Source organism: Crinia signifera, chromosome 19 (assembly GCF_055691185.1).
Source record: "Crinia signifera chromosome 19, ASM5569118v1, whole genome shotgun sequence".
Classification (NCBI taxonomy): Eukaryota; Metazoa; Chordata; class Amphibia; order Anura; family Myobatrachidae; genus Crinia; species Crinia signifera.
Genome location: NC_139226.1, coordinates 109070941 through 109143029, shown reverse-complemented (window position 1 = coordinate 109143029; position 72089 = coordinate 109070941). Strand labels below are relative to the sequence as shown.

General features: G+C 45.7%; 2 protein-coding genes across 6 annotated transcripts; both read left to right on the top strand.

Moving 5' to 3' along the window:
• Positions 1-6312: 6312 nt before the first annotated feature.
• On the top strand, positions 6313-18954 carry PAFAH1B2 (platelet activating factor acetylhydrolase 1b catalytic subunit 2). 4 transcript variants are annotated; one of them, XM_083163160.1, is made up of 6 exons: positions 6313-6458; positions 10048-10144; positions 11652-11741; positions 14896-15012; positions 15107-15229; positions 17470-18954. In XM_083163160.1, exons 2-6 carry the CDS (start codon positions 10064-10066, stop codon positions 17746-17748), a joined length of 690 nt encoding a protein of 229 aa, XP_083019286.1. In that variant the 5' UTR covers positions 6313-6458; positions 10048-10063; the 3' UTR covers positions 17749-18954. The 4 variants fall into 4 exon arrangements, with proteins under 4 accessions (XP_083019286.1, XP_083019288.1, XP_083019287.1 ...); XM_083163162.1 differs by lacking the exon at positions 6313-6458 and adding an exon at positions 6496-6514; XM_083163161.1 differs by lacking the exon at positions 6313-6458 and adding an exon at positions 6578-6743.
• Positions 18955-26082: 7128 nt separating this feature from the next.
• Positions 26083-68512, top strand: SIDT2 (SID1 transmembrane family member 2). Of its 2 annotated transcripts, XM_083163158.1 has the most exons (28): positions 26083-26319; positions 28000-28303; positions 35547-35668; positions 36315-36473; positions 36570-36615; positions 39495-39596; positions 40493-40576; positions 41293-41392; positions 41480-41545; positions 41630-41723; positions 44974-45032; positions 46621-46632; positions 47933-47983; positions 48486-48566; positions 50002-50120; positions 51063-51136; positions 54104-54170; positions 54264-54337; positions 55798-55921; positions 56073-56190; positions 58831-58967; positions 60079-60187; positions 60280-60356; positions 61346-61392; positions 62460-62565; positions 62823-62933; positions 63775-63888; positions 66178-68512. In XM_083163158.1, the coding sequence occupies exons 2-28, from the start codon at positions 28130-28132 to the stop codon at positions 66238-66240; spliced, it is 2490 nt and encodes an 829-aa protein (XP_083019284.1). In that variant the 5' UTR covers positions 26083-26319; positions 28000-28129; the 3' UTR covers positions 66241-68512. The 2 variants fall into 2 exon arrangements, with proteins under 2 accessions (XP_083019284.1, XP_083019285.1); XM_083163159.1 differs by lacking the exon at positions 46621-46632.
• Positions 68513-72089: the final 3577 nt, after the last annotated feature.

The window sequence follows — 72089 nt, the reverse complement described above, 5'->3', positions numbered from 1 at the left end:
AATCTGCCAGTAACAAGGCCCAAAACTTAATGCAGGGGACCAGTGCAAATCCAGGTTGGTAAGGGATTCCACAAAATGAATTTGGATTTAGCCAATATGTAATGTATTAAGACCTCTACTTTAAGCTTAAAAGATAGTCAATGGTTTTGCCATAAATGTTGAAGATCTGACGGTTCCCCGCCATAGGTGGCAAAGATCCCAGTGATAATTAACTTTTCTTCTCTCTAAGTCCCAGAGATATGAAGCATAGCTTGACCCTGTTATGACCCACAAATCCTGGCCCACTCCTGATTTTTCTGCTGCAAACCACAAAATCCCACCTCTCCTGATTGGCCTGTTGCCTGGTGTGTCCCATATCCATTGATAGGTAAACTAAGAACCAATGACACCATCCATGGCTAAGGCTTCAATGACTATTATCTGATCATTTATTTCTTCGAAACGAATGGAACTCTTCAGTCACAATACTAAGTGCCCTGCTTGACAAACTCTACAAATAACGATGAGGACATCATCCCTACAAGATGGTGGCAGCATATTATAGGGATTATTCTCTGCAGCAGTGACTGTAAATTTCATAAAATAGAAGAAAAATGTATGGTACAAAGTACTGAGGAACTTTGATGAAAAGCCTGCTGCAGTCTACAAGACAGATTGGTCTCCAACATGGCACTGACCAATAGCATACAGGAAAATCTACACTGCAGGAGCTTGACACCACAAAGGTTACTGTCCTAAGGTGTCCAAATCAATGCCCAGATCTCAATCCAACTGAGCACCTGTGGCAATACACACACACGCACATAACATTTTCTCATAGGCAACAATATTCCCTAGTGTACCTTGTATCTGTACTAATAATAGAGGCTCCAGGGGTGTGTTACAAAAGGTTAAGTGCAATTCACCTTATAAACTAGATTATGAAATAGCCATTATCCACGGTTGCTCTGAACAGCAGATTAGAAATACAGCCTTTGGGAGTTGAATGCTCATTAATATGAAGTTATTTCAAGATTGCTCCTTTTGGGCCTTATAAGGAGCTGCAGGCAAAGTGGCATCACCTGTAGATGCTGTGCATTATTGGAAATAAATGCCGCTCTCTGCCTGTTTTCAAAGTAGGCCTCACCACATCTATACATCTGCTTGTATAAGTAGCCATAGCATTTGTGCCAAGCCTATCCTTAATGCAAAGGACCCATCTGAAATCATCTGGATCTCTGCCTATGTTCACATCAACATAGCCCCAAATTCCATCTACATGGCCATGGCACACTTACCCTATATATGGGTGTCCATAGATGCCCAGTTAGACTGCCCCAGTGGAGATGCCACACAATAGCATATGACTCTAAAGTTAAGAGCCCATGGATTACAAGAGATGTGTAGGTTCTCCTCTGGCACATGCACAGTGCAAAAAATCTCAGGTACTTATAGCCTCTGGGGTGTGGTAGTTTAACCCCTTCGCTGGTACTCCTGAGAATTTCCAGGGTTATGCTCCAGTGCGCAGACTGGAAAATTCTCAGCTTCAGCCTCTGCCCGGCTCCTGCTGCCTGACCCTGCCTCCTTCCCCCTGCTGTGTGTGGCATGACCTTGCTAACGCCATGCCACACACACCCGGGTTGCAGGGGGAGGGCCCCGGCAGTGGGTGATGGAGTGCTCAGTGGCGCTTCCCAGCCCTGAGAAACGCAGTGTGTTTTTTTTAGGGAGCTCTCCCCCCAAAAACCTTGCCCAGGAAAAAAAAAACGGCACCATCATGGCGCCGTGCGTCTGTGTCCAGCTGCGGGGCTGAAAACTCCATGCCAACGTGTATAGTTCGTACCCCAACTATCCACGTTGGCATGGAGTTGATGTTAGATAGCGTGGCGAGCGTAGCGAGCCACCGAGCCCGCAGCGTGGGCGATCGCAGCGAGCCCCGCAAGGGGACACAGACGCCTGGCGCCGTGAAAGTACACTAGTACCAAAAAAACACTACTAAAGGGGTTAAGAGTGTATTAGGTACAAAAAGGGACTGCAGATAAATGTTGCAAGTAGTTATCAAGGTGTACCCAAGTTTAGAGAATTCCACCAACCATTGGCTTGGCTACCCAGTTTTCATCTGGACCCTGAGGTCACTGCATGCCTAGTGTCTGCACACTACGGGGAGGGTACAGACAGAGCCATGTTGTATCCCCAAGACAGCAAGAAATATTTTGATGACACCATGAACGAGCTGTAATAATTATGATACAGAGAGAGCATAGACCCCTGCAAATGTGCCTTCAGCTCACTTGTGCCTTAACCCTTTATACTACCACCACCATTGCCCAGAGGTATTTCTGTCAGCTACCCTGTGCCTCATATCCGCATTCCTATCAGCTAACTAGCCTATGCTATGCCTTTTTTGCCATCATGAGCTCCGGTGGTCGGGGCTTCTCCCAGACACGCCCATGGTGTTTGTAGCCATGGGAACGCTGAATGAAAGCGGCTGTGAAACGATCGTCAACGCGGTGACGCAACGGTGGAAGATGGCGTGGGGACGGGGTGACGCACGGCTGCAGAGAAGAAGATGAGGTCTCCATGGCGACAGTGACGTCAGAGGCACTGCTGGGATTGTTGTATAGTGACACCATGCGGCGAACAATAGAAATGTCACTGCGTGACTGGTCCGCTATTACAAGTTCCTGACATTCCCTCTGATCCCGCTATGGCGCCACATGCAGCATCACTGATTACCATGTTACTGCATCTCTCTTTACATGCTAAAGACATTTTTTTTATTTTTCTGACATCAGCTCCCAATGTCAGCCAGGTTATTATAATCAGAAAATGACTATGAAAAAAGAAACCTCACTGTGATAAGGCACCATGACCACAGCAAAATGTACCTTGATGTGCCCTGAAAAGAAGGAATTGTGGTATTTGTGAAGGCTTGGCAGCTGCGGCTTACTACGTTCCAGCTAAGATAAACAGACGATGTATCAGCAGACAGCATTTATTATAACTATTGAATGGGTTGCAAAGATGGATTCCAAACATGTCAGCCCTTTTTCTTATTTTCTAACGTATTATGGATCTTTTTTTTTTTATCATGTTTAATGTTATTTCTGTAGTACAAATACAATCAGATGGCCAGCAGTTGGGACGCCGACAGTCAGAAGACAGACTGGTCAGAATCCCAACGGGGTTCAGTAAGTATATCTACAGTACCATAGGCGTGCGCACGGGGGGTGCCGGGGGTGCACAGGCACCTCCTAATGGCACCCCCCACGCGATTGCACGCAAAATGTAGCACAGTTAGCCGGCGGCGGTCAGGACAGTTACTTGCCTGCCGCTGCCGATCTCCAGCCTGGAAGCGCTGGCCAGGACGTGGGCTGAGCAGCTCAGTGAGCTCCGTTCACATTAGCCCCCGACCCCGCCTCTATAAACGTCACACACAGACGTGGTGACGTCGCACCGCACACCCGTCCTCCTGCCCGCGCTCCCGTCCTACTGCCCGTGCTCACGCCGTCCTCCTGCTGCCTGAGAGAGCAAGCCCAGCAGCAGCAGCACGTGCCCTGGGCTGGCAGCAGAGGCAGTGAATGATGATCCACCACCACCACGAATAGGAGCCAGCCAGCGTGAGTGACCTGGCTGCCTGCAGTGTTCCTCCTAGGAGGAAGCAAGCTAGGTTAGGTTTTTAGTCATACGTGAAAAATTAACAATTAACCCCCTGAGATGTTGGCTTTGCTGGGGCAGGACAAACCTACTAGGGCAGGTTTGTCCTGCCCCAGCAAAACACACCACAGATATTAGGAAGCTTCTGCTCACCAATCCCCTCCTCTCCCCCTCCTGTGCATAAACCAACCGCCCTCCCTTTCTTCTGCGGCCTAACGCTAACAGCCCTCGGACGCCAACTGGTCGCCTGGGCCACGGTAAAATGGAGGGGGTCTTGTCACAAGAAAGTGGCATGGACACGCCCCTCTGAATCAAAGCTATGTTCGGTTTTTTGGTACTGCTTTCCTAGCACGGCGCCCACGATCTAGATTGTATGTGTGGGGCTGATATCTCAAGCATCTCATGCATCTTATGTGTTTGTGCGGCATAAGATGCATGAGATGATATGCAATCGACGAGATTTTTACATTGGAATCAATGTAAAAAGGCCACAAAACCCCAATTTTAATTGCTAACCCCCCCTGATGGGTGAAATGCCCCCCCCCCCCCATTGTTAACGCCACCCCACTATTGATGCCAACCCGAAGCATGGCGAGCCCGCGAGGGGCGGCGGTACGCGTCCTCCGACCTTTTCATACCCCCACTATCCACGTCGGCGTGGAGTTGATTTTATATAGTGTGGCGAGTTGATTTTATATAGCGTGGTTTCCTATTGGCGTTCATATTATAGTTTTAGTAAACTATAATATGAACGCCAATAGGAAACCACGCATAGTGCATTTAAAGCGTAGAGAGATGATCTCTAAAGTGACACTGTCAAATAGAATAAAACTCTGCGCTCTTAACAAATTTACACTATACCTTGACACATGATTGTACAGGTGAATGCATACACACATGGCAATCTGACCACCAACTCAGACAACTAATAGCATGCTGATCGTATCAGACGATCTGCCAAAACTATAATATGAACGCCAATAGGAAACCACGCACAGTGCATTTAAAGCGTAGAGAGATGATCTCTAAAGTGAAACTGTCAAATAGAATAAAACTCTGCGCTCTTAACAAATTTGCACTATACCTTGACACAAGATTGTACAGGTGAATGCATACACACATGGCAATCTGACCACCAACTCAGACAACTAATAGCATGCTGATCGTATCAGACGATCTGCCAAAACTATAATATGAACGCCAATAGGAAACCACGCACAGTGCATTTAAAGCGTAGAGAGATGATCTCTAAAGTGACACTGTCAAATAGAATAAAAACTCTGCGCTCTTAACAAATTTGCACTATACCTTGACACAAGATTGTACAGGTGAATGCATACACACATGGCAATCTAACCACCAACTCAGACAACTAATAGCATGCTCACATATGGAAACCTGACCACCAACCCAGGCAATCGTTAACACTAATGAGTTGGTTAATCCACTCCCACCCTAATTTGCATATCATGAATATGCATGGAGGAACTGGTACTTAAGGAGCTTCCGGCTGCTTGCCCAGTGGTCCTGAGGAAGCTTTTTTGCGAAAGCGTACGCTCGACTAACTACACACCTAGTGTGTCTAATACCCCACTTTCCCCTCCCCACTTACAAACTGTATATATATTTGTTGTTGGCTACATTGGGGTTTCCGTTGGACACGGTCCCCAATCAGTACACTGACACGGTCTCTGGCGCCAGAGCCGTGTGTTTCCCTGCCTGTTCAAGATCCACATGAGCAAGGGAGTGCACACAGGCACACCTCAGACTCAGCTCTGCGGTTGGAACGCAGGTTGTGGAACTACTGGCTCCAGCAAGCCTAACAGCAGCGCTGAAACGGCATCACATCCGTGTTCAAGCGCGTGCTGGTGGCTGCACTAAGTGAGCCTCAGGACTATTGTGATACATTGTATATGATAAAGTTACAAACCTGACTTATCCACATTACATGACTTTGGTAATATAAACAAGTCTTCCGTGCCACACTATATCTATTATAAATAATAACGGTGATAATGGGTAGTGGTAGTGGGGTCCCGCTAGGTGAGGATTCTTATCCTTTTTAAAAATCACTATTTGTTGTCTTACGTGTTGTCCAGTCCTTTTTATATCTTCGCAACTATTTTAAATGAACTCAATAAAAGTGATGTTTTACTAAGTATTATTTCTCTAGGTGCACCAAGAAAAGGCACTCTTTTCTGTCCTCCTTAAAATATCCTGTCTGTGCCTCTGGTAGCACACCCTCGCATTTACATATATTCAATTAATCAATTATGCTATGAGGGTCCACCCGTTTGTAGTAAATCTACCTCTGTGCGACTGACAAACCTTTCTCTAACGTTCTACAAGTATGCCCCATACCCTACTGTACATGCCCACTGTGTAATAAAACACAGACATTGCTTCCTACCAACCCACTGCTAAGTTATCAGCTACTCTGTCGTCGAATAGCAAAAACCTAAATAAAAAAAAATCTTCACGCCCAGTACAGAATGTTAAACAGTCCCGATTATTATTATTAGTGGGGCCGGACTGGTAATGCAACTGACACACATATGAGGTGGATGGATTATTAGTGCACTGCACTGCACACAGCAGGCTCCAGGCTGATGGCCCCGCCCAGCGCCGCAGACTCTCTCTATCCCCGAGTTGTCCCTCTTGTGCTAGTAGAACGGAGTCGTCGTTTCGTCACTTCCGTAGCCAGTCATTGGTCCAGCGCTTGGTGAGAAGTGCAGACGGAAGTGACGTTGGAAGCGGTGGTCGCGCCAGCAGGAGCAGCACCGGGAGCCCTTACGCCGGAAGGGGTGGAGTTACCGGAGCACCGAGTGAGTGACGTCACATAAAAACGCGCCCTTTAGGCTTCAGCGGTTGAGGAGAATGAGTTGAGTTCTGTTTGGGTGGTGGCTGGAGCTTGTCTGCGGGCGTTACAGCCTCGGTCTCCCATTAGCCGTGCACCGGGGCATATGTGATGCTGGCAGGCCCGAACGGGTGGGGACAGGGGAGTGTGCGAGAACTAGGTCATCGCAGTGGGGTGCAGGGGAGAGAGTGAGGCCCAGTCATTGATGTAGCTCGCACTCACATTATCCTGGACCAAGGGTGGCTCATTAAAGGTATAGTGGTCTCAGTATGTGCATGGAGCTCTGTACTGCGAGCCTGGGTGTGTCACTGCAGTGCCAGGATGGTGTGTGTGCTGGTGCTGACCAGTGTATGGTTCCCAGTGTGTAGCAATGCTCCAGGTGTGTGACAGTGTTACTCAATGAATCCTGGTACAGGTGCACATTATCTTTGCAGTCTAGGCCCCCTATCCCACGGGCCCAGCATGCGCCATTCCCACCTCACTAGCATTGACTTATATTAGCTGAGTGATTTTTATTGGTATTTTAAAGAAGAGCTTAAGGACACACTAGCCAGATAGCTTTATCCATTTTGTAAAGATCAACATTGGCAGGGCTGCCAAGAACAGTGACTGGCCCAGGTACTAGGGGCATGAGTTGGGATCCCCGACAGTCATTTACCCGACGTCGGGATCCCGACAGTTAAAACACAGACAGACGGGTTCCCGACGGCCACTGGCTATTCTCCCTCGTGGGGGTCCACGACCCCCATAGAGGGAAAATAGAATAGGAAGCAAGTGTAGCGAGCCCGCAAGGGGCTTTGTTACGCTTGCCATGCTAACTGAGTCCGGCCAGTCGGACTAATGACTGACGGGATCCCTATACCACACCCGTTCCCCGCCGCTCTCAGCCTGTCAGCATGGTGGAGGGTGGCATAAGGCACATTAACAAGTGAAAAAAACAGGCAGGGCACCCTGCAAAAACACCTAGAGGGAACAATACATAGTGTTCATTCTAGAACACGCCATCTTTGAAAACCCATGCAGTTCCTGTTCCCTGCCTGGGGTGTCATTGTCTGCTGTGGTGTTTCTAGCACAGGTCTGGTTTGCATATCAGTGCTGATATACTGACCACACTGTGTATAAAGCACTACAGCAGACAGCGACACCCCAGGCAGGGAAGAGGAACTGCATGGGTTTTCAAAGATGGCGAGTGCTAGAATAAACACTAACTACATTACATATTATGCCACACACCATAATGGCCATTACACATTATGTCACACACCGTAATGCCCCTTACACACTATGCTGCAAACCGTACTGCCCATTACACAATATGCTGCACACTGTGAAGCCCAATACACATTAATGGGCCTTATTCTAGTTCACTCTTTCTGTCAAAATCCTTCTTAGATGGACAAAACCATGTGCACTACAGGGGAGCAGATGTAAAATGTGCAGAGAGAACTAGATTTGGGTGAGTTAGTTTCTGTGCATGGTAAATACTGGCTGCTTTATTTTTACACTGCAATATAGATCTCACTTTGAAGTAAAACCCCTCCAAATCTAATTCTCTCTTCTAGTATCACTTCACTCAATAGTGCTAGATGCCTGCTGCGGTAACAAGGCTAGGCAATTCCACACATAGGCCCTTATTGTAGTTCACTCTTTCTGACAAAATCCTTCTTAGATGGACAAAACCATGTGCACTGCAGGTGGGGCAGATTTAAAATGTGCAGAGAGAATTAGATTTGGGTGAGTCATTTTGTTTCTGTGCAGGGTAAATACTGGCTGCTTTATTTTTACACTGCAATATAGATCTCACTTTGAAGTAAAACCATACCCAAATCTAATTATCTCTGCACAAGTAACATCTGCCCCACCTGCAGTGCACATGGTTTTGTCCATCTAAGAAGAATTTTGTCAGAAAGAGTGAACTAGAAAAAGGCCCATTGTTGAATGTAATTCCCCCAGTACTCCTCACAAGGCCTCCCAAAAGTGCCACTTACATTTTGTTCCCAGTCCAGCCAGGCTGCCCAGCATCCAGTGCCTTCATTGCTGCTGTGGTGGCAGGAGGAGAGGAGAGCAGCAGCTACACAGAGGAGAGATGTGCTGCAGCTGTCTCCTTTTATTGGTGTGGAGGGGGAGTGGGGGAGAAAAGAGGCAGCCTTCCAGCTTCCTGGCTCCATGCTGCTGCCAGCAGTGGGGTAACCGCAGTTTATGAACATCGAATAATTTTTGCCCTGTATGCGCCTGTGTGAATCGATGTATTTGCTAAATATCTATTCGCATTGTGGAGGGGATGTTTATGCAGCGGCGAGGGCGGACATTCGCTCACCCGGTGGGCGACGTTAGAGGGCTCGCTAAGCAGCGAATTTACGCTGCTTAGCGAGTCAATTTAAATCAGGCCCTTTCTGCATTGTAGCAGGTTTTTAGGCAGCATTAGAGGTGTTTGCCAATTACTTTTAGTATAAAGTACAAACAATTATTTTTAATCCATAAGAATTATTTAACAGCAAAAACGTTGAAAAACTCATGTCGACTTTTCATGTGTCGACATTTTGACTGCCGACCAATAGTGGCTGACCCATACCCCCTAGGAGCAGGGTCATCTTTCCTCCTGTTCTCACAGCCCCGTTCTCTAACACTTCACCTACTTAGTGGCCCTTTAGCCCAGAATTCCTATTGCTCATGGCCATTCATCTCATCCTCCGCCTCTACTTCCACTATTAGGGGCATCACTGTTCCACCCTTTGATGGTTACTCTCTTGTTACTTCCCAGCTGTATTGTGTACCGGTCATTGTGGTGCTAATAGTTTACCTGTGCTCTGTTTATGCTTTGGTTACTGTGTAATGCAATGTTCTGTGTACCCTGTACTGTCCTACTGTTGTATGTACTGCTCTGCGAACCACTTGTTGGGGCCTTATATATAGAATTGGTACTTGTTTCCTAGCACGGCGCCCATCGCATATCATAAACCATACAATGGTATGCGATGCGACGCGATGGGCACCCGATGGTATACAATTTAAAATTGTATACCATTGTATATGGCATACAATGCAATGCGATTTTAAATTGTATAAGCACCCTAATGGGTGCTTACAATGTTAAATGCACCCCCACGCCACCCCCACTATGAACGTAAACCCGAAGCGTGGCGAGCGCAGCGGTACGCGTCCTCCGACCTTTTTATACCCCCACCACTCACATCGGTGTGGAGTTGATTTTAGATAGTGTGGCAAGTGCCGCGAGCCACCGAGCCCGAAGCGTGGCGAGCAGACGCGGAATACATGTAAAGTAATACGCGTCCCCTCGCTGCGCTCGCCACGCTTTGGGCTCGGTGGCTTGCTGCACTCGCCACCTTATATAAATTCAACTCCACACCGACGTGGATAGTGGGTGTATGGAAAGGTCGGAGGACACGTATGCCATGCGACTGAATATCATGTGCGCCGTGCTAGGAAACAAGTACCATAAAATGTAATATTAATCTGTAGTTAAGGAATAATAGATCCTTTTGCAATGGTTTACTTAAATTCCTGCATGTCTCTGATGAGCACCTTTCTCCTTGCAGGTAGATTTTCTGCATAATGAGTCAGGGGGACACAAACTCTGCTGCTGTCCCTCATGCTGTTGAGGATGTACAGGGCGATGACCGTTGGCTGTGTCAGGTAATGGATTTGCAAATGATCATGTTCCATCAGAGCATTGAACCTGACACCTGCATGACTGACTGTAAAGTGTTCTATGTCCACCATATGTGGCTGTCTAAACAATGATTGCTCATCACCTTTTCAAGTCAAGTAAGATGGGAATTGAGCTGACCAATGATTACTGTTGCAGTGTGTAGCAGCTTCATTCATTATTCAGTGTTCTTTAGGTACACATGCTTTCAGCATCGGGACAATAGAATTGATGTAATATGACCTTCCACATACGTGACCAAACTTCTCACTGATTGGGAATGGTAACATGCCTGTAGGTTGTGGAGCAGATAAATCATTGTGATTTAGAACCAGAGATATGGATTAATGTACCGCTTCATGTGAGACTACAGATGTGTTCAGAGGCGTGAGGTCTGTGTGCTGCGACTTTGTATATTGCAAATAGGACTGATAAACAGCTTCTGCTGCTGATTAAAATATGTCTCTATGCAGTGTTTGAATTCATCTTTATTTGCATATGAAATGCCACGTTTGCATACTGTAAACTTCATTTCTTACGCAGTTGGGATGCTGCAATGAGCAGCATGGTCTCCGTTCAATCCAGCAGATCGAAGCAGAAATAGACGGACATGCACAGTCCATTTCTGATTTCGCTGCCGCAGAGCCGAACATCGGGATCGAGTGCAGCTAACACTGCGATTCTGGATAACTTACTATTCAGTTTTGTCTGTATAACTTTCTATTTGATTTTGAGCATGTGTACACAGCATTACATATTGGTTGTGCAGATGCCAAGGGACCAGCAGTTTTTATAGCATTGGTCAACCTTTGGTTCTCCTGTCGTGTTCCTTCTAGGAACCAAACGGGGCAGGGCGCTGGAGGGGCGGACCGGGCACGCCGACGTCACTAAAGGGGGCGTGCCTGGGCTGCCACGTCACAAATGGGGGCGTGCCTGGGCCGGCGCGTCACAAATGGGGTTGTGTCCAGGCCTGCCGCGTCACTGAAGGGGGCGTGCCCGGGCCGCCGCGTCACTGAACGGGGCTTGCCCGGCCGTGACTACATCCCCGAGCTGCTGGGAAAACGCCATGCACCACAATCTACGGCGGTGCTGGGCTTCACCGGTGCACTCCAGCGGGAGAGGCAGCAGGCTGTTTTAGCGGGGCGCTGCTAGAGGGGCAGGGCGCATTCTGCCCTTTAAAAATCGGGCAGGGCGCAGCGCCCCGCTAATACAGCCTAGCGGGAACACTACTCCTGCTATTGTGAATCTACCAGGGCCAGCATGCTTTATCAGCTGATCAGTAATAGGCTGGCACAGGTTGGCCGGGAATACACTAGGATGGTAATGAACAATTAATGCTCAGTCCTTTTAAATATTTTCTTATAACCAACCTCTGTATAGATAACCTGCTGATGAATGTATTCTATAATGTTCTCACCATACATTTGCATGTTTAATGTATTTAGATGCCATAGGCTTTTTAACACTTGTACTGTCTCTCACTTACTCTTCCAGCACAACAGGTTTGTTATGGACTGCAAGGACAAGGAGCCAGATGTGTTGTTTGTAGGTGATTCCATGGTGCAGCTAATGCAGCAGTATGAGGTAAGAAGCCTCTTGTGTGTTCTTTTAAAAGGATGTATTCTTCCTCTGACCTCTGGTGCAGTTGTAGCCATAACTATCCTGAATTATTATAAGAGTGTGGATAACCAGGTATGTTTGATTTTGTTGTGTGTTTTTTAGCATATTGTAAAAGTGTCATACATTAGCTATTCTAATAGTGTTCATGCTAGGCGGTTTTAGCAGGGCTCCACACCTTTATAAAGGGCTAAATGCACCCTGCCCTTTTAGCAGCACCCTATTAAAACAGCTGGACTGCTACTGCTGCGTGAATAGATGCTGTGCGCGTGCTATCCATTCACCTTAAAGGGAGGGCTTGGAGTAAGCCCAGCACCTCCGATGGCCACACGTAGATGGACATTAGTACACCTACCTGTCTGAGGAGGGAGAGAGTGCATCATGGTAAAAGGGAATGAAAGAAAGAGGTGTGAGAGAGAGTCAGACAAAGGGTGGTAGAAGGAGTAAAGGTGCCCATACACTGCGATGCAATGCGCGCTCCCACGGGCATCGCACAGTACAAAATGTATATGATGCACATACTTGTTGTACTGCCTTCTGATCGCATCGCATGCAAATCGCATGCGATGCAATCCAGCCCATAACTGGTGCGATAATCGCACCATGTAAGGGCACCTTAAAGAGTGTCTGGGAGAGAAAGGAGGAGAGAGGGGTTTATCAGAGTGTGTGTGTCAGGGAGAGAAAGGGATTAAATACTGAGTGGGAGAGAGGGTGTCGGGGAAGACAGAGACACACAGCACCAGGCACAGAGAGACTGGGGGTGGAGAGGCTTTTGGGGAGTCGGAGGAAAGAGGAGAAGCGTGGGTAGGAGAGAGGAGAAAGACTAGGGGCCAAGAGAGAGAGAGTTAAAGAGACTTAAGATGGAGGGTGGTGGGGTGAGAGAGGGAGCAGGAGGAAGAGAGCAGGGGAGAGAGAAAGAGAGGACAGGTAGGGATGGCAAGGGGAGAGAGAGCAGGGAAGAGGGAGAAATAGTGGCGAGAGCAGTAGAAGAGAGGGAGACAGGGTGTGGAGAAGACGGGCATGGCGAGAGAGTGAAAAAAAGAGGAAAGAGGCAGGGGGAGTTAGGGGGCAAGACAATGGTGGGTGAGGGGGCATGGAGTGACAGGGGGTGAGGTAAGAGGAGGGAGTCCTTGTTCCAGCATGGGCTGACCTGCTTCCCAGCCCTGTTCGCCCATGCTCTCTGTAAGAGCACCAGCTGCACTTAGCCCATGTCCGGACCTTCAGCCAGTAATCATGATCCCCACCAGATCACAGGCGTCCAAGCAGCACAGAGCCCAGGCCTTCTCTCCAGTGTCTGTGGAAGCTCCATCTGATAGGGTGTCTGGCTCAGCCATGCTGCAGTTCACAGCACATGGTTCACAGACAGCAGCTGCTGCTGACGACCTCTGCTCGACCACCGGGGATTCTAGAGCAGGGCTGGGCAATAAGCGGCCCTACCGCTGTTGATGAACTACACATGATAATGTGTCTGGTTTTTATCACCGGCCAAACATCTCCTAACTGTGAAGTTACAGGCTTGGTTTGAAAAATGACAGTTAGTAGGTGATTGGCCGGTGATACAAAAAACAGACACTTTATCACGTCACCGAGCTTAATAAATATACCAATGTTTAGGGAAAAGAAGCAATGTAGTGTTCTGCTATATGGTGCAAGAATGTGCAAACCACCCAATGCTGCACTACTCTCCTCAGGGCCCATACCTAAATAAAATAGCCAGAAGCTTCAGTAGTGAAAGAAAGGGGTGCGAGATCTGTGCGCAAAGGGCTTATAACGTTGGGATAATTGCGAATAGTGAGGGGATATACAGGGTATTAGACAATACTTCCCTTGTATAGGTATCTTTGCCCTCGGTGGGTCACCAATATGTTAATATGTGAAAAAGATATGAAAAATATGATGCTGTAAAACGTTTTTAACACACAATTTTCTATTTTTAAAATACAATTGAATGGGGGTAATTTGCCCAAAAAGGTTTGTGGGACAAAAACATCAATAAAAACAGCGGGTCTCATGAAATAAGATGGGGACTTAAAAAAAAAAGTAAAAAGTAGTCAAAATCCCTTCTGCATTTTTTGGATATTGCCTGGATCCTTTCTCCAGCAGTGACCACTGCTGGAGAAAGGATCCAGGCAGGTTTTTCTGTGCCATCAATGGAGGGAAACCATCTGGTTCTCCCCCATTGATGGCAACAGTATTTGACATCGGCCATAAATATCAAAGGCCATTCCTAGTGTACAGGACATTAGTGTGTCATATAGTTTTATTATGTGTTATTGTTATATACAGAAGGAGCCCCTGCCATCCTTGGCCGGGGCTCGCCTGGCAAGCGCCGGGAGAAGGGGCTACACTGAACTGGGACGCGCGTGCGTCTCACGCACACGCGTCCCAGTCTCTCGGCGGGGATGCTGCGTGTCCTTGCCCGTCTCCGCTTCAGGGAGACGGGCAGGGTTAGGGGGGCGCTCGGGGCGGGGACCGGAGGCAGGCTCCGTTGCCCTGGGGGCACGCGAGCATCTCGTGCGCACGCGCCCCCTGGCGGGGCTGGCGTTAGAAACGCCAGCCCCGCAAAGATGAAGCCAGCCCCATCTGTAGATGTATAGATTTGGATGGCTAAATTTATATGCAAAGAGTCCACATTGGCCAGGAATTCAACTTCTGCGGGAGAAAAGTGCCATATATATAAATTAAATTATTATTATTATCCACTATGCTGCAAAATAGTTGTTTCAGTCACCACCTTTCTTGGCCGGGTGCCGGGACATTGTCCCGACACCCGGGATCCCGACAGTCATTTACCCGACATCGGGATCCCGACTAGCAAAACTTTGACAGACGGTTGCCCGACGGATACCGGATTTTCTCCCTCGTGGGGGTCCACGACCCCCATAGAGGGAGAATAGAGTAGGTGGTGAGCGCAGCGAGCCCGCAAGGGGCTTTGTTGCGCTCACCATGCTGTATGAGTCCGGGCAGTCAGGATCCCGAGTCGGGCTAATGACTGTCAGAATCCCGACTGTCGGTTCCCTATACCACACCCTTTTGGCCACTAGTATAATCTGGTGAATTTACCATATCTCCAGTATGTGTCCTTGGATGTCATCCTCTCACTTTAATGATCTTTCCATAGATCTGGAGAGAGCTGTTCTCCCCACTCCATGCACTGAATTTTGGCATCGGTGGGGACACAACACGCCACGTCCTCTGGAGGCTTCAGAATGGAGAATTAGAGAACATCAAACCTAAGGTAAGGAAGTACACACAAATGCTTATATTCAGGTACATCATTTGCTCATTGCATCAGGCAGTAATTACTGTATCCTACATGCTACATTTAACAGGTCATTGTTTTGTGGATCGGAACCAATAACCATGAAAACTCGGCCGAGGAAGTAGCGGGCGGAGTGGAAGCCATCATAAAGCTCATCAACACGCTGCAACCACAAGCAAAAATAATTGTTATGGTATGTAGATGGCACAAACAATACACAGTGGGTCCCCACTTGCTCTACCTCACTGATGAATAACAGATGACCCTTGAGGGTACCTGTTGTGGAAATGTTTTCCCTTGTGGGTACCTGTTCTGGAAATGTTTTCCCTTGTTTATTTATATTAGCTGCCAGGGTGGTATTTCATGAACTGTGTTGTCCATAGTGGAATCTCTAATTCCCAAACAGACTAGCTAGGCATGGAGGTATTTGGTGTTTGAACTGTATGAATAACTGCATGGGTCAGATATCCTCAGTCTAGGGGCAATACTGTATATCCCATTGTAAAACAAACCATTGTGATGTTTGGCCTCTTGTGAAATAACTGCAACATGACCGGTCAGGAAAAAAGCACTATTTACCCTTCCGTCACTATATTAAGCCTCCCCAGTTGAGCAATACTGTGTTAAGGCCCATACACATTGGGTGATTTTGAGCTGAAAGCAGCTCAGTTTTCTCCTTTGAGCTGCTTTCAGCTCAAAAGCCGACTAGTGTGTACAGGGCAGCGGTGAAAGCTGCATCATCGATGGCCCAGCCGCTCATCTGCTGGTATTACCAGCAGATGAGAAACAAGGTGGTTAGCTTTCCATAGCGTCCTGCTATGGAAATTCAGCCACCCCCAGGAAAATCATTCAGAAGAGCGATAATCATTTAATTAATCAGATAATCATGAGTTATTTTAAGCCCAGCGATTTTTTTTTCCCATCATTGTTGTGCATTCAACGCAAAATTGTCCCGTGTGTATGGACCGTTATAACAGATCTGTGTATAAGGTTTATTTATAATGCACCATGCGGTACTTTTTGCTTTACATCATGGACAAAAATACAACTCGGTGAGTAAAAAACGATACGAGGAAATAAATAGGCAAATGTTTTATAGACAAATCGCATGCCGCCTGGAACACAACTTCTGTCCCCACTGAAGGATATTGCGATCATTGATCCTGGTGCCTGCACATATTTGGTATTTTAAAAAGTAACAGTGTAATCTGTACCTCAGAGTGTCACTAAAAAAAGACACAAATACCAGAAGACACGGGTCTTAAATCCCATCTCAGCGACCCTGCTCTTGACCAGGGTCAGAGCACAGGGATTTAAGACCCGTGTTGACCCTTTCACACCACAGAAAAACCAGGGTTCAAAATCTTTAACCCGGGAATTTGCTTCTGTTGTGAATTGGGGTCAGGCTTCACCCGGGGAAATGACCCAGCACTCATAAATGGCGGGTAATTGCCGGTGTTAAAAGTGTCCCCCCCACGTTACTGCAGATGGTGCGAACCGGAAAGTCACATATAAACCAGGGTCGATGAACCAGATGATTTCTGGAAATTGCTGCTGAATGTGGAATGAAATAGAAATATCTACTACAGCCCCTCTGAGTGTGCGCCATTCACAAGCAGCGTGCATTCAGTCGCTTAATGAGAATTAAAAAGAATCAAACTGAAATCATCAGTATGTGAAAATGAAGCGCTTCTTCTAACCTGGGCTAGAAGGGTGAAACGGTAACGTTGTCATCCTGCACGTAGGCTCTGATTCACGATCATTCAGAAGGGGCTGAATGCTGAGGAGTCAGCGCAAGCGCGTATTTGTGTATGTGCAGACTCCGGCTACGAACCGCTTTCTCGAGTTACACGCTCACCGGCCCATTCATTGCAAGGAGGGGGGGCGCGTTGGAGGATTGTGGTGCAAATGGGGCAAGCCCAGCGGTATATGGCCATCCGGTGCCTGCCATGGGGTGGGCAGGACGTCAGCACCCGCCCTGTCTGCGGCGAACACCGAAGGAAATAAAAGTCAGTTGAGATTGACTGTTGTTTCCGAAGGCAGGAGAAATCATTCGATGTTTGGCGGTGCAGCATTTCAGCACTCAGTAAGCAGCGATCTTCACTGCTTAACGAGCCTTTACAGAATCATCCCCTTATTTTACTGCTTCATTTGAATATGGGTTCCAGAGATAATTGGTAGCAGAGGAAAACTTGTTAAGCTCAATGAATGTTAGTATAGGAGGCTGTAAAGTTCCCTTGGCCTGCTGAGATCATGTCCAACATCGAGCATGGTCAGTATTGTACATGCATTTGTTTGTTATATATACACATGTGCAGGAATACAGTTTGCCCGAGAAGAGCATACTACACACCGCAGAGACATTCTGTGATATAACAGCAGTTTCCCCCCAATTCCCTCTTATCTGACAGCCCTTTCCTTTAAATCCTACAGGGATTACTGCCACGCGGCGAGAAGCCCAATCGGCTCCGCGAGAAGAACGCACGTGTGAACCAGGTGCTGCGCTCGTGGCTGCCGCGTCTTCCCGGAGTGCAGCTCCTGGATGTAGATTTTGGGTTTGTGCACTCAGACGGCGCTATCTCTCGACACGACATGTTCGATTTCCTCCATCTCACGGCTGCCGGCTACGCCAAGGTCTGCAGGCCGCTTCACGAACTGATTATGCAACTCCTGGAAGAGACCCCGGAAGAAAAACAAGTCACACTGGCCTGACCGTTACATTCCTCCTCGTCCTCCCCCTGTCGTCAGTGTTACATCATTGGCTGCCACCACCGCTCACTACATTTGCCTCCGCTGTATATCTACATGTTCAGTGTATATACACAGAACTCATCTACTCCTTCTAAAAAAAAAAACATCTTCTCCTGCAAATCCCCTTTTACCGTTTTCCATTTTGTTGGGCAGTTATGTCGTTGATACCTCCCCCATGGAGCCTGAGGTGCGGAATGAGATAATGGTTCCTGCAGATGGAAGCGACATAAAACCTAAAGTCTCGGATCGATGTATTCCGTATAAATCTGTGGCAATGTGAAAAGATGATTCACCCGAATTGTGGCTTTTCCAGCCAGGGGTGAGCCCTCGGTGGTGTGTAGTGTAGACATAGGAGCTGATGTCCAGGTCACCACTCCAGAAGCCTGTTTAATGCAATCTTTCTTTTACATTTGCTTAGAACCGGACCTGACAGGCGACAGGTGTTTGCATAAGTAATCGGTGTGGCTATTTTGGTGTGTCGAAGGTAATCCTGGCATAAAAAGGGGTGAAATGTACACGAAAGTGGAACGCGTTTACAGAACTCAAGCCTAGCATTAAGAGCTTCACTGCCGCGAAGACTGAACGGCTTGCGAGTTAACCCTCTCTTTGCCAGAGCGACCTCCGCCATATTAAAAAAAAAAAAAAACTCTTAGTTTATTTTATTAACTGGTAAATTTGTTCTGTATCTGTCCTCTCATTGCGCAGCGTATGCGCAATCTTGGAAATATGTGTGAATATATATATAAATATATATATAAAGTATAAGTATTGCCTGTATGATTAATGTGTTTGATAACGTTGGTCTGGTCAGGGACCAAAAGCAGAAGTTACTGAAAATTGACCCCCACCAAATTCACATCAGAAAAAAGTGGGCATTATGAGTAATAGCATGTGGCTTAGTACCAAATGCATAGATCAATGTGTAATATAGCCAGAACGCAACAATAAAGGGTGTGGTTGGTGCAGAATTAGGGCCAATTAGATCTGCAGATAGCGGGGCTGTCCTTTAGTGTTTACGGTTTGTCTCTGCCTCTCATATCTGCGCAGCTTTACAAGTCATTTGTAGATCTCGCATCTTCAGAGCTTACGCTTCTGTGTACGACATAATAAACTGGTTGTCTCTTGTCACGTGTGTATGGAGCGAAGTTATAAAGATACCAATGTTAACCTGGAGTCTGTCTTTATGCCACAATGAAGGATAACTGTCACACACACACCGATGCCGGCAGTATACATATCACAGGGCAATAAATAGTGATATTGTTGTGTAAGAAACTGAGGTTCACCTGTTAAAGACTAATGGGGCCTACACACGGGGAGATATGCTGATCGATGCTAGATTGCTCAGTACACGGTGATGTGTCGGCGCAGTGTGCTGAGCGCTCTGTCAGGGCCAGTGAGAACACTGGCCCTAACCGCGACTAACTAGATACATCCGGCATTCTGGATATTAATCGCCGGGCGATAGCAACACACAGGGCCGCGCAAAAATACCGCTATGGCCCATACACACGGAGCGATGTAGCGGCATTTTCTAAGCCAGTGGTTCTCAACTAGGGAAGTCAAGCCCGGGGCATTTTTTCAATGCCGGGATTCGGGAATGAAAAATGCCAAATCCTGGGATTGGCTTTCCTTAAAAAAAAAATGCTCCGCATGTTTACTCACAGGGCAGGGCAGATGCGGCCAGGAGCCCGGTGGGTGGCTGGTCATGGTGACGTTGCCGGGAGCTAGATGGGTGGTTGGAAGGGGTCGTCGGGAGCCGGGCAGGATGGGTAAGCGAGTTCCATTAGAAGCTGAGTGATTACGATTGGATTTTCCCCCATGTGCACGGCTGCACAACGCATTCGCAGCCGTGCACATACTATAGGCAGGATTTCACTCATGCAAAGCAGCGTTTACATGGTCATCTTAAAATTCACAGCCCATCCTAATGGGTCTGAACCAGGCCGTTAGTGCACACACTGTGTAATCCTTCAAATGATCGAACGATATACTTCACATCAAGTGGCCATTAGCAATACATCAGGTATATATATATATATATATATATATATATATGTAGGTATGGCGCACACACTAGACCATGGGTCTTCAACCTATGGCCCTCCAGATGTTGTGAAACTACATCTTCCAGCATGCATTGCCACATTTTTTCCTATAAGAGCATGACAAAACTGTCAGGGCATGCTGGGAAATGTAGTTCCACAACATCTGGAGGGCCACAGGTTGAAGACCTGTGCTAGACCATGCCTGGTCAACCGGTGGCTCTCCAGCTGTTGCGAAACTACGCATCACAGTATGCCTTGCTATTAGGGAATGCTAAAATTGTAGCAGGGCATGCTGGGATGTGTAGTTTCACAACAGCTGGAGGGCCACAGTTTGGACATGCACGCACTAGAGTATATGATTAATATCTTCAGATCTGCCTGCCTTGCAAATGTGAGGATACGAGAAATGGCACACAGGAGTGCGTGATAGTGCAGACACACTGGCTGTAATGGACAATGGACGAATCATCCAATACATTGTCTTGTGCAGGCGTAGGCAACCTGTGGCTTTCCAGCATGCCTTGCCACAGCTATTAGGGAGTGCTGAAACTGTGGCACAGCATGCTGGGACTTGTTGTTTCACAACAGCTGGAAATCCATAGGTTGCCTTCGCTGGTCTACTGTGTACCCAGCTTTAATTTTCATATCATCCAGATTTATAATGTACAGATAAGTTTTTGCAGTATTTGTCAAAATAAAGTTCTCACACAGAGAGTCGGTATCGAGAACCCCTGTACTAATCAAGAAGTGTAAAGAGCAAGATGCCACACAAGTATGGGTATAGACTTTTACATTTATTAATATAGCACTCGTATATTCCAGTGTTGCCTGGTCTGAGTGCAGTTTCTAGCTGTTTGGGGTGGATGTACACCAGCGCTTCTCCAACTCTGTGCTCAGGACCCCACATAGTGAAAGTTTTCCAGATCACCTAGCTCACATGTCTTCAACCTGTGGCCCTCCAGATGTTGCGGAACTACATATCCCAGCATGCCCTGCTACAATTTTAGCATTCCCTAATAGCAAGGCATACTGTGATGCGTAGTTTCGCAACAGCTGGAGAGCCACCGGTTGACCAGGCATGGTCTAGCACAGGTCTTCAACCTGTGGCCCTCCAGATGTTGTGGAACTACATTTCCCAGCATGCCCTGACAGTTTTGTCATGCTCTTATAGGAAAAAATGTGGCAATGCATGCTGGAAGATGTAGTTTCACAACATCTGGAGGGCCATAGGTTGAAGACCCATGACTAGCTGGAACACAGGTGTACTCATTACTCACTGACATTTTAAAAGTTCTACGAATGGAACAACTTATTTCCAGTGGTGGCTCCTGCCTCAAGACTTAAGGGGGGCTGCAATTGCCTGTGTACTGCTCCTTGCAAACAGAACACAACATACAGATAATCTACTTTAAATCACCTTAAACTGTGATTGCTGTGTACCAGTGTTTTTGTGCATATACTGTAAACCAGGGGTGTCCAAACTTTTTACGACGAGGGCCAGTTTTGGTGAGGTGAAAATGTGGGGGGCCGACCATTCAGCCTGACATTCTTTGGATCATTAATCACATCAGAATGGTCCCCCTCTGCCCCCATTCACTTTATGTCCCCCAGCCTGCCCCTTCACTGTATATTCCCTAGACTGCCCCCCCTTCTCTGTATTTCCTCCAGCCTGCCCCCATTCACTGTATGTCCCCCACTCTGCCCTGTTCATTGTATATTCCCCTGCCTGACCATTGTTCTCTGTATGTCCCCCAGCCTGCTCCTCCTTCACTGTATTTCCACCATTCACTGTATGTTCCCCACTCTGCACCCATTCACTCTGTCCCCCCTTCTCTGAATGTCCATCACTGCCCCCATTCCCTGTATATCCCAATGCCTGACCCTCCTTCACTGTATGTCCCCCAATCTGCCCCCATTCACTGAATGACTCCCATTCACTCTGTTCCCCAGCCTGCCCCCCCCCCTTCTCTGAATGTCCATCACTGCCTCCATTCACTGTATGTCCCCCAGCCTGACCCTCATTCACTGTATGTCCCAAAGCCTGACCCTCCTTCACTGTATGTCCCCCAATCTGCCCCCATTCACTGTATGACTCCCATTCACTATGTCCCACAGCCTGCCCACCCCTTCTCTGAATGTCCATCACTGCCTCCATTCACTGTATGTCCCCCAGCCTGACCCTCATTCACTGTATGTCCCCCACTCTGCCCCCATTGACTGTATGTCCTCCTGCCTGCCCCCTCCCTTCTCTGTATGTTTCCCAGCCCCTTGTGTGAGCCAGAGGACAGAGGCAAAGCAGGAACTGCAAGGACAGAAGATGCTTGGGCTCCCGCTACCGCCCTCCTCCACTCTGCATGTTACGGGAGCAAGCTTCCCCCTTGCTGCACCCCCTCCCCACACACTGTTGTCACTGTGATTGCGGAGGTGGGTGATATACAATTGCAGCTGCAGGGGTTGGATGCATACTCACCCGAAAGATGCCAAACACATCTCACTGGCGGCCGGCATCTCCTCACTGCTGCAGACAGCAAGGTAAAGGCACGCTAGCCGGGGCCCCACCTTTAGTGCTGTGTGTCCCGCATCTGGTGCTCCACCCGCTTCTGGCTGGAGGCTGCGGGCCGCTTGAAATGACAGCAAGGGCCGCAATTGGCCCTCAGGCCGGACTTTGGATATACTGGCTGTAAACAAATGATGTACCTATATGCACACAAACAGGTACAGAGCAAAATACACACTTTGAATACCTTTACTATTAATTCAAGTACAGAAAATTATACTCCTATTAAAGCTCTACACACAAATAATAGTTTAAATAAATATTATTCACAGAGGCTCAAATATTATAAAAAATAAAAAGAACTTCCATGCACCTCGTGCAATGCATACCTTCCTTCAGCTGCATCACACTGAGTGACTCACTGAAATCTGGGCAGGCTCACTGCAGAGGATTTGCTTCTGCTGGGCTGCACAGGCAGCAGCCAATGGAAGCACTCTAGCTCTGGTGATGTGCACAGAATGGCAACCTGCCGGAAAGCTATTGCTGTCATCGCTCCATGTACTGGCAGCCCAAGTGTGGGGGGGGGGCTGAACTCCTCCCCACATGAAAGGAGGTCACGCATGGAGCCTGGTCAGGGCTGGTGCAAGCCCCCCGCCCGCCCCAGGCAAACCCCCCCCCCCGCGTGCCGCCCCCGCACTTACGGCACACGGCAGTGGGGGGGTGCGGCGGGCGCCCGCACCCCCCAGAGCGCTGTACCTGCTGTACTGATATGCAGCTTCCGGCTAGCGCGGGGGGGGGGGGGGGCAGCATCTCCATCTTTGCTGAAATCCCCCAGCAGACAGCGGGCGGTGTGCGCGGGGGGGGGGGGGCAGCGTCTCCATCCTCGCTGAAATCCCCCAGCAGACAGCGGGCGGCGTGCGCGGGGGGCAGCCTCGCCGGGCGGGATGGAATGGTATGCTTTCTGGTACCTCGGCGGCTCAGTACCCCCCTCCAGTGGCCGGCGCCCTAGGCAAATGCCTAGTCCTGCCTAGTGGTGGCGCCGGCCCTGTGCCTGGTGTTGTGACTCTTGACAGGAAAGACATGTAATCATGTGACACATGAGGACTTAAGAGAGACACAGACAGCCAGCAGAGAGCTCCAGAGGTAGATACCGCAACCTTCCTCCCCCCCTGCGGGTAGAATGCGCTCCCCCCTCTTGCGCACGAACATGATTTTGAACACGCGCACACCGGAGCTCTGATACTGGCTGTCTGTTTTACACAGGAAACCTCTTGGTTTTAACTGGAGGGGCTGCAGTCCTACAGCCCAATAGTAGGAGGCGCCACTGCTTATCTCACTTGTGATTGTGTGAGGAGACCGGCACAACATGCACTGTGTGGGGTCCTATGGGCCAAGGTTTGCAACAGACCGTCTGGAAGGTTATGAATGACTGATTCGGAAGAAGTTGGAAATTAGGACCGGAAGTTTTCCCGAGGATGAGTTCAGGAGACCATTAGATGACCAGAGTCTCTGCAATAAAGGCTGAGATTTAAATGATGTCATCTTTGTCACTCTTCGGAGGTCAGACAAGACCTGTTGATCTGCATCAGTTCCCTGGTAAAAGAAACTGATGCAGATCAACAAATCTTGTTGAGGCAAAGAAAAGACTCAGGGATGATCATGCGCGTTCTTCTCTGCTTGACATTCTCTATAAATAAGTCTCATTTGTTACATATGGAGATAGGTGTTATCCATTTATTAACAGTTATTTATATAGCGCACACATATTCCGCAGCGCTGTACAGATTTTTGAACACTCAATTCAGTCCCTGCCCCATTGGAACCAGAAGGGGGGGGGGGGGGGGGTAAAAAAATCACTCAGTAGCGCTGGCTGATTACACCGGGGGATCTAAGATAACATCCAATATCTAGTTTATTTTTAGAGTATGGCTGCTGCCACCTTATCAGAGAGAATGCGTTTCTTTGTGAAGCAAAACAAAACAAGATGTGTGGAGACAGTAAATCCCCACTAGATGGCGCTGCCACACTCAACAAGATTTCCCAATAAAACTCTGTTAGAGAAATATATTGCTTTTTATATTATTCAGTTTAATAAAAAAACATCGTATATAGTATAAGATCAGTAAATGCGCATTTTACATATAAATAATTACACTCAAATATGACACACTAGACATACAATACAAAACATATAAAATAGCTTAGACACGGGCTGGCTATGAGGCTTATGGCTGCATGTGAATTTTCATGAGACAATAAAGCTTTTTACTTTTTGAGCAAATATTTACCAGTCCACATGGATTGTCACTCTTGCTATGCTGGGTATGGATACCAGGTCCTATATCTGAGCAGGGACTACTTTATATTCCGCAGTGGATGTCCACTCCCTTAGTGATAGGAGTTCAGCTCCAGGTACCGGTTCCGTTACCGTTAGTGTCCCAATCCCAAGTGGGATATTTGTATTCCAAATGATGGTGGTGGCTGGCAATGGTCTGGCTAGAGCAGGCTCCAGAACGCGTTCCTCCGCCTTTAATACGCTCGGCGGCTTCCTCAGCTGGATCCAGTGGAGCTTACAATCTACATTCCCTACCACATGTACACACGCACACACAGACATTCTAGGGTTAATTTGTTGGGAGCCAGTTGGCCTACCAGTATATTTTTGGGAGGAAACTGGCGTACCCAGAGGAAACCCACCCAAGCACGGCGGATAACATACACACTTTGCACAGTTAGTGCCATGGTGGGAATTGAACCCTTCACTGGCCATGCTTCCCAGGGTATGCGTTCAAACAATCAACAGTCATTAGGTTGACCAGTATTGGTCGACTGTCAAAAGGTTGAAACGGCAAAAAAGGTCAATATAGGTCAACATGCCCAAAAAGTCCACACAAGCACGAGGTTGACATGAGTTTTTCAGCATATTTTTGGTGTCTATTTCAATACCAGGATTTAGTTGCCTTGTCTGATTTCTTACATCATAGCAATAACTATAATGGAGCAGACGTTACCGTACCTGAATTTCCTGGAGAGAACATAATTTTTTTTTTTTTCTGATGAGTGTTACTTTTTGCAATTACTGGGATGTGCAATGGGCTCATGCTGCTCCATCATTTGCAAATATTTGATTTTTTTTTTTTTTTTTTAAACGTTTATCTTGAACATTATGCACACATCTGATTTTCTCCACCCGACATACAGTAGATGACATCTTCTACTTTTGTCTGGAACAATTGTTTTTGCATAATTTCTGAAATAAATACCGTTGACAGCCATAAATATATATATATATATATATATATATATATATATATATATATATATATAGATATAGATATAGATATATATAAATATTATACTATGCAAAACCTTGGCTGGCAATGGGATCTGGCAATCCATGCTTTGTACCAATCCCACTGCCACACATTTGTAATTCAATTAGAGGGAAGCCATTTCTGCAATTCTGTCCAGATCCCCTTGCTCTGCTGATAGTTGTACCCTGTCTTGTACATGTATGTCCAGTATACACTAATGTGCTGCACTGACTGATTTACCAGATGGCGATATATCATATTACATTGCTCAATATTTACTACACAGGACTTACAACCCCTTGCTATCCCAGCACCTACCCCCGTCTATAATGATCATGTGACCGGTCCCCGCTGTGGTTGACGTCTCGATACAGACTGTTGCCCGGCTTCTGCTGTACTATGGAAGGTGACGTCATTGTACGGAACTAATCATGTGACCTGTCTGCTGACGTCAGTGTACGGAGCTCTGTGCTCTTCCGGCTACTCTGATGCTGGTGTCTAGCTCGGTCTCGGAGACAGCTGTGGGGGTGGGAGAATAGGGGACCGGAGGCAGAGGCACAACAACCCGGAGAGGGACGCATGGGAGCTGGCCGGGCAGGAGGCGGATGATGATGATGATGATGATGACGACGACGATGGCCGTTGGCCGTTGGGGATGTTCCCAGGGAAGTGTGTAAGTGTCAACACAGCCCAGTGTCAGTGTGTCAGCCCCCAGTGCTGGTTAAGGTTCCCCAGGGCATAACTGTGACATTGCTGCAGGTGTCTGTATGCTAGAGCAGGTGTGCTCCCTCCCCTTCACCTGTAATCTAGGCACCTGCTGCCCATCACTGATCCATAGGTTGTGGGGGATAAATTAGCAGCCAATCAGCTTCCAACTGTCATTTTACAACGGACAGGAGGTGATGGGTGGGCACTTCATCTCTGTCCGAGCTTTGATACCTCTCCCCTGTTAGAGGCTTATTCATGGGCAATGTTATGGCCAATGGCAGAATGCACTATATTAGGCACTATATTAGGCATAAGTATGCTTACTCATTTTGGTACTTCCTCATCTTTGCGGCCACAGCTTACGCTACGGAACTTATGTAGCGTAAGCTAACCGCACCACCCTGGGTCCACACCACCCTCCTGTGTCCATGCCACCATCTATTACCTTTAGTAAAGTTGTGACTAGCGATACCAGACACCGAGCCCGAAGAGTGGTGAGCTAATCGAGATGCCGAAGCGTGGTGAGTGAACAATGGTGCTATTCTGAAAGCGGCTAACATAACTGGCGTAAGCTGTGGCCACAAAGATGAGGAAATACCCTCATTTTATTATTATTACCCTTTATTTATGAGGTGCCACAAGGGATCCACAGCACTCGGTTACAGAGTACATAAACAAATAAGGAAAACAAGAAAACAGTGACTAATAGTGTCAGATCAGATCGCACCGGGACTCGCATCTCACTGCATGACAGTGGGGCACAATTTACACTATATAGTGTTGCCTGCCCTCTCTATCTGGCTGCCGATATGCGTTCACATGGGAGTGCGCATCGGGCTCGGAAGCCCTAAAAAAGCATGCAATTTGGCTTCCGATGTTCCCTATATCGGGAACATTGGAAGCCAAATCTAACCGTGTGTACACACTATAAGGGACCCATTTATGTGCTGAGCTGGGTGCCAGGGGGGCCGGCACTGACCCGGTGGCAGTGCGGTCTGTAGCCCCTTAGGCTACAATGGGCTTCCACCAACTCAGAATGACAGTAACCCAGGGACCCGAAGCTATGCTGTCCAGTGTTGATACTTTGGGTAGCTTTGCACCTCCCATAGTAACCTAAGGGGGGATGCAGCTGGCTGCGGTGCAGGAGGGATCCCTGCTGCGGTCCCTCCTAGATACATTCAGGTGATGCTTAATATTTAGGGCTCACCCCAAAAAATGGTTGTTTTGGGGGTTTTAACCGCAAATATTAATTGATAAATGGGCCCCTTACAGTTCTGGGCAGTATAGGACAAGTGCAGGGTATAGAAACCGCTGCATCAGCAGACGATTACAATAATTATAGGGATGGCAGAAAACCCGAGGGATTTGGTGCCATTGAAGAAGGGAGGGTGGAGTAGAAGATGGTTTAAGGAAGAGAATGAAGGGCCCTGCTCGTGAGGCTTTACATTAGTATTCTGTTCCTCATCATATAGTAATTAAAGTTATTTTGTGTGTTCTAGTGCTACTGAAATGTATGGTATAGTATACATGGCATGAGTCTGTTACCCTTTCAGTTGCTGCCTTTTAGTGTACGCATGTAATGTTTTGGGGTCTGTGTCTTGCATGGTGCCTTATGGATGCCTCCTCCTGGTTCTGTATTGTGCAGGTGTTAATCTGTCTGTGACTCAGATATGCAGTCTTCTGATTGCGTAAGGTGTGGTGAGAAGTCCTGCTGATGTTGGAAGGTGCTCAGGACTGCAGGAACTCTGCGCTCCTCCACAGCGAGCCACAGGAAAATGTCCTCCCTCGTACTCTTACTACTGCTGCTGTGGCCTGTGGAAGGGGTCAACGATGTTTCGGGCAAAACAATTCAGCAATGGAATGCCGAATTCAACAAAGAATATAATGATTTTGTAAATAATGAATTGCAAAACATATATGCCTTCAATCACACAATGCTGCGAAACAAGGTAAGACCAACTCTGGGGGATCACTGTAAATAAAAGGCAAGCAGTGCTTTTTGTGAGGGTTTTATCCTTTAAACTTGTGTACTTGTCCAGTTAGTGCACTTAAAGCAACCTATCGACTTCTTGGTCCTTATTTCCATAAAAGGTTGGCTGCGTCTACTTTTGCAGGTTTATCTGAAAAGGGGCCTGGGGGAAATGTCACATTTTGCTACTGGGATTATAACCAAAATTAATGTCTTATGTATGTATTTATTTTTTTGTAACAATCATATATTTATATAAGCCGCTCGAGGCAAATGCTTCGAAAGCTGCTACCTTGTGATTGCCTGTTGTGCATTTGTGAAAAAGAAAGATGTAGTTTCACTCGCTGCCAACAGATGGCAGTGTTTTGGAACTGCCAACTTGTTCTGTGGATAAAAAATAGTCATGTTCCTGCCAAGATTTCCTTAAATCAGGCATGTGCTAACTAAGGCCCTCCAGCTGTTGTAAAACTACAAGTCCCATCATGCTTAGCCAGAGTTTTGTTATTGGGTGAAGCTAAAACGATGGCAAGGCATGATGTCCACAACATCTGCAGGGCCACAGTTTGGACATGCCTGCCTTCAATTAACCAATCAGTGAGCATTTAATCTAATTTAAATAATCTCATGCAGCAAAACAAAATCTAATGCGGCTGTAAAATGAAATGTCCATCCATCACAAAACTTGGCAGACTCCTTTGTTGTATTTTATGGCCACACATGTGCAGGGGGAGGGCATGTAGGAGGCGCAAAGGGGGCGTTCGTACCCACAAAAATGCTCCCAGGAAAACACTGGGCGTCCCCTCGAGTCTGACTTAGATTAGCGAGCAATACAGAAATCATTCGATGGTCGGCGACCATCGAATGATTTCGGGCTTGCACACAAGCCTGCCAATGGACATTCGGCATCTAGCGAAGGGCGGGCATTCGCGTGCCCAGTGGGCGTCGTTACGTGGCTCACAAAGCCGCAATATACTGCTGCTTTGAGAGTCAACCAAAATCAGGCCCAATTTGTTTGTTTGTAACATCGATCATAGGCCTATCAGGTCAGCCCTGCAGGACACCCGATGTATCGGTACATCGGACTGTGTATGCGTGATGTAACAGGTAGGCCAGAGCAGCTGGTGAATATAAGATCACAATTGGGCAGGAATATTTAAATGACTCTGTTGCCAGACAGGTGGAGAAACGGTAAGCCGTATCAGACTGGGTCATGAAGGGGATGTGCGGCCGAACAATGCATTGGTAGGGGCTTATATTTAGGGGTGTTCCCAGTTGCTGGAGTGGGTGTGGCCAGTCACCTAACTGTTGGAGAGTGCATGGACTGAACCCCTTGGTAAATACTACTAGCCCATACACAGTAACGTACCAGGTTAATTACAATAATACCCCGTAGTCCTGTACAGTATAAGGTAACACATGCATAATTCCTGAGCAGAGAACATGATCACTGGAGAGGGGGGTTTGTCCCCAGGCAGTGTGACCCCCTGTGCCCCTGCACAAGATCCCTTGTGTCTAAACCTTGCCAATCGATGGATTGGGCGGGTGGCCAATGCTTGGGCATAACGTGTACCCAGCCTTGGGCTTGCTCTGTGTAATGCTCTGCAGCCGAACATTCTGCAGATGGTATGTTTCTTTTATTAGTAGAAAGTGTTTTGCAACACTGGGGATTTCCTGACCAGGAAAAAAACTGCTGTAAATACAAGTTACTGAAGACATAATATAAAAAATTAAATACATAAAGGGCAATAACAAGAACTGCAAATGATAAATGATGGGAAAAGCAGCCATTGTCTGTAGTAGTTAAGGACAACAGCATTATATGAAAACCTGGATATGTCTGCAGACAAGGCCAATGCCTATTCCTGTTGTATTCTCTTGGGTAAATGTACTAAGATGGGATGTTTCCCATAGCAACCAATCCGTTTTTACGTCTTGTTTATTTAGAACCTTCTAGAAGATAATAAAATCTGATTTGGTTTCTATGGGCAGCATCCTATCTCCAGTAGAACTCCCATCTTAGTAAATTTACCCCTCTGTGTTTTGTTAAACCCCCCCCCATTTAGAGGCCACTGATACTGCTTTCAGATCAGAAATGCAGGGTCGCACCTGGACTTATAACCGGTTCAGGAAGAGAAATGTGAACCTCGAAACCAGTTAAAGCTGCTGTATATGGGAGTGTGTAAAGCTCCCCGTAAATATATGAACAAAAAAAAAGGGGGGGGGGGGGGGTTATACAGCGCTGGGTTATTCTGAATGATGACCAAACACAATTATATAGTAAAATACAAAAGCATTTATTACAACAATAAAGAGAGTACTCTCTATGAAAAAAATATGTATAGATACATACACTTAAAAAATGTAAATTACGCAATGGATAAAAAAAAAAAGGGGGGGGGGGGGGGTTGTTTGAAGGATGTCAGTGCATGCACATGGCTCCGAAAAGTTAAAGAAGGTAATTCATTGGGCCAATAAATATATTATAGTTACCACCATTAATGGTCAATTCATCAGGGTCTCATCTGGTGACCTGAAAATGGTTCCGGTTAAATTCCCAGCATGTCAGTCCAGTTTGCCTCAGATGGAAAGGAGCAGGAGTGGTTGGTGGAATGATGGAATAACCACCGCCGTGAATCACTGCCAATGGAGGTGTGGACCTGTTGGGCCCAAGATGGTGGAAGCTGGTCCGGAATAAGTTCACCGCTATGGAGCCTGGTGCAAGGTGGTGTTGGGCTCTTGGTTGGGGCCCAGGTAGGGGGTAGGCCTTAGTGGGTATCAAGGTCTGTGGTAGGGCTAAACGTGTTTCGACGTATCAGCACGTCTTCATCAGGAGCAGTAATGACAGGGGGTATAGGGAAGCGGTATATATACCCCCCGGCGGAGCAGCCCCTCAGGTAAACCAGCAGCTGTTTTAACCGGTTCAGACCTGGTGCTGCAATATGGGCGATTCGCTGATGTCATCAGGGGTGTGGCGGCACGTCATCGGGGGTGGGGGAGGAGGCAGCGATTAGAGCTGGCGCTGCTCCAAGAACTGCCTCCTTCATAGTGTGAACGGGAAAGGGGTCACTCGACCCATTCACACCGCACGGCAACAACCGGTAAGAACTCTGCTTTCTTAACGGTTCTTATTGCCGTGTTGCTACCCATTTGCGGCACCCGGTAACCCCTTTCACAATGCTCTAATTACTGGGCTTCTACCCGGTAATTAGTTGCGATGTGAAAGGGGTATTATTTTATTATGCATACTTACCCTCCCGGAATGGCCGGGAGGGTCTTGAAATCGGGGCCCCATATCAGCCCCCCACACCCCCTCCCTTTGCCGATCAAATACCGGCATTCATTGCTCTTTAGGGTGGCGGCAGGCTAAAGTGCCGCAAACCGCGTAATTTTGTACCACCCCCTTCCCCGAAGAGCTGCATATCATGGCATTTACAGGAATAGGGTGGGGCTTAATGATGGCAAGCCACGCCCACACCCCCAGGGAAAGCTGCAGAGAGTCTCCTCTCCGGACTTCTCCCAGAGAGGAGACTTTTAAAGGTAGGCAAGTATGTTGTTATGGCAACTTGCAAGTCAGAGGCTGTTACATCCCTGCCAAAAGGTTCTGGATAAACTGTCTCCAGTACGTGTAACGCTCCAAAAGGCAGCAGAAAGAAAGTGTAGCACACCATGCTGTGACGTGCAGAATGTATTTTGGCAAGCTCTCACATCAAGTCATATCTTGAATCTGATGTGCGGAAAGTCTTTCCCATTTTACAGTGACATTAAGTGACAAGTCACAAGCAAACATTGACTCAACACTGGCTGCACATTCTAAATGGTGACTGCATTGTTCTCAGTGACCTTAGTCTCCTATCAGATCAAATCCATTCAGAGATTATAAACAGAGTAGTTTTTATTCATTTTTAAAAAGGAAAAAAATTATTAAACAAAAATGTATGTGACTAAGGGGTAGATGTGGTGATGAATACAGAATAAATACATATATTACGCAAATACAGGAACATAGGATACATGTGTGAGGGGAGCGGTCTGATAACATTGGGATGCCCTCCACCAGGAAACTATAACGTCTCAAGAATTGAAACCTATATTAGTTTTTGAGTGAATCTAGTTTTACTGATACTTAAATATAAAAGTCTTAACACTGTAGTAATAATTGCAGAGATGCTGTGTATGCATGGGATGATTCTCCTAAGCGATTGCCTGAATCTCACCATGTGTACGCAGTGGGCAGCAGCATCTGCATATTATATATCATTGTATTATTGCACTAATATTATCCATGTTGTGTGTACAACCAAACATGTAAATAGGAATTCTGCAGTGTTACATTGTCAGAGACGAGGTTACGGAATTGTTTCGGGGCCCATGCTTAAGCACATTTAACCCATCCTTGTTGGAAATAAACACATTTGCTGCTATATACGATGCTCGCTTTATGTACGGTACACACCAGAACGATTTGGCCCAAAATGACCCAATTTAGATACAATCTCGACCAATTGTATGTAAATTGGGCATGTTTTTGGCAGTTTCTGATCCCATCCTGATCCGATGCGCGGGTCGTTAGGTCATTTCTCAGATCCTACACACAGATCTTATGACCTGCTCACGATCTGCATCGTTCTGGTGTGTACCCAGCATTAGGCCGGGAAAGCGAAAAGATGGCAGTGTAACAATAAATCTTGTCTCCGAGTAGAGAACCCATTTAAACGGAATCCGTATTGGATTGCAATAGTGTCATTTGTGCTTTACAATTGGGATGTTTCGCAAACATTAGGCATTGTACACAGAGGAACACAGGTCTCTGCAAATGTGACTATAGTAATAAGAAGCTTAAGCTGAAATCAAACACTTGTTTAAGAATGCAGAAAGATACAGCATCTGGCTGATTGGACATAGGCAATTATTTAAATCATAAAACATATAACAAATTTTGCTCAATGAACCCCCAATTTCTTTTGAATGTTTGTATTATGTACCACAATCGCACAATATTTGTAAACGGCTTGTACTGTGTCTGTTCAACATGTCTACAGTTTTTTTTTGGCTAAGTATGTATTACTATTATTATCTTGTCATGTTTTGAAGCTTTAACTAAAAAACGTTTCTCAAATGGGTTGTTAAATGCCTTCTTACTCAGTGCTGCTTACCAGAAGTGGCGAGTGTTATGGGGCCTACACACATTGCGATTGTTAGCCAATTTCTAAGCGATCTGACTAGAGACCGGAGAACACTGAAGCTGAAAGCGCGCTCAGCACACATCGCTACACATCGCTGGTGTGTGCTGAGCAGCGCTGCGATCTGAGCAATGTAGCATCGCTCAGATCGCTCAGCACACTCTCTATGTGTGTAGGCCCCATTAGTACTTCTCATGGCTACCCTTGTAACTTGGATCAGAGGGCCAGGGCTGTATTTTGTGTAGCCAGCACAATACAAATCATCTATAGCAGCTCCTTATAGCTCTATGGACTGGATCACTGATTCATTTAACAGTGGTGGGAATGGGGTTGATTTATTATAAAGGAGAAGTCGGAAGTTTTGGCATTAAGTCTTTTTAGTGTCATGTCTTAGTGGTTGATTTCGCACATAATATGGGTCAATGGTTAAAAATTCCTGAAATCTATTTTATAAAATATAAAAGTCCACAATTTTTTTTTTTTCAAATTTGAAATTTCCAGTGTTAGCAGCTAAAACTGTTAACAACAGATCGGTGTACATACTCTGTAGTATCCTACTGATACCCCATTCTCACTGCAGGCAAATTCCCAGGTCTAGCATGTCAACCCGGAAATTTGCCTTTTAACACAGGTTTTATTGCAGTGTGAACGGGTCACATACATGGGTAAAACCCTTTTTTTTACTTGTATTTGAGATCCGGGTATGCAGACACGTGTTGACCTGTTCTCACTGCATAAAAACCCGCGTTAAAAGGCCTTCACCCGGGAATTTGCCTAGCAGTGAGAACGGGGGTCCATCGCTGCAGTCCCTGGCATTTTAATGCCGTGTAGTTCTCACTCGCAGTATAAATGAAAGGGAAAAGTATGAATACAGCAAATATCATGATCTACTCCATGGTTGGAGAATCAGGTTTGCAGTTTATTTTATTCATTCCATAAAAAAAAGGTGAGGTGTGGTGCCTTACAGCATGTGACCGTCTGTGCATGTTGATCAGCCATCTATAGGCATATCACCATAACCCTTTGCCTGCCAAGTGAATTTGTCAAAAGAGGTTGTGAAAATTGGCAAACAAAGATTTTTATTCATCATAATTTCCTGTAATGTTCACCTTTTATATAGATAATATAATTTATTTTTACACAACATTTTGTTTTTTGAATTTATATAACAAATGTGAGGAACGCTGGCATTTTTATGCGGATATTTTGAACATCTCTCACAGATGTTGGCACTCAAAGGGTTAATAATCCAACGTATATTTATAAAATCTCTCCTTTTTACTAAATATAGCTTATTGATAACAAAAAAATACTTTATTTTTTTTTCCTGTAACGTAATTTAAATTTTATTTTTTTACAATTTAATCCAGAGCTTTATCTTCCCAGTAAGCACCACCGGTTTATTGACGCTGTTTGCCAGAGTTGGACTAGCCTGCACCATCTTTACGACTGTAAATCAGGACATACATTTCCCATCCCTTTGCAGTAGTGAATGGGTTTTCCTGGAACATTTTTGACCCAGTGATGACAGTTTTACCTCTAAAGGCCCCCATACACTACAACGATATATCTGACACTGAAATTGGATGCAATTTGCCATGAACTTCCCCATGGACTTTCCCGGGAGTGATTCCAGACCATTTGATACTTTGGTGTATTCTTTGCATAAGATCTATCTCGTGCGATTGATTAAGCCGAGATAAATGGAATGAGATATATCTTATGGTATACAATTGTACCAAAAGATCTATCTGATGGGCTGGGTTAGGGGGCTAGAGGTACTGGAAACCTCAGTCAAACTTCCTACGATATATTGCATGCGCAAAAAGTACTCCTTTTTACATGTGATTCCGAAACTTCGCAATCGGATGAAATCGTGGGAAATCGTTCTAGTGTATAGGGGGGGGCCTTTACTGTCATTCAGATCCTTTGCGTTTGAATAATATCAATGTGCCAATGCTGACTTCTCATTAGCTTGCAGAAATGTTTATTCCCTAAAGCTGCCGGTTGCTGTAACTGTGCCTCACCCTGTTTTGTATTTAGACGGAGGGGGTGAGAGTGTCTGTTAAAGTGTTATCGGAACAGAAAGGAACGCCTTTGCTCTTTGTCGCCCGGCAGAAGGAGGCTGTGGTGTCTTTCCAAGTACCACTTATCCTCAGGGGGTTGTAAGTAGCAACAGTTCTCCTTGTATTTTACCCAAGTGTATATATATTCTAATTGCCAGGCTGTTCTAGCAATGTATTATCACACTGCGATTATCATTCTGCCTATCCTTTCCCAGCAAGCAGCTTTACAATGCCCTGCCCCTCGTTATGTCTGCGGGATGTGCTCATTACGTCGACACATACTCGGTCGGCATGCATTGGTTCGACCACTAAAAGTTGACATGGCTTAGGAGGACACATTAAATAGGTTGACAGGCCTGCAAGGTCGACAATGAGAAGGTCGACATGAGTTTTTTGGGTGTTTTTGAGCCGACAGGTGGTATTTCATGCCCTACCATCCACTGGGGCATGGAAGGAGGATAGAATAGTGTGCCAGGCATCATGTCCAAAGCATGCCGAGCGCAGCGGTACACTTTGACCGTGTCATGTAGACTGTCAACATTCAGGGCAAAAAGCGTGAAAAACTAATGTCGACCTTTTGACTGTCGACCTTGCTGTTGTTGACCTAATGCTTGTGTCAACCTTCCAACCCTGTCGAACTTAGACATGTCAGCCTATATCATGAGTTTCAACCTAAGCCATGTCGACCTTTATTGGTCGACCCAAAGATACTAATTCTATTTATACATTTTCCTCCTTTCCTTAGGTACCAGCGCAATTACCAATACCAAGATGTTGGGCGCACGCTTTGCCAACCACCAACTAGGGCAGAGACGGAGTCCTTTTACGTGGATGTTTCCACCCTGTCCGAGAAGAACACCACCTATGGTTTGCGTGTCACACACGTGGAGAGTTTTGTGCTGCGGTGAGAAAGCGTGTATCCCTGTGATGCTTTGTATGTAGATCCGTGTGTTTGTATCAGAGTGAATTTCATGAGGTTTTTTTTTTTTTATCTTTGTAGGACAACAGAACCGTTCAGTTTTAATGCAACTCCGGCTCAGCCTCAGGTATAATGTTGTAGAGGTGGCAAGTACGCGTTTTTCTATTAGGTCGAGATAAGTTTTATGTCTGTGTTAGTTGTCTAGATTAGCAGGAAATGCTCTGGAATGGTGGATTCTACTACTCCTCGTACCAAGCTTTCATGTTACATCCTGCCACATATCACAATGCTATTAATTCAGGGTTGCCTACCCTCCCTGAATGGCCGGGAGGATCCCGAAAATTGGGTCCTCCTCCCGGCTCCCCGGAAAAGTGGGCAACCCTCCCGGATTCTGGGGGACCCCATACCACCCCCCGATTGCAGCGTGTTCCCCCATACCTCTGAGTTTAAATGCGGCAATCCGCGGGTCTCTGAGGAGGGGGTGGAGCTAAAATGCCCACAATCGCGTCATTTTAGCCCCGCCCCCTCCATGGAGATATGTGAATTAATTTATTTATTTTTACATACTAGGGGCGGGGCATAATGATGTAACTCTCAAGCTCCGCTCCTGAACTGCAGCTGGAAATCTCCTCTCCGGGCTTCTCCCGGAGAGGAGACAGAAAAAGTCGGCAACCCTGTACTAATTGCATATGTACTACCATATGCAATTAGTTTTGCAAAGGACAGCTCTTCTGAAAAGAGCTGCCATTTGCAATGCTGGCCCTCCCCGGTTTCAGACCCAGGGGGGGGGCGGGGTTGACATCACACCCATCTACAGCACAATGTAGGAAGAAAACTATAGGCTTCTATCTGGTAATGCCAGGAACACTTAAACTTGTGCAATAGCTCATAAAACACTTTAATATGTGATAACATGTTATTGCCAAGTGCTGATAGCTGCAAAGGTTACCTTTATCAAAAACATTATAGTTATTTCTTCTAACTAGTTCCATAAAACCAGTAATCAAATAGTTATCACAGTATTGTGAATGGTTTGGAGGCTGTTGGCTGTTGGAGGCTGAGGGAGGGAATGCTTGTGTGCGTGCAAAAAGCTGCCCCAGAAACGCCATATGCCTTTTTTGCATCTGCTCTTTCATAGACATTACTCTCTTGCATAGACATTACTTGTGTCACCAAAAGATTCTTAAAGTGAAAATAACTCTGCATCTGGGTATCTTCTTGTTCTTGCATTGCGGCATCCAATTCACTGAGCTTCTCATAGAGGATCTATGGTAGTGGAGCGGGTAGCTTCTCATAGAGGATCTATGGTAGTGGAGCGGGTAGCTACTCATAGAGGGTCTATGGTAGTGGAGCTGGTAGCTTCTCATAGAGGATCTATGGTGGTGGAGCGGGTAGCTTCTCATAGAGGATCTATGGTAGTGGAGCGGGTAGCTTCTCATAGAGGATCTATGGTAGTGGAGCGGGTAGCTTCTCATAGAGGATCTATGGTAGTGGAGCGGGTAGCTTCTCATAGAGGATCTATGGTAGTGGAGCGGGTAGCTTCTCATAGAGGATCTATGGTAGTGGAGCGGGTAGCTTCTCATAGAGGATCTATGGTAGTGGAGCGGGTAGCTTCTCATAGAGGATCTATGGTAGTGGAGCGGGTAGCTTCTCATAGAGGATCTATGGTAGTGGAGCGGGTAGCTTCTCATAGAGGATCTATGGTAGTGGAGCAGGTAGCTTCTCATAGAGGATCTATGGTAGTGGAGCGGGTAGCTTCTCGTAGTGGAGCGGGTAGCTTCTCATAGAGGATCTTTGGATGTGAAGCGGGTAGCTTCTCAGAGGATCTTTGGTAGTGGAGCGGGTAGCTTCTCATAGAGGATCTTTGGTAGTGGAGCCACATTGCCTGTTTTTTGGAGATGCGGCCAGCTTTGCAGCACCAGGTGATGAGAAAGGGCAGTTGGATTTGTCAGTGCGAGTTAAAAATAATAATTGATTACATTGATCATAAAAGGCCCGCTCCATTCGGCCTGCACCACTCTGATTTCTTATGTTGTCATGGACTATTCTTATTTGGTGCTTTAAGTTTATTCATAGGTACGTGGTAACCCTTTGCTGGCCAGGATCTTTGCTATGTTAGAATAAATTACAGCATATTTTACAGCCAGTCATTTTTTTTTTAATGTAAATTTATTTCCTCTTTTACGCCTCACTTCAAGGAGTTTGCATACCTCTTCATCACTCCAGTGAGACATGCTCTCTCCTACTCTCCTACTGTATGATGCTGGTGATCGGCTACTGCTGCAGTAGCTGGCCCACCTTTCACACAGAAAAAGGACCAGTGGTGAACCGCAAACTACCAGGTAGAACCGATTCACCCGGTAATTTTGGTTTTCTGTGCGAAAGGGTTATAAGTGTCAGGGACCTGGGACGAAGGGTAGAATACTTTTACTCACCCAAAAATCCCAGGTTTGATGCGCGTTCACGTAGACAAATCCAGGATTTTTATGTATAGTGTAAAGGGGTATAATAGTATTTTTAGGAGCTTTAATTATTAATCAGGTAATATCTCGGCTATTGATGAATTTAGCTATGGTGAAACTGTTTGTTTTCTAGATATTTCCACCTTAGTAACAGCATATAGCTACTTGTTTGTGGACTGCTTACTACTTCCTGCAGCCATTTTACATATTAATTTTGCGGCCTTGTTTCTATGTAATAGTTGTGGAGACATTTATAAAAAAAAAAAAAAAAAAAACTGTAGTTAAAAACTAAATGTTAGTAAAAAGTTGAATTTATAAAACTGTATGGCCTTCTTTTAATAAGAAATGTAACCATCTGTGAGGAACAGTTGTGCGAGAAGTGTCCTGATCTTTCTATCCGTTCGCTGTGAGCCTGCCATTTTGTTTCCTGTTGCTGAATGTATGAAAGGAGGTTTTGTCAGACTTTCATTTTTTAAAAGCTTGTGCAAATTGATGCCTGAATTCTTAATCTTATTTATCCTGTTCCTTTATTGTCTTTCTGCAGTATTTTAAGTATATTTTTCCAGAGGAAGTGGATTCTGTGATTGTAAAAGTCTCTTCTCCGTCCGCATTCCCCTGCTCTGTCATCTCTATACAGGATATTCAGGTATGTACAAAATGGCTTTTGTGTGGGGTATATTGGTGAGTTGGCTGCTTGTGTATTGTGGAAACAATGTCCTTTCAGACGCAGGTTCCAAGATGTTTATAAATAAATAGTTTGAGTATTCATAGTGAGACAACAGCACAAATGTGTCTTGGTCAAGTGGTGCAGCATGTGATAGAATAAATACATTTTATTACGCGTTTCACTGTACTGCGGACCGTTTCTTCAGACAGCGATCGCTCAATCCCCACCCCAGAACAAGTTAGACACTGCCACTCAAGGATAAAAAGCTTCTTCTGATTTCAGCAATAGGATCTTCACAAAAAAAAAGGCCCTACACTGAAGAAGCAGGAAGGAGTACTGTGAAACGCGTAACAAAGTGTATGCAGTCTATTGCATGCTGTACCAGATAATCAGAACACGTGTATTGATGCCATGCGACCATTATTCAATAAACTATTTATTTTGGAAGTGATACTGACTATTCAGTTGGGGGAACCAGTGCCAGTGAGGACATTGCATTTGTATTCTCTTGGAGAATTTCTGGAAAGTTCTTCTTTCAAAGCCGCAAAAATCACCAATTGTTTGGACCAAATTCCTGGAGCAGTTGCGATACTAGTTCTATCCACTGTATATTTTGTTTCGGAGAACCTGCTGCCTAAAGATTACGTGATTTTTTTTTTTTTTTTTTTTTGCACTCATCACTAGTTGATATGTATTTTTCCCACAATTGTACATAAGTGTCTACAATTGTGTACACGGTGTGTGATCTATTGAGGCAGAAGTATTGATGGTGGGTGTTGAATTACAATGTTGTCAGTACTGCGTATTTGATTATTTTTGAGAAGCTGTTGCCAGGTAACCATATACAAGTACCATTGATGTTTCATGTCTTACAGTGCCCAGTGTATGACCTTGATAACAACGTGGCTTTTATTGGCATGTATCAAACAATGACAAAGAAAGCTGCTATTACTGTTCAGGTGATTATACCTTTTGCGTTACATTACTTTTATGTTCTATTTATCGTTATTTATCCTATATAATTCAGTATGTTAAATTGTTTTGTATATCAAAGTTGGACATAGACCATGAGCCAAGGAACCTAAGGACCTACTGCTATTACCTAAGTAGTGGCCCAGTTTCTATGAATCTCTGTGTGTGTGCTATGATGGATTGGTTCCTCAACTCCGCATTATGGGGAGGATTCTGTGCTGTGGTGTTCGCACAGGGGTAGTGGCATGGGAGCACTGGGTGTACCCACAAAAACACTGGGTGTGCCTAGGAAAATGCTGGGAGTCCCCATGCAAACGCAGACGGGCACCTGACTTCCGAGGGCGGTGACCTTCGAATGATTTTGCCTTTGTACGCACCTCTGCAAATTAATATTTATGCAAAACATCCTCTTGCAATGTGGCGGGGATGTTCTCAGGGGGCGGCATACATGGCCCGCTAAGCAGGGTTATTTTTGTCTGTTTTTTTATTTTTTGCAGCTTAGCGAGTTAACCAGATTGTCCATTTCAGAAATAGTTATTGTTCTTCTTTTTCATTTTCCTTGTTCCCCTATTTGGTTTTTTTTTAGACCTCGGGCCAAAAGTATAACCATCCAATATAGGATATCCAAAAATAGGATAGTTGTTCCTCTCGTATTGCCAATGAATGATGTTACAATACATGTACTTTTTATGCTGCCTTCCAGAGAAAGGATTTTTCGAAAGGGGGTTTCTATGTTGTGGTTGTTGTGAAGACTGAAGATGAAGCCTGTGGTGGTGGGCTGCCTTATTATCCACTAAATCCAGGTGATACTCTCATATCATTGCATGAAACGTTGCCTGTCCGCCCCGCTTACTACTGACTCCTCTAACGCTTACCGCAATGCCTTGTAGATACTCCGGTTGAGCATGGGAACCGTCAGAAGACCCTGGAAGTCTTGGTCAGCCCAGCAATTAGCCGTATGTACAGGAATTGGGGAAATCGTTATTAGGTTTTGGTTTTTATTCATGTTGCTCATGTTTTCCCATGTTTCTGTTTTTTAGGGACTACCTATGTTGGCGGGATGCTGTTCTCTTTGGGTGTTTTCCTGTCTTTCTACCTGTTTGCATTAATTATATATTGCTGGGAGAAATGGAGGTAAGGGCAGAGAGATGGAAGTGACACAATGTTGCTATAGGCATTTTTTCATTGCTTAATTTATCAACCTCTATGTACTTATAATGATGTCTGGAGCAGCCAATGCATGTCCTCTTGGTGACAGTGGTATTAAAAATCACTTTTGAAGTGTGATTGTTTCAGGGATCCTGCTAAGTCTAGCCTCAATATGCCATGCAGCGTCAGGTTCCTGGTTTTAGCGAGATCCCCGGCAACCCTTCTAGTGTTGGGCATCCTCTTTTGCCTAAAATACGACTTAGTCAAAATGCAGTGTGACTAGGAAGCACCAGAAGACTGTTCTGATTAATGTAATATACAGTATGGCGCTTGTATAGTGTGTGTGTGTGTGTGTGTGTGTGTGTGTGTGCGCGTGACTGAACCTATATACAGAACAGGACTTGTATTGGGGATAAATACTGTGCAGAGTTTGTATATTCTCCCTGTGCTTGTGTGGGTTTCCTACGGGTACTCCAGTTTCCTCCCACAGTCCAAAAATATACTTGTAGATTAATTGGTTCCCAACAAAATTAACCCTAGAATGTATGTATGTATGTATTTATTCATGTACATGTGATGGGGAATAAAGATTGTAAGCTCCACTCGGGCAGGGACTGATGTGAATATTCGGTACTTGTTTCCTAGAACGGCCACAATCGTGAGTGATCGTGGCTCTTAATTAAGGGACACGATCCTCACGATGTGGCCGATTTTTTACATTTTTTCCCTTTGATTGACAGAAATCGGGTCAATCGGTCGGTCGCGACCAATTAAAATCGGCCGCGATGCGACCGACCGATTGACCCGATTTTTCCATAGACTTCAATGTTAAAAAATCTTTTAACATTGAAATCGGTCGGTCTTGTGCCATTATAATGGCACAAGATGAGATGGGCTTGATTAAGTCCATCTCACATAGGGAAAAATGATAAAAAAGGTGAAATGGGCCAATATGACCCATTTCACATTTTTTATGTGCCCGCCATGACCCCACGATAGACGTCAACCCGAAGCGTGGCGAGCGCAGCGAGCCCGCGAGGGGCGGCGGTGCGCGTCCTCCGACCTTTTCATTCCCCTACTATCCACTAGGGCGTGGAGTGAGAATAGAATAGTGTGGCGAGCGCAGCGAGCCACCGAGCCCGAAGCGTGGCGAGCGCAGCGAGCCCCGCGAGGGGACGCGTATACCTGTGAAGTTATACGCGTCCCCTCGCGGGGCTCGCTGCGCTCGCCACGCTTCGGGCTCGGTGGCTCGCTACGCTCGCCACACTATTCTATTCTCACTCCACGCCCTAGTGGATAGTAGGGAAATGAAAAGGTCGGAGGACGCGCACCGCCGCCCCTCGCGGGCTCGCTGCGCTCGCCACGCTTCGGGTTGACGTCTATCGTGGGGTCTAGCCCACTTAGTAACATTTGGGGGGGCAATTGAAAATAATCATGTGAAAAAAAAAAAAAATCGGGTGAAAAATCGGTCGGTCGGATCGGTCGCATCGCATGCGACCAAATCGCATGCGATGCGATCGATCCGATTTTTTATCTTACGACCACAACGATCTAAATCGTTGTGGCCGTTCTAGGAAACAAGTACCGAATATTCAAATATTCTCTGTACAGCGCTGCGGAATATGTGTGCGCTATATAAGTAAAGGATAATAAATAATACATTGTAGCACTTCATGTACAGATTCAGAGACATGCACAGATACACAAGTGTCATATATCATCAGCACAGTCTCATCGTGCATCCTAGTCCCTGTGCTGCAACTCCCTTTCACACCGCAGCTATAACACGGTATGTTGCCGTTTTTAAAATGCTTCAAAACGGTTCTAGCTGCAGTGTGAAAGTGCCAGAGTGAATTTACCGGTTACAAAACCCTTTTTTTTAATGTGTTTAGGAGCGCTCCTTTATCATAAAAATATGTGACATGTGTGGTGCAATAAAAATAATAACATGTGCCAGACTTTTATTTCCTTTTTAAAACATCAAAAACAGGGGGTTAATTGTTTAAACTCTTTTGAGTGGTTACTTTGACTATGAGGTGGATCCTTTTTCAGGTAGCTTATGTTGTTGAAATACCCTCACTGTCCCCACCTGGGCCCAGGAGAATGGTCGGGGATTCCGTAGCCTGCCGTCCGTGCAGGGAACTTGCGGCGTCTCTGCTACGCAGCAAGGATCTTTAATGCTGCCGCTGCCTGGTCCTGCAGCGCTGATATCAGGATATTGCGGTGGTATTCTGAGCTCCCGGCTTCAGCTGTCAGCTGCGCTGCTGTCCGGCCAATGACGTCGCCTCAGTTGCCGGCGGAGTGGGGAACGGAGTTACCGCTGCTGTCCTTCTGTAGGGGATCCACGCTGGTTAGGCCCTACAGAAGGACAGGTTTTCTTATATTTCTTTTCATGGCAGTCCTACTGAAATGGGAGATTATTAGGCACTTATGTAGTTTCATGGTGGCACTGGGATTGCACTGCATGCGATTTGCGTGCAATGGTACTTGTGCGGTTTCACGGCGCCCCTGCCCGCATATTGCATCGCACGCAAATTGCATGCGATGCAATGCGATTTAGCACACCCCCATTATCCACGTTTAGCACACCCCCACTATCCACATCATCCCCGAAGCATGGCAAGAGCAGCGGTCCTCCCAACCTGTTCATACCCCCACTATCCACGTCGGTGTGGAGTTGTTTTTATAAAGTGTGGCAAGCACAGCTAGCCACCGAGCCCGAAGCGTGGCGAGTGGGCGTGCTCGCCACGCTTCCGGCTCTGTTTCCGCGTGGGGCTCAGTGGCTCGCTACGCTCGCCAAACTTTATAAAGTCAACTCCACGTCGACGTGGTTAGTGGGGGTATGGGGTATAGTGGGGGTATGAACAGGTCGGGAGGATGCGTAACGCGTACCCTCGCCACAATTCGGGGTGATGTGTAAAGTGGGGGGATACTAAGTAATAGTGGGTGTGTGCTAAATCGCATTGCATCTCATCGCCGCCATGAAACTACACAAGTACTGATTTATTATTATTATTATTATTATGTCAAATACTGACCACATTGAACACGTCTATTACAATGTTGCAGTACGTTATTTGTTTTTAGAATTTCCGCTTAATGATTTCTCAGTCTGTGAATTGTAGAATTTTTTTTTTTTTTAAGTGCAATAACACATTACACTGTTTTATATTTATATACAAAGAAATGTCTTTTATGTATCTGTTTAATTATGTTGTTGTAATTTTTTATTCAGAAAGAACAAGAAAGAAGCCGGTTTTCTGAATTGTGTGGGAGCTCTGAATGATGAGACCGGTAGGAATGTCCATTGATTGGTCATGTAATTGTCTTGAAGGATAGTGACAATTGGAATGGTATATTGTAGCTGCGTTACTGTGAGGAAAGTAAGATCTTACTAGAGGTATTGCAAGAGTCATATACAGTATAGGAGCACTAGGAGCCGCAGAAGGAGTGTTCTGAATACCATATATAGAGATAATCTGAGAATAGAATTTGATTAACCATTTGAGTGCCAACATCTCTGAGAGATGTGCAAAATATCCGCTAAAAATGGCAGCGTTGCTCACGTTTGTTATGTGATGCAACATATAGGGCAGTATTCAATGAGCATTTTGGCGATGTGCAGCGAATCCTGTTTAGGATTCGCTGCACATTCGCCATTGCTCGCCGCGTTCCGGGGCCTCGCCGGCTCCAGTATTCAACGAGTCAGGGGCTCGCTGCCCCTGACCGGCGAATTTTAACTCCTGCGGCGGATGCCGCAGGGAGATGGAAGTCTCCCTGCCTGCCCCAGAAAGTTTGTGGGGGGGAGGTGGGCTCCCCGGGTGCCAGGCAGCACAGGCTGCCCCCCGGGGGTGCCAGCAGGGGACCGGGTATATTCACTACACCCGATCATGCATATGTAATGATCGGGTGAAGTGAATGTAAGAATATCTAATGAGCGGCTCGGCTCTGGCCCCCTGCTGGCTGGTCTGTGTAAAAAAAAAAAAAAAAAAAAACTTTCAATTAAATATATATTCATGTGCTTACAGCACATGAATATAAAAATAGCATGCCCCTCCTCAGAATAAAATTCCTGATTTTTTGACACCAAATGTAAAAAACAAAACACTTTATTTTAAAAGTTCACATTCCACTTCACCATAAAAAGATAGCGATTGCTACTCGGTGAATCATGGCGAAAAAAACCTTGAAATGTATTCGCCATCTGGTCATTGAATAGGGTGATTCACCGTTTTAGTAAAAAATTCGCCTTACAGCACAAAATCGCCATAAAAACCTGGCAAATCAGCCTCATTGAATCAGCCTCATTGAATAGTGTCAGAGGTTTTGAGTTGGGGGAGTTGAGAAATGTACTGCAAGAACTGGGACACCTGGGGTTGACCAACCTATGACTTGGACTGCTATGGAATTATAATTACACAACACCAGGCAGTAGGCAAACATAACTGTGGCCCTACAATCTCACATCACGGAGTCCTTTAAAAAAATATTTCTACTGTAGTTCCTCTTATGTTAACTGAACAGTTTTTAAATTTTTAAGATTCATATCTGAAATTTGTATTTATTCGTTCTTTAGAGAACAGAACAAACGTTGCGACCAATTTATTAATGAGTTTTAGCTATTTAAAACTCATTGGGCATGATAAATGGTGCTCTTGCCAATCGGGTCCTAATTGTTGTGTTATAAAAATGGCAGTTGGGATCTGATTGGCTGGAGCACCACTTATCTTACGAATCGAATTTTAGATGGCTAAAGCTTATTGATAAATGGGCCCACATATAAGAGTGTTAATTACTTTGTATATGAATTGTAACTACATTAGATTGTGCTACAACTAGATTAATAATGTATTTTTCTGCTTTTAATGTCTACCGTTTCCAGCCTCACTGCTCGGTAAGATGCCTTCCGGGGCCCAGATAGTATGTGGGCAGCACTGCATGCCGGAGTTTGGTGAAAACCGTGTCAGACAGAGAAATGTTTTACATATGGTTTCCTAAAATTCTAATGATTTAATAAATGCCACGTTAAATCTACTAATTTCTTGCATGGTTTTACTCCATAGAAAAGGTATTAAACAGTATTCTATTAACCCTATTCAGTAAGTCTGGTCTGTGGCCTATACACATCTGATGTATTAATGGCTAATTGATGTATAAATCACATAGTCTGGTCAGGGAAAGGCTTTCCAAAGTGTGTTGTGTTCTGGGACTAAACTATACTCTGTGGTGTTGTCTCTGCTGTGTTTCATTGGTCACCTATAGAAATATTTCTTGTCCTAAAACCTCTAGAATGTGAATAATTAAAGACAAAATAAGAGGACATTTTATAAAAGAAACGTCTAAGGGCTCAATCCAATTACCTGTGAAGGGGCTAGTTGCCGTGGCATTTAAACGCTGGTAACGGCACTGCAATTCACCATGGTCGGATATTACCAAAGATTTGCAGATTTTTGTATGCAGCCTAGGAGTCCAGCGTAACCTAAAGTGTGGCAGCCGGAATTACTCGCACCCGTGATGATGTTGTAGGTCAGGGGTGGCCAAACCCGTCCTCAAGATCTACCAACGGTGCATGTTTTCCAGGCAACCTGTGGGTCTATAGTAGGGATGAATGCAGCATGTTTTAAAATGTGACAGTTAGTAATGACTAAGCTGTGCACCAGCTAGGTTATCTGGAAAACGTGGACCGTTGGTAGATCTCGAGGATCCGTTTGGCCACCCCTGTTGTAGGTAATTGGGTTGAGCCCTAAATCTTTTTTTTTTTATAAAAAAAATAAATAAAACATTCTCTACTGGTTGTACAACATTTCCATTTGTGTCTTTAATTATCCAACATATGTTTAGTGTTGCTATTTATCTCCCGGTTTGTGTTCACTTTTGATGGTTTGGGCATTAACGTAACAGAAGTGTATAGCAAACCCTTTCCTGTGTACATGCTGTGCCGCCCAACGTGTTAGCTAAGCCCCTCTGATATAATTACCTGGGAGTGGCACACAAAGAGGGTGGCTTGCCTAGCGCCAGCTCGCCCTTAAGGCTTACCTCCACTGAGTATGCACCCCCCTGCATTACAATTGGGCCCTGATTACCTAGCTTTATACCATTGGGGGGTACAGTATGTGTACATATACCTCATCATGCGTGATCTACAAACCAGCCCGCATGCACTCGTGTCTTCACTAATTCTCCTCTTCTTTTAGGGAAGTCATCAGCAGCTCATGGATATGATGGGTGCGGCTACGGTTCCCTGGGTAAGTCTGTGCTTAGATGTAATGTATTATATGTTGACTTTTCGCTACATAACTAAATGCCACACTGCCAAATGCACATCCCAGCATGCACTGCAACAGTTTTAGTAGGGCCAAATAGCAAAACTGTAGCAGAGCATGCTGGGATGCAGAGTTCAACAACAGCTGGAGGGCCGAAGGTTCCCTATCACTGCCATACAGTGGGCTCTGATCATCTTCTACATCTACAATGTGAAAACCTCACGTCGACCTTTTGACTCTGAACCTTCCAATTATTGACCTATTGCTTGTGTCGACCTTTCGACCTTAGCCTAATCAACCTGTTTTATGTGTCGACCTTCAGTGGTTGACCCAACGCATGTCAACCTAATTTGTGTCGACCCAATGACCTATACCCCGATTTTTAAATAGTGCTAACCCTCTGTAACCCAGGAAGTTTGCCTTTTCATCCGACTATGTCCATTGGTTTTCTCAAGAATGTATTTTGTTCCCCTCTATTGAACAGCTGAGATCAGTTCAGTCGCAAGTCCGGACGATGGTACAGACAGTCTGGTGTCATCAGCCGAGGCTCCGTACGGTTATATGGGTAACTATGAGTCTCTGTTCATGTGCGCCACATTTGCATGGGTAATAATGGTTTTGTATTTGCATGATTTGTACCAAAATACCATCATATTTCTAATGCATTGGAGTACATTTTAAGGGCCAGATATACTAAGCTTCAAAAAGGAGAGAAGCCAATCAGCTGCCATGTTATAGGCTGGGTTTGAAAAATGACAGGAGTTGGTTGGCTGGTAGATCTCTTTTAGATTTTACGTACTGAAGTTATTCCAATCTATTTTTTGTTTGAAGAACATTGTAATTGTTCAGCTGGATCCAGACTTTCTGGTACTTTATCATATTGCTTTACAATGTGACAGATTTAATTGAATGCACGCTTCCATCCCGGGGCGTAAGTAGAACTTTTTTTTGGCCCAATAGCAAAATCTTAAAAGTGCCCCCTCCCACTGTTATTACTACAATGCCCCTTAAGGCCCCCATTCACTAGTCCGATTTGTTCTAAGACAAGTCGAACCAATTTGCCCTTGAGCTTTCCCAGCAGCTCCCTGGGAGGGCTCACTTACCATTTGGCACTTAATGTGTCATCTTTACATGCAATAAATTGCATGCGATTTATTGCATGTAAACTCCCAGAGAGCTGCAGTAGTGGTGGGGAGCAGGAGAGCTGGCAGCGGTGATTTGCGATGCGGGCAGCGGCAGTTGCCACTTCCCACCCCACCTGCCGCTACCAGCTTGCGCCCCTGCACATAGGTAAGCCAGCGGTGCTTCACCACTGGCACCCACCTATGGATTGAACCCAACACATTTCGATGTGCTGATGGGTCCGGTCTGATAGCTTGAACCTGCAACAGGTTCAATATGTGGGGTACAACCTGATGCGCACGGTACTGCGCATTAGGTCAGGGAGGATGCCAAACACAGTCGGGATTGAGTGAAATGAGCCCAAATCTTACTAGTGTATGGGGGCCTCTAGGCTTGAGTATACAGGTGGAGCCGGCTCCATCTTTGGCCGGCGCTCCCCAGATGCCTTTCACTGGCGAGTCCCAGTATCATGGCGGATCACTGCGGCTGGGCAGTGTCTCCCTGCCCGTCCCCACTTCAGGGAGACGCTGCCTAGTTCGTGGGGGGGGGGGGGTTGGCGGCTAGAGGGACTGGTGGCGACGGCGGGGGAAGCAGCCCCCCCCCCCCATCATTGTCGTCACTGTTTATGAAACCGTTATATGCAAAATGAGATTGTGTTTTATGACAGTTCTGTTCCTTTTGTCATGAGCTCGGTGTGTGTGTGTATTCTTTTGAACTTGAAGAATTGTAATCTGTGCTACTGTGATTACCCATAAGCACCATTAGCAGCAGGACTTACAATAATAGTGAATGTGTGTGGCTCTAGTGGAGTGTCCTGTGTGGGACCACATAACTAGTCTCTAGTACAAGAGATGCTAACTGGTGACTCTTCCTCACAGACCGATCCCTTGAGAATCTTGTGTCTCGGCCACGGTTGGAGTCGCTGAGTTCGGTGGAGGAGGATGACTATGACACACTGACTGACATAGAGTCTGATAAAAACGTGATCAGAACTAAGGTGAGCCGACCAGGGGGAGAAGAGAACATACAGTGTAACAGGCGATGGAATATACTCCGCAGTCAGGGGAGCGAGAGAGCCCGCCAGATACGTCCCCAGAGGTGCACTTCTCCTGCAGGGTAGAGCAGACTCCTTTTTCAATTAAATCTAATGTGGAAGATGGAAATTTTCATTTGTAGATATTTTCCTTTTGTTGGCTTTTTGGGCACGGTTATAGTTTTTAGTTAAAGAATAAAGATATTATGGAAGAATGGGTGTTTCCTTAAGGAAACCTGATGCAGAGCATGACTGAGTTATGCTTCATTGCCGCAGAACATCCCCTCCGGAAGTCTACTATAAAAGCGAGTACAAAACCCATGTGCACTGCAGGTGGGGCAGATGTAACATGTGCAGAGAGAATTAGATTTGGATGAGTTATTTTGTTTCTGTGCAGGGTAAATACTGACTGCTTTATTTTTACACTGCAATATAGATCTCACTTTGAACTAAAACCCCACCCAAATCTAATTCTTTCTGCACACGTAACATCTGCCCCACCTGCAGTGCACGTGGTTTTGTCCATTTGAGAAGGAATTTACCTTTGCGAGTGAATCAGAATAACTCCCTAAAAGTGCTCTCATTAGGTCTTCAGGAATCAGGGATACCACCATTTGAAAGGGAATCCCTATAGTGGTTTTGTCTGGTGGTCAGCTGAGAGTCTCACCCAGCGCTACAGAAATACTAGTGGAGCCAAGGGATGGCGGAAGGGCATGTAGCATACTGAAGCTCTTCCATCTGGGCGCCTACACACTCGTGAACGCCCTTGTTAGAGGGAGGAGAGTCTCTCTCACACTATCACTAAAATCCAATTGTAAAGTTGCGCTATACAAGGAACTGCGGGATATTCCTTGTGGTTGTTAGAATCCCTGCCTACGCTTTACATTCCCATTTTATCTTTTTTAGAAGTATTTATATGTCGCTGACCTAGCAAGGAAAGACAAGCGTGTGATCCGGAAGAAGTACCAAATCTATTTCTGGTGAGAGCATCCTATCTATGTAAAAAATCATGGTACCCGCGTTATGTATGTTTTAGGAATCATGGGGAAATGATCTGCAGTTGGGGGTTCCTGAGGCTTTATTACACAGAGTAATTACTTCTGGATGAGTTCCCCACTTCTGCCTACTGCATTGTGGTCTTCCCTAAGAACCTTGTAATCATTTCCAACTTGTATAAACTAATCTATCTGGACAGATAATATAAATATATGGAATTCCGGGTGGCTCCTACTGCTATACACATTGACATTGCTATGTTTTTGTATAAGGACGGACACAGAATTGTACTCTGCTTAAGCTATCAGATAAATCTGTCCTCTGGCTTGTCTGCATGGCACGCTTTTTAGGATATACATTATTACCTCACAGCTGGATCCTATTTATTACAAAAGCATTAAGCATTGGGTCCTCAAACTGCGGCCCTCCAGATGTTGTGAAACTACAAATCCCAGCATGCCTTGCCACAGTTTTGCTATAAGGGAGTGTTAAAACTGGCAAGGCATGCTGGGATTTGTAGTTTCACAACATCTGGAGGGCCACAGTTTTGAGGACCCATGCATAAAGGCTGAGTATCCCATATCCAGATATCCGTTATCCAAATTATTCAAAAAGCCACAGTTTTCAGAGTGTACTTCTGGTCCCAAGCATGTTGGATAAGGGATACTCCAACTGTACTACAATCTAGTTGGTGTGTGCGTGTGTGTGTGTGTTAGCAGACCACACATGCACGGCAGCATTGCAGAGGCACAAAATGTTGTGAGGAGTCTGAAGTAACAGACAATTCAACTGATTTTTCAATCTACCTGGATCACTGACTGAGAGAAAAGAGAAGTCCTCAGACTAATGGTCAGCAACATGCTGAGATGGTCAGGACCCACAGTTTTTGAGAACCATTGATCTAGATAAATTACACTTGGAACTGGTTGTATCCCCAGAGCACCAGTTATTTGGGAAAAGACCATTGTCGTTATTATGACCCTAGTAGAATTATTATTTTATTTAATACTATTTTTAATGGAAGGTGCCCAACATGAATTTGTAATGTGACAAGACCTGCTTATCTGTGCACCACAGCAGGTGCCTCTTTCTACAGTAGTTGCTTATTCCATTATTAGATACATGTTGTGTTGTGTTGTCAAGTCTCCTCCATTACAGGAGTTGAGACCACACAGCTCCGGCTGATCCTGACACCCCGGGCGCAAGCTTAACAGCCGAACCCGGAAGTGACGGAAGACGCCGTAGAGCAGTGTGCTACTGCTGCCGCCCGCCCGCACAAGTCTGCAGCCAGATCTCCGGCGAGGGACCTACGAGACCAGGTATCGGGTAAGAGGTTAGTGTATCACCGGGTGGTTTGGGACGCCAACACCCGGCGACACTCACCCTCTCACCTTGACCTCACCAACTGACTGCTTTCACGGAACATTGTTTTCATTGACTTATGCTTACATCGTCCCACGGACAGTTATAGCCTGTACTTACCATCCAAGTACTTTGTTTACTTGTACGGCTTACATACTGCCTTCTACCCCTCACCCTCCCAGTTCCCTGTGAGACATTATCACAGGAGCTATACCCCCCACCACCCCCGCAGTAACATCTCATCCCCCCTTGCCATCCAGTCTGCTAAACATCACCTGCTTGCAGCAGCTCCTTGGTTGACAAACGGTGTTATACTGCACATTTTTACCTTGTATACCAATAAACCTCTTAAAGGATTAACACGTTTCTATATACTTTCTTTCCATACATCTACCTTACGCATTAATGTGGTATATAAGAGGTGAGCGCTAGGCAACCCACCTACGATCATTTGTATATTGACTAGCATTACCTTCCAGGCAGGCAGCGCCAAATTGCACAGTATTTCAGTATATCCAGGGGGCTGGGGAATCCCCCTTCATTTGGCAGCGCCTCAAACCATAGGTTGAGCGCAATAACCACCCTTTAACTTACTGTAGAAAGAGGCACCTGCTGTGGTGCACAGATAAGCAGGTCTTGTCACATTGTTGTGTGGGTTGGTGCTGTATCACTGTAATATATGTAAAATAGTGTGTGGTATATGTATGAAGCAGTGATAAAGTGCCTTGTACTTTATCAACGTCCAGTCCCTTTTTCAAGCCAGTCTGTAACTTAACAGTCAGGAGCTGATTGGCCGGCAGGGGCGTAACTATAGCACCGCAGCCCCCGCCACCGCGGGGGGGCGCTGTGCATGTGGGGGCGCCGGGGGCTGCGGTGCTATAGTTAAACACCCCCTCAATCCCCCGCAGACTTACCTATCGCGCTGGTCCCGGCGGCTCCGTTCTTCTGCTGAGGACCACCACAAAATGGCCGCCCCCATATAGCACACAGTTCTCTGAAACTGTCTGCTGTATGGGGGCGGCCATTTTCTGGTGGTCCTCAGCAGAAGAACGGAGCCGCCGGGACCAGCGCGATAGGTAAGGCTGTGGGGGATTGAGGGGGGGTTTGCAGGGGCGGCGGGGTAGGGGTGCTCGGCGGGGGGGCGCCCAAAACGTAGGCCACTGTTGGCCGGTGATAAAGTACCAGGTACTTTATCACTTCTCCATTATCACTGCTTCATACATCTGCCCCTGTATGTTTTTATTGTTTTATCTTTTGGCTATTTTTTTGGTAAGATTTTGCCAAATAAAACTCTAGAATAAATGTGAAGCAGTGGCAGGGGAAGGTGGATCTGTTTTTGTCCTGGGGGATAGGATAGGATTCCCAAGTGTTTGAAGCAGTTTTAACAATAGTGTTTGTTTTATCCGAAACAACCGAATTGCAGTTTGTTCCCTGTAGCCTAATTTGCATGTATACAAGTGCACGTGTTAGCTGGACGAGTGTTCTAGCATGAGAACAAGACCTTGCCTATTCGCTCCCCAGGTGATGGCAGGTAACATTTCTCTTCCTGTGCAAATCCCAATCTTGTCATTTTTGTGTCTCCTGTGCAGGAACATCTCCACGATAGCGGTGTTCTACGCTCTACCTGTTGTACAGCTTGTTATAACTTACCAAACGGTGAGAGAATATAGTTACTTCTATATCTGTATTACTAGTGAATGCATGTTAGTGCACCTGAACACGGCACATTACTTCTCTGCTTCTCTGCAGGTGGTGAATGTAACCGGGAATCAGGACATTTGCTATTATAATTTCCTGTGCGCTCATCCCCTTGGATCTCTCAGGTACTCTGCTCTGGCTGAATGTTGCAATGGTGGCACCTTGGCCAATAGACATTCAGACTGACTCAGCGTTGCACACTAGTTTAGATCTAGCAATTGGTTTTAAGCTGAGCAAGATTCATAGTCAAGAATATGCAACTTGGAGCAACTAATGAATAGTCAGAGTTTCATTCATCTCCACTTGCGGGTGTGCCTGGGTGTTCATACATAGCATAAGTGTCGGGTGTGTCTGCAGAATTGCAGGCTGTATAGAGATCTATGTGGTTTCCTATGTGCAGTGAGCATCTGTGTGTATTTCTGAACATTCAAAACGGATCAGGACCTTTTTAATATTAATCCTCAGTATGTTTAGCTAGACTATAAGCACCTACTGCATGGACTATCTATGATTCTTTAATGGACTGTAATAATATAAGTGGAAATAATAAATTATAAAACTTATTGGAATAATATGTAGAAATTTAGGGCTAGCCCACGTTCTGTCTTTAGCTATCAGCTGAACTGATGGCAATTCTGAATGTAGCAATGATTAACTAGGGGGATCTAAAGTTAGTATATATAATGACCTAGTCCCAGGGTTCCCTAACTGTACGCCGTGGCACTCTGGGATGCCTCAGGGAACTTACAGGGGTGCAATTGATTGATGATCCAGGACCAAGTCAAATGGTTTATAGTTAATTTAATGGGTGAATATGTGGACAAAAAGAAGTGAATCTTATCCTTCACCACGTAATTGAACCTAAGGATGACCTATAAACACAAATTACTAAATTTTATTATTTTACTTAATTTCTCAGTAAGAAACTTTGGGCCTAAGGGTGGCGTGGCCAAAAATTCTGATATTCTAAGGTGCCGTGAAAAAAGTTTGGAAAACTCTGATTGTCCGACATGTGACTTGGTGATTAATAGGAAGTTTTTGTAAAAACGAAACGCGTTGTGTGAATTCTTTTGGACCTTACTTATGGCAATATTCTGCTTTAAAATCACTGTATGTTGGCCAAGCCATTGGGCATCTGCCTACATTGTGTGCTCACGCTGAATGCCCACCTCCAGAATCTGGATCCACACAAGGATGGTATTTATCATAAGTTATCATGTGTATACCTATTATATAAATGATGCTGCCACCTAGGAAAATCTTCCACCTACGTTATTACTTTCCGTTTATGACTCTTGATAGTCCTTGCCGCTAGTGCTTTGGTGGACCTTACTGACTGTTGTCTATGTTACATTTCGTTTGTTAGTTTTTCCCACTTCATTGCAGGTTGTTGTAGGAATAATCAGTCTGGGGAAGTCATTACAAAGGATTTAAACTAAGTGTACAAAATTTTAGGCATGAAAGACTAACGATGTGCAAAATGTGGCCCATTATTTGCACATATATACCCTTTTTTCTTGTCCGATCATCCTTTATTCTCTCTTTTGGTTTGATTTTGTTCTCTTTTTTTTTTTTTTTTTTTCAGCGCATTTAACAACATTCTCAGCAACCTGGGGTACATTATGTTGGGGTTACTGTTTCTCATCATTGTACTGCAGAGAGAACTCAGTGATACCCGCAGCCGTATATACACCAGGGGACAGCTGGAGGTAAGATGTGGGCATAAGTGGAAACCTTTGTATATGGGGTGAGTGTGGTAATGGGAAGTTGCTAGATATCTCAGTTTGTTTATTGTTCATCTGCAAATGCATCAATTTCTCTCTGTGAGTCCTGATCAAGTCCTTTCACTTCCATGCCCAGGAATGTGGGATCCCTAAGCACTTCGGGGTGTTCTACGCTATGGGCACTGCTCTTATGATGGAGGGACTCCTCAGCGCATGCTACCATGTGTGCCCAAACTACACCAACTTTCAGTTTGGTAAGTGTTTACCCATTCATCTTCCATTTCATTCGTTCATCTTCCTCCTTTCCACTCATTGACCTTTTCCTATCCCACCAACTCGCCTTCCCCCGTACCCCTCATTCATCTACTCCCATCCCACCTACTCACCTTCTAGCATCCCACCTACTCACCTTCTAGCACTCCATTAATCCATCTTCTCTCATTCCACCTACTCACCTTCTAGCACTCCACTCATCCATCTTCTTCCATTCCACCTACTCACCTTCTAGCATTCCACTCATCCATCTTCTCTTATTCTACCTACTCGCCTTCTAGCATCCCACCTACTCACCTTCTAGCACTCCACTCATCCCTCTTCTCTCATCCCACCTACTCGCCTTCTTGCATTCTACTCATCCACCTACTCGCCATCTAGTACTCCACTCTTCCATCTTCTCTCATCCCACCTACTCGCCCTCTAGCACTCCACTCATCCCTCTTCTCTCATCCCACCTACTCGCCTTCTTGCATTCCACTCATCCATCTTCTCTCATCCCACCTACTCGCCTTCTAGTATTCCACTCATCCATCTTTTCTCATCCCACCTACTCGGCTTCTACCACTCCACTCATCCATCTTCTCTCATCCCACCTACTCGGCTTCTAGCATTCCACTCATCCATCTTCTCTAATCCCACCTACTCACCTTCTAGCATTCCACTCACCCATCTTCTCTCATCCCACCTACTCGCCTTCTTGCATTCCACTCATCCATCTTCTCTCATCCCACCTACTCGCCTTCTAGCATTCCACTCATCCACCTACTCGCCATCTAGTACTCCACTCTTCCATCTTCTCTCATCCCACCTACTCGCCCTCTAGCACTCCACTCATCCATCTTCTCTCATCCCACCTACTCACCCTCTAGCACTCCACTCATCCCTCTTCTCTCATCCCACCTACTCGCCTTCTTGCATTCCACTCATCCATCTTCTCTCATCCCACCTACTCGCCTTCTAGTATTCCACTCATCCCTCTTCTCTCATCCCACCTACTCGCCTTCTAGCATTCCACTCATCCATCTTTTCTCATCCCACCTACTCGGCTTCTACCACTCCACTCATCCATCTTCTCTCATCCTACCTACTCGGCTTCTAGCATTCCACTCATCCATCTTCTCTAATCCCACCTACTCACCTTCTAGCATTCCACTCACCCATCTTCTCTCATCCCACCTACTCACCTTCTAGCATTCCACTCATCCACCTACTCGCCATCTAGTACTCCACTCTTCCATCTTCTCTCATCCCACCTACTCACCCTCTAGCACTCCACTCATCCCTCTTCTCTCATCCCACCTACTCACCCTCTAGCACTCCACTCATCCCTCTTCTCTCATCCCACCTACTCACCCTCTAGCACTCCACTCATCCATCTTCTCTCATCCCACCTACTCGCCTTCTAGTATTCCACTCATCCCTCTTCTCTCATCCCACCTACTCGGCTTCTACCACTCCACTCATCCATCTTCTCTCATCCCACCTACTCGGCTTCTAGCATTCCACTCATCCATCTTCTCTAATCCCACCTACTCACCTTCTAGCATTCCACTCACCCATCTTCTCTCATCCCACCTACTCACCTTCTAGCACTCCACTCATGCATCTTCTCCCATCCCACCTACTCGCCCTCTAGCACTCCACTCATCCCTCTTCTCTCATCCCACCTACTCGGCTTCTACCACTCCACTCATCCATCTTCTCTCATCCCACCTACTCGGCTTCTAGCATTCCACTCATCCATCTTCTCTAATCCCACCTACTCACCTTCTAGCATTCCACTCACCCATCTTCTCTCATCCCACCTACTCACCTTCTAGCACTCCACTCATGCATCTTCTCTCATCCCACCTACTCGCCCTCTAGCACTCCACTCATCCCTCTTCTCTCATCCCACCTACTCGCCTTCTAGCACTCCACTCATCCCTCTTCTCTCATCCCACCTACTCGGCTTCTACCACTCCACTCATCCATCTTCTCTCATCCCACCTACTCGGCTTCTAGCATTCCACTCATCCATCTTCTCTAATCCCACCTACTCACCTTCTAGCATTCCACTCACCCATCTTCTCTCATCCCACCTACTCACCTTCTAGCACTCCACTCATGCATCTTCTCTCATCCCACCTACTCGCCCTCTAGCACTCCACTCATCCCTCTTCTCTCATCCCACCTACTCGCCTTCTAGCACTCCACTCATCCCTCTTCTCTCATCCCACCTACTCGCCCTCTAGCACTCCACTCATCCCTCTTCTCTCATCCCACCTACTCGGCTTCTACCACTCCACTCATCCATCTTCTCTCATCCCACCTACTCGGCTTCTAGCATTCCACTCATCCATCTTCTCTAATCCTACCTACTCACCTTCTAGCACTCCACTCATCCATCTTCTCTCATCCCACCTACTCGCCTTCTAGCACTCCACTCATGCATCTTCTCTCATCCCACCTACTCGCCCTCTAGCACTCCACTCATGCATCTTCTCTCATCCCACCTACTCACCTTTTAGCATTTTACTCATCCATCATCTCACATTCCTCCCACTCCTTCAGCCATTTAACATTCTTTTGTTTATTTCCTTGTGACCCGACATGTTTCATCTCTTCCTCTTCTGTAGACACCTCCTTCATGTATATGATTGCTGGCCTGTGTATGTTGAAGTTGTATCAGAAAAGGCACCCAGATATTAATGCCAGTGCTTACAGTGCCTATGCCTGCCTAGCCATTGTCATCTTCTTCTCCGTCCTTGGTGTGGTAAGTATGTATATCTTTGATTGAATAGCCTATAACTCATCAAAAGCGGTCTAAGAAATATGTGCCAGAATGAAGATATAGGGGGATATTCAATATACGGGAAATATCAGCACTCACCTGTCCAATGCTGCCGTTAACGATGAGTGTCAGATCCAACTTTTTTTAAAGTCTGATCTCTTTTGTTGGATGTTTTCCAATAATACACAGCTGTTTCCGCCGATCCGTGGACTTTCTGACACTCGACAGCTGGAACATTGAATTCCGACTGTCGAGTTACTTTCGGATGAAACGAAAACGGGCCAGGATCCCCCCCCCCCATAATCCCATACATTGTACTGTATGTCCTCTCCTGGATCACTGTGTTCTCCTTTTCCCATGGGATCTTTGTTGATGCTAATGGTCCCAGATTGTTACATTTTACCCACATCTGGTAGAACTTCCCCATTTTAGTAAAGCTCTGATCTGAGATAGATGCTAATGCCAGAGAAGGTCCTGATTACATCTATTTCACTAGATCTATTCATATTATACTGTACTGTGCAAAAGTGTTAGGCAGGTGTGGGAAAAATGCTGCAATGGAAGAATGCTTTCAAAAAGACATAGAAATGTTAATATTTTATTTTTATCAATTAACAAAGTTACATTTGAATAAACAAAATGTTTCCAAATCAAATCATTATTTAGTGTGACTGGCCTTTGCCTTACAAACAGCGTCAATGCTTCCAGGTACATTTGTACAATGTAAGAGCTTTTGAATTATTATAGTCCGCTGTATCATTTTCATATGTAGGTTGAAACACAGTCATTAACTGAAACAGAAACAACTGTGTAGGAGGCTTGGAGCTGGCTGAGGAACAGCCAAACTCTACTACAAGGTGTGGCTAGTGAAGACCGTTTCATGTCACAGATCATACACCATGTTAATAAATTATTAAAACTTCTATTTTTGAAAGCATCCTTTTTTTGGGGGTTATGTCACTTTATTAGAAGTGCTCTTCTCTTGTTCCTCTCCGCGCACTACGTCTGGACATTACTGGGCATCTCTGTACATTTTTCCTGTTTGCTTGTTTCTGACAAGTCTCCTCTCTCCTCCTGTCCTCTCTCCTGCTAGGTGTTTGGGAAAGGAAATCCCATTTTCTGGATTGTCTTCTCTGTGATTCACATACTGTTTACTCTGGTCCTGAGCACGCAGCTGTATTATATGGGTCGCTGGAGACTAGGTAATTGTCTTGTTTTTATTGGGGACATCTTTATTACCTAAGAGCTTTCTTTTACCAGATGTGTTATCTGCTCAATCTCTGTTTACCAACAGACTCTGGCATCCTACGCCGAATCCTGCAGGTTGTGTACACGGACTGTATAAGGCAGTGCAGTCCTCCAATGTATGTGGTGAGTTATGTATACAAATCACTTCCCGAGAGCCCCAGCTTAACACAGTTCTCCAGACTCTTACTTCCCGCACTTTTCACATATTACCTCAGGGGGAAACCACAGACACTTCTGACAATGACCCAATCGCAATATCACATTAATGTATAGTCTCACATAAAACACACGTTTTCAAGGGTTATATATTACCTGAATGTATTAGGAGGGACCACAGCTGTAATTTCCGACCCCTCCTGCACCAATGCTGGCCGCATCCTCCATAGGTTACTATTGGGGGATGCAAAGCTGCCCAATGTATCAACATCGGACAGCATCGCTTTGGGTCCCTGGGCTACCGCCATTCTGAAATGGGCGTAGCCTATTGCAGCCTGCCACCCAGGTAGTTCGGTAGGCGGAGGGGCCAGCTCTGACCGCACATGCGTAGAATCCCCGGCTGAGTGCATGGCAGTGACAGGCTCGTTTCCTGTTCCTGCTTGTGCAGGATGATACATCCCCAATATTGGATCGCATATTACAATGCGATCCTGGGCGATAATATTCCGCCCAGTAATGTGATCCCTAATAAATGGGCCCCATAGGGGGCAAAAAAAAACATGTACTCCTTAATACAAAGGGAAAGCAATTTTTGCAGGGACACTGAAGACAGAGGTTGGAAGTACATTGTAAAAGCGGTCATATTCACAGGCTTTATACTAGTCTCTTATAATGGTCGGAGTAAGTCTCTGGGATATGCGTATATACTGGGAAATCCTATTTACATCATTCTTGTCTTGGACAAGCCTCCTCTTATGTTTTTTATTAGGTCACAGTGGTGCTTTTATATTAAGGGGTGGGTGAGTCTGCTGGACATACAGAGATGAGGGGCACAGAACAAATGCTATGTGTGACATATTGTCTTTCTCCCGTCTTCCTTCTCTCCTTCCACGCCTCTTTTTTTTTTTTGTATCCTTTCATAATCTAATTTGCTTCTATTTGCTCAATGTTCCCAGGACCGTATGGTGCTGCTTGTGATGGGGAACATCATAAACTGGTCTTTGTAAGTAAAGGAACAATTATCATTTTCGTAGCGTTTTATACACTAGCGTAATGCGTGGCGATTCAGCATGGCTCCTCCCAGTATGCCTGAGAAAGCATGCAGTAGTGGCTGACAGTAATTACAAGGCTCTGCCTCATTTACTTGTCATGATTGTCATTGTGCTGTGTTCCCCATGCCTCCTGCATGTTAGCGATTTCATGTGAGCTATGTGCGTGTTTGGGAAAATAAACGTTTGGTGGTGGCCACTGGTGGATTTTACCTAGAACCTGCAGTCGAGCCCCCCCCTAAATATATCACAGGGTGGGTAGCTTTCACCCCCGGAACTGCAGGCCCAGACTACAGTTAGCAGAGAGAGCGCTTGCAATGGTAAGCCGCTCCCCTGCTATTACTGCAGCCCTGCTATTACTGCAGCCCTATCTGGCTTCTAGGGGCTGCTGTCAATTCAATCCCTAGGAACCTGCCTGTTGACTTGTGAACATATGTGGAATTGTGTTTCCATACATGTGAACATTTCTGACCCTGGTGATATAGTTAGGAGCCACCACTGGTGATCACCATAGAACAGACAATGGGGTGGACTTCACTGGACACTTAAAGAAATACCCAGTACAAGCTGGAGGGAGATTGCAATGGTCATATACTATGAAATAGTGATATAGTGCGCTCCTACTACTACAGTGCTACTAGTGCGCTCTACTACTACAGTGCTACTAGTGCGCTCCTACTACTACAGTGCTACTAGTGCGCTCCTACTACTAAATTACACAAAGTGGAAGACCACATGCTAGTTGAGTCAAACTTCATCACCTGATTTTACCTAGAACTGTTTTAATGGGATTTTATAATGGCATTATAAAAAATGTATGTGAATGTTGAGGTCCAAATTTTCCTATTTTAGTTCCCCTTTCACACTGAGCATCTAACCTGGGATATTGCTGGGTTACCCAGGTCCTGGCTTGGTGTGAAATGGTCAACCCAGGTTCTGTGCTATGGGAATTCTACCCTGGTGTCCCAACGTTCCTACTGTTTACCTGAAGTGATCACGCCTGTGCTTATCTCATCCACAGGGCAGCATATGGCCTAATCAAACGACCTAATGATTTTGCCTCATACCTCCTGGCCATTGGTCTCTGTAACCTACTGCTGTACTTTGCGTTCTACATCATCATGAAGGTGAGCCAATGGGGTGGAATTATTACGCAGCACTATACAGAAAAGGGCCAGTGCCCGCCGCATTGGAGCTGCCATTGTATATACCCTATCACATCTGCACAAGTTCTTACAGATATCTAGTATTGCTGACCACTATGTTGTCGCGCTGCCATAGAAGTATGAGGTAGTTGTGTATAAGGTTTTCATCATACCGTCATCCAGAATGACCACGTCTGCTCTGTATCATTGTATTTATGCTTTTCCTCTTACCACAATAGCTACGCAGTGGGGAGCGTATACTGCCGGTCCCGCTTTTTTGCATCGCCTTCACATCTGTGGTCTGGGGATTTGCTCTCTTCTTCTTCTTCCATGGACTCAGCACCTGGCAGGTAAGGGTAGGAGACTTATGCGAGATCTGCAGCCATCTTGTCTGCTTCTCAGGAAGTGGATTTCTATAATAGTATGTATTCCATGGTGCAGATTTCTAAAAGGCCTAGGTAATCCTTTATGGCGTTCTCATTGGCAATCACTGCCTTGCAGTTTAAAGAGGTATTCTTGTCTAATCCGAGAGCGCTGTTGTTACCTGTTGTATTTGGGTGATTCAGGTTGGTTGGCAAAGCACATTTGGTTTGCTAATGGACAAAACCATGTGCACTGCAGGTGGGGCAGATGTAACATGTGCAGAGAGAGTTAGATTTGGGTGAGTTATTTTGTTTCTGTGCAGGGTAAATACTGGCTGCTTTATTTTTACGCTGCAATATAGATTTCAGTTTGAAGTACGGGTGCCGGATGGCTGACAGACAGTTGGGATTCCGACAGTTATTACACCGACGTCGGAATTCTGACTGCTAAAACCCCAACACCCGGTATACCGACTGCCACCAGCTATTCTCCCTTGTGGGGGTCCACGACCCCCATAGAAGGAGAATAGAATAGGTGGCAAGCGTAGCGAGCATGGCGAGCCCACAAGGGGCTTCGTTGTGCTCCCCCCACTGTCTGAGTCCGGACAATCGGGATTCTGTCGTCAGGGTAATGACTGTCGGAATCCCGACTGTCAGTGTGCTATACCACATCCTGAAGTACAAACCCCACCCAAATCTAACTCTCTCTGCACATGTTACATCTGTCCCCACCTGTAGTGCACATGGTTTTTTCCATTAGCAAACCAACCTGTATCAACCCTTGGTCTGACATTGTGCATTTTCTTCTCCTCATGTGTTCTGCTTACAGAAAACCCCAGCGGAATCGCGAGAGCACAACAGAGAGTGTATACTGCTTGGATTCTTCGATGACCATGATATTTGGCACTTTCTCTCCTCCATCGCAATGTTCGGTTCTTTCCTTGTGAGTCTCACTGTATCTCTACATTATTCTTCATATGGCAGGATTTTTATTTGCACTATTATAGTTTCCTGTCTGCAAATGTTTATGGGGGGTATTCTGTCTCCTGCAGTCTGAGCTGTGTTACTGCTGTCCTGAGGTTTGGTTTGCAGCTTTTTCTTTATACATCCTGTGCACAGGTCACATTTATTTTGGATGATTTAATGTATAGTTTTAAATTATATGCTCTTATCCTCCATTGTCCTACATGTGCAAACGACTTAGGTTGTTGCTGACGACACGCAGGAACGTGCAACGTTGTGCATACACGCTAGACTAGATTTACATTTTGTTGTTCTGAGCCCTCAGAATCTGCAAAATCCTTTTAAAATGTTGTCCACTGTCTACCCAGCTTAAGATTGTTGTGACAGATGTTTGACAAAGGGTTCATAAGAAACATACACCTGGTTTGTCTAAAATGGTTAAAAACTCCCTTTCACTCCTGCTGCCTCTGATTTAAATCAAAGGGTCACCCTGAAATAGTTCTTCTATAGTTCTTTAGTTTTCCCTGTACTTCATGATATACTTCCAAAACAACTTAAATCAGAGATCTTGTTACCCAAACAGTTTCCTCTGTAGTTACATTTATGTAGTAGACCAGTGGTCGGGGAACTGGGGTAAATTGCCCCAAATGGGTTACAAATGAAATTCCTGGGGGTAATGGACTAGATATGAATCTATATGCATGCCCGGCTGTGTCTTGGCAGCATGACCGTCCGTTAACCCCAGGAAGCTCACAACTCGGCTGCTCCGGCATGTACATTGCCATCGGAACACGGCCACACCCTATAAGCATTGACCTGGCACATCTGCAGTCGCGCTAGGAGATGCTGGCAGCAGCGTCTTCAGTGCCATTTCACAATCAGTGGCAGTGCATATTTGGCTCCCACTCCGCATGCAACCCTGAACCCTCCTGGGCTATATTAAATGTATAAAGAAATGAATGAGGGAACCCGCGCTTCCTATTGGGATGCTTGATACTGGATTGGGAAGATGTTTTCTACGTGAAAGTTCTTTCGTCTTTGAAGTCTCCCGTCAACAATAACACCTCAAAGATAAAGCAAATAAAAATCTCTCATGGTGTAGATTTCACAATTGATTCAAATAAATATAGCAGCCTCAGTAGAATGTGCCCATACCGTATGCAGGCCTTTCCCAAGGCCAAGGATTATGACATAGATCGGGGGTCACTTCAAGCGCTTCAAATTTTCCCGCTTTAATTCTCTTCCTGTTTTTCCCTCAAAGACACAAATGTGTGGAGGACAAAGCTCATAGCGTAAAAAGCAAAATTTATTCACATACAAAAACTAGACAAGAACATATAAACAAAAAGCCTGGTACCGTATCTGCCTATTCAAGAAGCAAATGTGGGGTCAAATGTTAAAACCCGGGTAGACCTCATTTTTTTGGCCGTTGTATTTGTAGGGGGTGGTAATACTGGGTACCCTGCCGCATCCAAGTGGTAGTGCAGATATTTCATTTTTTGTTTACTGTATATTAAATGTATGTACACCGTTGTGTGGCGTACTGAGGCTAGATGTATGAGGACACATGTAAATGTAAATTAGTCATGAAAAGCTTTATTTCTTCCCCATTTATGATACAAATATATTACAGTAGTTTAAAACTATATTCCATACAATATCTATTCACACAAAATGGGCATGTTTAATGTTATATTTTCCTTACAATTTATAGTCATTAAATTGGCAGGGATGGTACATTCCATAGGTTGGAAGACAGTAGCCGGCTACTAACGTTAAAGGCTCAGTAACCATCTCCAAACATTAATAACCCACTGCTGTCACGTCTCTGGGTCATATGACCTATGGGATATCCCTAGTCCATAAGACTTAGGTTAGGGGTGTACAACATGTAGCCCTCCAGCTGCAATGGAACTATAAATCCCAGCCACAGTTTTTGCAAACCTGTGGAAGGACATGTTGAATAACCCTTTTGTAGGTAATCAGGTCGACCCTCCAGTTTACCAGTATATATCATTCTGATTAAGCTGGCCGTCAGAATGGAGTATGTATGAATCAGTCCGCCACCCCCGCCATCTGTTCTTCATGCAGTTCTGATCACCGCTTTCCCTTGGTTCATTTGCAGTACAAGCTGGTTGTTCTACCTTCAATCATTAACGTTAAGGAAGCTGCAACTTTGCACAATATGAGGCTCAATAACCACGTCTATACCTTGTACTTTGAATCAGCACAGCTTTATTTATGTATGTCTTCCTTCCTCTCTTCACAGGTCCTGCTGTGTCTGGATGATGATCTGGATGAAGTTCAGAGAGACAAAATTTATGCATTTTGAACTATGCTCTGGTACTGTGCAGAATGCTCGCCCTACACCTTTACAGATAGGGCCCCAGAGAGATGACCACCTACAGAATGAGGCTCCAGTATCCGTCCAGTATCGTACCGCACTTACAGATGGCTTCCTTTCTGTAGAAGACACCAGGAGTCTGTAACTCAGAATGAAAGACGTGCCACCACTCTGTGCTACATTTATATCTCAAAGGACATTGACCACAAGGTGCCAGTGTAGCTCTTTTGGTTGCCAAACTGAGCTTATTGTAGGCCCAGCGTCTCGGCCATTATATGGCTTTTTGCTACTTGTCACCTAAAGAAAATAAATTGGTTAGCAAGCTGTGTCATGTAATCAGCTGGAAACTGAGGGAATCTGCGTGAGCATTGTGGGTAATCTGCGTGAGCATTGCCACTGACTCGTGTCATCACAGGTGGAGTCCCAATGTCCTCGTGCTGTTGCCCCACAGCAGCTGTCCATAATGTCCAACGTCTGTGTCAGGAGTTTGTGATTATTTCTGCCATATTGTTTGAGTTTGTCGGACATTATTTTTATGAAAGAATTACATTGGCGTTGACATTAAATGCTTCTGAGAAGAAATTGTGGGATATCGCTTTTTCTTAAAGGAAATTACGCTTTTATTTGTGGACTTTTTTTTTATGTTTAAACATTTGCAGATATTAATGATCTAATCATATTCTAGATACTCTCCTAGAGAGAGTATCTTGCACTTACCTGTCCTGGAGTAGCTCATGCCTTCAGTGATCCACCTATACTGCCTCCTCTGTATGGCGTGGTCTTGAAAGTGTCTTGTGGTTTAAATTGAGTAGTGGAAAAGCTGTTTTGTATATTTACCCCTTAAAGTCCAAAAAAAAGCAAACTTGGCCTACAGTATGTAAGGAAAAACTTGTGTGGCAGTGCTGTAATCCATGCACATCTAGGTTTCACATGTTTCAAGACTAAGGGCCAGATGCACTAAGCTTCAAAAGTGATAAAGTGGAGATTGATAAACAGCCAGCCAATCAGATCTTACCTGCCATGTCACAGACTGTGTTTGAAAAATGTCAGACAGGAGCTGATTGGGCAGTTGTTTGTCACTCTCCATTTTATCAATTTTGAAGCTTAATGCACCTGTCTCTTGGAGAGATAACGTGCCTGATATTTTTTATGCTGCATTTAAAATAACCAGTAGCTGATTGGTTGATATTTTATGTCAGATGGTAGAGGTTTCCCTTTTGGTGTATGAGGTTGTGATATCTCTGTGCGAACCAGACCTCCGGGTGGGCTCCTGACCATCCCTCACGCAGAGAACCTAAAGGTGCATACACACGGAATGATGTTGGCAACGATCCGACATTGTTACTGGTTTCGAATCGTTCATCGATTTGAAACACTTCACAAAAGATTAGTCCATTATCTTCCTGCATGCATGAAAGATCATAATCCAATATTATCGATTGGTGGGTACACACATCGTGAACGATTGGTCATTCCGATCGATCGGGAACGCCCACATCTTGCTTCAAATCTTTCCGTGTGTTTATCTTCAGATCCATTCATGGGGAAGGTCTCTAGCAAGATTCAACAGGTGACTTACAAAGCTTTCATGATGACTGAATATGTATTTATGTAAACATTACAGATTGCCCTTTAATACTAAATGAACGGTTTGTAGGTTATTTATTCCATCTGTATGTTCAAGGATTTATTTCAGCCATAGGGATATTGAGCAAAACATTATTGTTTTCTGGCCTTTGTGTGTTATTTCTTATTACTATTGTGTCTGCATTACTTTCCCATAAGTGTGGTCTGTGCACTCATGTCAGATGTCACTGTAGGGAATTATCGCTACCAAAGGTTCCACATCTTAGTGTCAGCGTGACGGTCAAATGAGCCGTCAAGATGCCAAAAAACACTCTGACTGCTGTAGTTTTACCTTTCATGGACACGGCCTGTGGTTGTTTATTTCCAGGCTCTCCAAGGATGTCTCAGTAATGGGTATGAGTCCCCATTTAGGTCGACCACTGAAGGTGGGTCGACACCTGAAATAATGACATGGCTAAGGTCGACAGGGGTGGAAGGTTGACAATCAAAAGGGGGACGTCAGTTTTTTTTACATTTTTGTCCCGGATGTCAACACCGTTGACATGAACACCGTCAAAGTGCACCATGTCCCCTCACATGGCTTGCTGAGCTCCCCATGCTTCGGGCACGGTGCCCCGCTGCCCTCGGCATGGACGGTAGGGTATGAAATACCACCTGTCGGCACATGTCGGATCATTGTCAAGCTAATGCTTGGGTCGACTTTCCAACCCTGTTGACCTTCGCCTATTTTGTGTCGACGCAATACATGTCTACATAAATAGTGTCGATCTCGTGACTGTATCCCTCGTAATATAGACAAATTCATATTTTTGTAGCTTACCTTGAACAGGGAGATGGAAACAGCTGCAATGTATATTCCTCGTGTTGGTGTCTAGTTGCCACATTAATACACATAAATTGGGAACATCTTATTAAAGCTGTAAGTGTTTATTTGGCTTTATCGTACTGTAGATCCCTAATTACTGATCATTGCAATAACCACTATGGGGAATCCCCTGGTTTCTCTCTCCAACCACTGGTTAGATCCCGTCCCAGAAGATGGGTGAATGTTTAGCTGCAGCTGACTGATACCTGGTTCCATTTCCACTTGCTGGACCCAGAATACTGACCTAGAACGAATGTATTCACTATAGATGCAGACCACCTTGCAGCATAAGGAACATGTGTGTCAATGGGATTCTTGTGCCAACTTGTTGCCTTTGATGCAGACCTTTCAGTGCTTGCTTTGTACCCACAAAGTACCACGACTCTTATAAGCACATAGAATGCATCCATCCCATCTGTGGCGCTGTTACTGTACCACAGTGACTGTTCATGCAGACGGCTCATTATCCTGTTGTATTGTTTTATATTGCTGAAATAAAGCAAAGACGTTAAAATATATATATAAAAAATGTTGATACAAATATTGTTTCCAGAGATTTTATTTTTATCCTATTGTCTACTCAGCATTGTAGGAGGTTACAGTAGACTAGGCGGGAGATGATCAATGCATGCATGAGAGTTTTGGTGGCTTCAGGGGTGAGGAAGGGAGGGATCCGAGAGATAGCGGGCCTGGTGCACAGGTGCAGGTAGCGATCCTGCGTGGCTGCGATTTCTCACCGATTCTCCACAGTGTAACAAGCATCCCCCCCCTCCCCCCCCGTGCACTACTGTGCCGGCCCACTTTCCCACATCAGAACAATGCTCAAGTGCATTGGCTAGTGTCAGAGCCACCCACATATGGGTAGGGGTCATACGGTCGACCACTAATGGTTGACATGGCTTAGGTCGACACAAGCATTATGTTGACAGTCAAAATGTTGACATTAGTTTTCACGTCTTTTGTTTTTTACCCAAATTTTCACTTAAGTCGACATGTACACCACATCCGTGTAGCAAGTCCCCTCCCGTGGCTCGTTGTGCTCGTCATGCGTTAGGGCGGTTGCTCGCTGCACGTGGCACAATAATATACTCCCCCTCCATGCCCTAGTGCAGTGGTGGCCAACCCGTGGCTCGTGAGCCTCATGCGGCTCTCCCCCTTGTAAAGTGCGGCTCCTGCTCCCACTGCTGCCCGCCGTCCACCGTCTGTCCCAGTCCCCCCTGCTGCCGGTTCCCTGAATCCCTTCTCCTTCTGAGGGGAGGAGAGCATGCATCGCGCATCTCACCTACCCCTTACTGTGCATCCTTGTGACTGGGCCGTCTGCCAATCAGAGCTCGTGGGCCAGCAGCCAATCAGGAGCCGGCCAGCGAGCTTAAATTGGTGGGCGGCCCAGTCACAGGGAAGTGAGGGGGGAAGGACTAGGAGTCACGTGGTGTGCTGTGCTGTGCTCTCCTCCCATCGGTGACATGACAGGAGGACTGCAGGGGGACACCAGACTGTCCTCTCCCCGCCTGGCAGCAGCAGCAACAACGGTGAGTGCTGCTGCTGGGAAATTTGCACTGTGGGGGCATAGCAGTTTGTGGCACTGTGGGGGCATAGCAGTTTGTGGCACTGTGGGGGCATACCCGGCACGTGTGGTGCATACCTGGCACCGTTGGGGGCATATGTGTATCTGGCACTATTGGGGGCATATGTATTTATGGCACTGCACTATTGGAGGCATATTTGTATCACACCCACCCAAGGGGTCAAAATAGACCACGCCCCTTTTTTGGCGCATGCGCCTTCGGCACGCGCATGATGTCGGCTCTTTAGCTTGGCTACCGATATTTTTCGGCTCTTTACCTCTGACCAGTTGGCCACCCCTGCCCTAGTGGATAGTAGGCGATTACAAACCTCTTGTTTTGGAAGAAAAAACATGAAAAACTCATTTCGACCTTTTGACTGTCGACCTTCCCATTGTTGACCTAATGCTTGTGTTGACTTGACCTTTGCCATGTCGATCTATGTCACGTGTCGACTTAAGCCCTGCCCACCTTTAGTGGTTGACATAATGTATGTCGACCTGGCATCCGTACCCCCTACATATATGAACCTGATGGTTCAAGTGGGCATCATATAAACAGGAGCGCTGCCAATCTGGGGTGTTCTGGCAATAGAATTGATTATACATTTTATATTGTAAACTTTGTATTATTCTGATTTGTTTTTACGGCCAAAACTCCGGAGTTTGATGGGTGCGGTTCTGGCTTCCCTGACGGCTCATCCCTGTAACGTGGGGCTGTATGATATAGGACCACCTCTTATATAGTATACGGAGAGGAAGGTACAAACTGCTATTGTTAGAGGTTTTCCTGCTTAGGTTCAGGTATCAGAAATCTCAGAGACCTAAGGTGCATACACACGGATAGATTTGGCCAACGATTCAATCTCATTAACAATTTCCTCTGAACCTCCTGCACAAATGATTTGGTGACAAATGATGAACGATTGAGCAAACGATTACACATGAACGATTGATTTTTAACGATGGTGGACGGAGAGGGAGCCAGTCAATCAGCCTTACCAAATCGTTCGTCGTGCATACACCTGAAACGCTTGGTACACATCGCTAACGATTGGTCGCTGATCTTTCTGCATGCAGGAAAGATCAGCGACCTCTACCAATGACCGGCGGGTACGCGCATCGTCCGATATATCGTTCATACACACGGAACGATTTGAGCGATTGGTTGTTTCAATCGGTCGGGAATGCCCAGATCTTTTGCCAAATCTATCCGTGTGTACGCAACTTTAGTTCTAAAACCTGGAGACCAGCTGCAGGTATCTACGTACAGGAGATCATGTCTGACTGACCCGTGGGGGAAAATGTAATACGATGAGAGATTCAGAAAGTGAGAGATTTGGTAACAAATCTCCAGGTTTTTTTTTTTTTTTTTTAAGCGGCAATCATTTACATTGCAAAACCAGTTTGATTTTGAAGTGTAAATGATTGCCGCTTAAAAGAAAAAAAACCAAAAAAACCTGGAGATTTCGGTACTTATGTAATATCTGGGCTCCCGGTTTTCTGCGCTCGCCACACTATATAAAATCAACTCCATGCGTAGTTGGATAGTAGGGGTATGAAAAAATTGGGTGCATTTAACATGGGAGTCCAGATAATACATAAGTACCGAGATTTCTTACCAAAGCTCTCACTTTCTGAATCTCTCATCTTATTAAATGTCACCCATGGTGTTTCTGGCAGTTGATGTGCTTTCCTAGATGACTACATGTATCAGACTTTGGTCAGGGACACATCATGTATATATCATGCTGTAGAGCACATTACCAGATAACAGGTCACTGTATGAAAGCACATCAGCAGGCGGAACAGATACATAGGGAA

What these genes read in the sequence shown, in the direction of transcription:
- PAFAH1B2 (XM_083163160.1), top strand. Translation starts at nt 10,064, where the DNA reads ATGAGTCAGGGGGACACAAACTCTGCTGCTGTCCCTCATGCTGTTGAG. An exon ending in ATGACCGTTGGCTGTGTCAG is followed by an intron (nt 10,145 to 11,651) that starts GTAATGGATTTG and finishes TTACTCTTCCAG; the next exon opens with CACAACAGGTTTGTTATGGA. An exon ending in AGCTAATGCAGCAGTATGAG is followed by an intron (nt 11,742 to 14,895) that starts GTAAGAAGCCTC and finishes ATCTTTCCATAG; the next exon opens with ATCTGGAGAGAGCTGTTCTC.
- SIDT2 (XM_083163158.1), top strand. Translation starts at nt 28,130, where the DNA reads ATGTCCTCCCTCGTACTCTTACTACTGCTGCTGTGGCCTGTGGAAGGG. An exon ending in ACACAATGCTGCGAAACAAG is followed by an intron (nt 28,304 to 35,546) that starts GTAAGACCAACT and finishes TTTTGTATTTAG; the next exon opens with ACGGAGGGGGTGAGAGTGTC. An exon ending in AAGCTGCTATTACTGTTCAG is followed by an intron (nt 40,577 to 41,292) that starts GTGATTATACCT and finishes GCTGCCTTCCAG; the next exon opens with AGAAAGGATTTTTCGAAAGG.